At 38.6% G+C, this 70,355-nt stretch overlaps 8 protein-coding genes and 1 pseudogene across 13 annotated transcripts in view; 1 reads left to right on the top strand and 8 right to left on the bottom strand.

The window, feature by feature from the left end:
• The window catches only part of LOC130733610 (nematode resistance protein-like HSPRO2), a 1,634-nt gene extending 1,304 nt beyond the window's left edge, over nucleotides 1–330 (bottom strand). The window contains exon 1 of the mRNA XM_057585837.1: nucleotides 1–330. This exon is cut by the window's left edge and continues 1,304 nt beyond it. Within this exon, the coding sequence (XP_057441820.1) occupies nucleotides 1–198 (198 nt within the window). The 5' untranslated portion in view covers nucleotides 199–330.
• Nucleotides 331–5,888: 5,558 nt separating this feature from the next.
• Nucleotides 5,889–13,802, bottom strand: LOC130733609 (putative disease resistance protein At3g14460; annotated as a pseudogene).
• On the bottom strand, nucleotides 6,366–9,352 carry LOC130724976 (60S acidic ribosomal protein P0-like). Its single transcript, XM_057576264.1, has 6 exons — nucleotides 9,335–9,352; nucleotides 8,998–9,056; nucleotides 7,918–7,986; nucleotides 6,866–6,921; nucleotides 6,568–6,767; nucleotides 6,366–6,461 (listed from the first exon to the last, which is right to left on the bottom strand). Exons 1-6 carry the CDS (start codon nucleotides 9,350–9,352, stop codon nucleotides 6,366–6,368), a joined length of 498 nt encoding a protein of 165 aa, XP_057432247.1.
• A 3,055-nt stretch (nucleotides 13,803–16,857) lies between the features above and the next one.
• LOC130733608 (60S acidic ribosomal protein P0) lies at nucleotides 16,858–19,892 on the bottom strand. Its single transcript, XM_057585836.1, has 5 exons — nucleotides 19,476–19,892; nucleotides 19,028–19,096; nucleotides 18,184–18,282; nucleotides 17,270–17,662; nucleotides 16,858–17,181 (listed from the first exon to the last, which is right to left on the bottom strand). The coding sequence occupies exons 1-5, from the start codon at nucleotides 19,728–19,730 to the stop codon at nucleotides 17,029–17,031; spliced, it is 969 nt and encodes a 322-aa protein (XP_057441819.1). The 5' UTR covers nucleotides 19,731–19,892; the 3' UTR covers nucleotides 16,858–17,028.
• A 6,293-nt stretch (nucleotides 19,893–26,185) lies between these two features.
• LOC130733606 (DEAD-box ATP-dependent RNA helicase 42) lies at nucleotides 26,186–31,284 on the bottom strand. Of its 6 annotated transcripts, XR_009017505.1 has the most exons (5): nucleotides 31,052–31,284; nucleotides 27,402–30,824; nucleotides 26,925–27,029; nucleotides 26,646–26,730; nucleotides 26,186–26,516 (listed from the first exon to the last, which is right to left on the bottom strand). XR_009017505.1 is itself a non-coding variant. In XM_057585833.1 (3 exons), exon 2 carries the CDS (start codon nucleotides 30,807–30,809, stop codon nucleotides 27,405–27,407), a length of 3,405 nt encoding a protein of 1,134 aa, XP_057441816.1. In that variant the 5' UTR covers nucleotides 30,810–30,824; nucleotides 31,052–31,284; the 3' UTR covers nucleotides 26,186–26,730; nucleotides 27,402–27,404. The 6 variants fall into 6 exon arrangements, 2 of the variants coding, with proteins under 2 accessions (XP_057441816.1, XP_057441817.1); XR_009017506.1 differs by having other exon boundaries at nucleotides 26,186–26,730; XR_009017508.1 differs by lacking the exon at nucleotides 26,646–26,730.
• Nucleotides 31,285–35,567: 4,283 nt separating this feature from the next.
• On the bottom strand, nucleotides 35,568–37,368 carry LOC130733607 (60S acidic ribosomal protein P0-like). Its single transcript, XM_057585835.1, has 3 exons — nucleotides 36,978–37,368; nucleotides 36,793–36,861; nucleotides 35,568–36,094 (listed from the first exon to the last, which is right to left on the bottom strand). Exons 1-3 carry the CDS (start codon nucleotides 37,221–37,223, stop codon nucleotides 35,846–35,848), a joined length of 564 nt encoding a protein of 187 aa, XP_057441818.1. The 5' UTR covers nucleotides 37,224–37,368; the 3' UTR covers nucleotides 35,568–35,845.
• Nucleotides 37,369–46,927: 9,559 nt separating this feature from the next.
• Nucleotides 46,928–47,707, bottom strand: LOC130724836 (uncharacterized). Its single transcript, XM_057576135.1, has 2 exons — nucleotides 47,252–47,707; nucleotides 46,928–46,990 (listed from the first exon to the last, which is right to left on the bottom strand). Exons 1-2 carry the CDS (start codon nucleotides 47,705–47,707, stop codon nucleotides 46,928–46,930), a joined length of 519 nt encoding a protein of 172 aa, XP_057432118.1.
• Nucleotides 47,708–47,847: 140 nt separating this feature from the next.
• On the bottom strand, nucleotides 47,848–51,954 carry LOC130724763 (uncharacterized). Its single transcript, XM_057576069.1, has 5 exons — nucleotides 51,812–51,954; nucleotides 50,825–51,216; nucleotides 49,491–50,097; nucleotides 48,074–49,370; nucleotides 47,848–47,862 (listed from the first exon to the last, which is right to left on the bottom strand). The coding sequence occupies exons 1-5, from the start codon at nucleotides 51,952–51,954 to the stop codon at nucleotides 47,848–47,850; spliced, it is 2,454 nt and encodes an 817-aa protein (XP_057432052.1).
• Nucleotides 51,955–53,036: 1,082 nt separating this feature from the next.
• LOC130733605 (syntaxin-31) lies at nucleotides 53,037–63,505 on the top strand. Its single transcript, XM_057585832.1, has 6 exons — nucleotides 53,037–53,345; nucleotides 53,534–53,784; nucleotides 54,144–54,292; nucleotides 60,470–60,508; nucleotides 62,467–62,664; nucleotides 62,835–63,505. Exons 1-6 carry the CDS (start codon nucleotides 53,129–53,131, stop codon nucleotides 62,992–62,994), a joined length of 1,014 nt encoding a protein of 337 aa, XP_057441815.1. The 5' UTR covers nucleotides 53,037–53,128; the 3' UTR covers nucleotides 62,995–63,505.
• The last annotated feature ends 6,850 nt before the right edge of the window (nucleotides 63,506–70,355 follow it).

Genomic DNA, 70,355 nt, shown 5'->3' with positions numbered 1-70,355 from the left:
GAGCTGAGGGAGGCGGAGATAGTTGTCGTAAGCCGCACACGCATTAGACGACGCTAGGGAGATGTCATTTGAGTTAAGAGGTGGGCTCAAATTGGGCAAGGAAGAAGCCTGGGGAATAGTGGGCATGGGCTTTTCTTGGAAAGCAAGCTTGAGGGACTTGGAGTTGAGCATCTTTGATTTGCACTCAAAATCAACCATGTTTTAGAAGCCAGAGAGAAGAGTGGAGTTGTTATGTCAAAAAAGAGGATTCAGATTAGTAGAAGTGGTGGTGTAAATTTTTTGTTTTCGTGCTCAAGTGTTGTGGAATTGAATTGAAGAGAGGAAGTAAGAGCTAAAAGGGTATATATAGTTGGATAAGAGGAAGAGGATGTGGAAATTTAAAAGGAAAGGAGAAGAAAGACGTGTGGACCGGGGATGGGAGGCACATGAGAAGAACGAGCAATTTTGAAAGTCGCAGCGGTGTGGGACTGAGGTATTTTAATTTAAAATAGTAGACTTTAAAAAAAAAACCTAAACTTTTTTATAAAAAATAATTTAGGTACTTATAACTATTTTGGTATTATCAATTCCACATGCTATATAGTTATTACACTAATTCTCTTGAGGCTAATAAAAAAATTAGATTAAGTAGGTAGACATCTTTCACCATATTATTTTCCGTAAACTGTCATAGAGTGGAAATAGGGCAACCCAAGTGAGGCTTTGTGCGGTTCAACCCTGACTTGCCTTCTAAATTTGCAGCTCAAGTTTGGCATGTGACATGTGTCATATGCTAAATTTTAATGTCTAATCTGACCTACTAGAGGGAGGGTGTGACTTATGAATCTGTTTAAAAGTCCATTCAAGAGAAAATAACATTTTAAAAAAGTCGTTAGGCTAACAGACTAATAAGAATTCCTACGTATCGTTACCCTATTAAAAAAAATATTATGGGTTATAAAAAAATTAATTAAAATAGTATAATATATATTATATATTAAATAATAGCAATAATAATATTATAGAAATAGATCGGCTCATCAGACCAATTAAACAAGTTTTCTTTTTGGCAGGACACAATTTTTTTTAACTAATCAGATTTTTTTAAAAAGTCTAAACTTGACCTTTTTAATAAACGGATCAGGCCAGGTCTTTGACAAATCACACCATAAACCCTGCCGAACTGTCTGATTTATTCCACATGTAATAAATTATTTAATAGGCTATTAATCCAATTAGATATGTATGGATTTATCATTTATTAATTATAAAATTAAATGAATAAAAATGTGAGAGGAAAAAAGGGAAATTTGGAATTGAACTGGAGCATCACATGGAGCTTATCCATAACAACAAGAACAATAACACCTAACGTAAAAGGACAAGGAAGGAAGTTGAAGTAGAACACCGGTTTTCTTTGTTTGGAATCTAATCTAAATATTAGTAGTGGAGTCGTTGAAATCGGGCCTTCTTTTCTTTAGCAGCTACCACGCGTTAGAAACTCCTATGCTCTTTCGATCCCTCTAGATGACATTGTGACCACTGACCAGTCCATTGAGATCTTTTTTAATTTTTCAATTTATTGTGAAACATGCATTTCTATTTAACTTGAGAATGAGATCCACACATATTCTATAATGGTTGGGTTTTTTTGGCTCCAAGTGTGGCACTTTTCATTTGGAATCCCACTCAAATATCCAACTCTATCATTCGCCCCTTCCTTGTACGTAGATGATAACAAAAATTCTTTGAGTCAGCCAAGTTATCCAAATGCTACCATTACCACCCATGCAATTTGTATTTTGTGCGTATCCTACGGGAATTTATGTGAAGTATCTCTTTATTCTTTGCAAACGCATGCATTTCACATTTCTATTGGTATATATGGTGCACTATATATACTAGAGGGGATAGAAGAATCGTATATGGTAGTATCGAGTGTCATCAATTTTGGTAGAGTAAAATTAATTTTGAATGAAAATATTGATATTTGGAAGTCATTTGCATAGTTGATTTTAAACTAATAAATTCTATTAAAAGTTATATATAGAGTAGTTAATTTCTATGTTAAACATAATCAATTTTAAGAATTTGCAACTTAACTTCACAATATTGTCATATAAATTCCACTTTTCTTATGAAGGTATTCAAACATAAATTAAGTTACATCACTTTTAACTCATGATTATCATAATCAATTTTAGATTTGATCCAAACACGCACTTAGTTACCGTTCAAGTTAGCGGTTGCTAGTAATTTTGTTAAAACATGTATATATTTATTGATTATCAACATCCTTATAATAATGAACAAATGCATAATTTAGCTTCTAAAATTTTATTTTTAAAATACTAACAAAGCAGCCCTAATATTTTGGAGCACTCATATAGTCATATGCATGCGTTTAACATGTCTAATAAAAAAAATGTCTAATCCTCTTTATGATTAGAACCCATGGTGTGTATTGTGTAAAGACTAAAGACTCTTCATTGCTTTTTACAGAAATTCGAATTAATGTTCATTGTACACAACCAAACTTTTGTCAATAAAGTCCACCAAAAAAATCAAACTCAATTGATTACGAAATGAATTCCTATATTCTTAAAGACGGATACACTGACTATAAACTAATAATGCGAAATCTATTTTTTTTCATTTATAAAGAGATTCTATTGCAAGTTGGCTTATTTTGGTTCATTTCTCTCTACTTAAATAAACACATAAAGTCTAGCACGAGTGTAGATAGTTCAACTCATTGAGCAGCTAGTTTAGAGTTTAATTTTTTATGTTTATGAAGAATAATTTGTTAGGAAACGTATATTTACTTAACGTGATCTCAAAGCTTCGAATAATTAGTCTCATGAATGATATAGCTTGGGAAATAAAATAAAAGCATGACTTCAATTTAAAATGAGATTAGCTTTATATATGTTCAGAGTCTAGTAGCTTGAATAACAGTCTAACATGAACATTGGACACAGACAACACTTTCCTTACCCTAAATTCTCATTAAACTTTATTTTTTCCTATTTTCCTCACAAGTCACTACTACAGTACTACTAATAAATTTTTTTTAGAAAGATGAAATATATTCAGTAGTAAATGATAAAATATATTCAGTAGTAAAGCAAAATACACAACCCTCCTCAAAGGATAAAAAACTGGCACAATATGAGTGAAATAAAATACATATTCAAGCAAAAATTAATGTAAATAGCTCAGACGGCTACTTAATTACTAAACAATATAAATACTTAAATCGTATAGAAATAAACAACTTGATCACTCAACTTAATAAATATTCAATACTCTATGTGGATGAACTCATCACATGAAATTCTGATAACTCTGAGGAAGGGGAATCTAGTTTCACAGGATGCCTTTGCTTCCTACCTAACAACTCTGACTCCTCATAACACCGCCTAAGAGACAGCATGGGACGGCAATTACAACCATAACTATGGATCATGATCAAATCATTTATTAATCACTATTTCGGCCAAACTATAAATTGGACTACTAGATAAATTAAAGATTATACTAAATGAAAAATTAAATGAATTCGGTATTTAGAAATATAAAACTATATGATGTAAATTAGTTCCTCAATCCATGGAGAAGGTTAAGGTTTCGTTCAATTAGTGCGGCTTCCTTTTTGCTTGGCTTAATTGCAGTACTTTTGATCTCTCTTGTATAGTGTGCAGGTGATTTTAGTCCCCTTAACTTTTTTTCTTTCTTAGTTTTAATCCTCTAATTTTGTCTATCAAAACAAATTTGGTCCTCCTCACAATTTTTCATCCAATAATTAACAATGTGAAAAGTTTCTATCAATGTGTAGCTGTGGGTGGCTTTAAATTTCGCCTCTTAGTCACATTTGTTGGGGAGAGTCACAGCGAGGACCCATGGGGCAAGGTCGAGGGGAAACACCAAGAGATCTTGGACACCACATCTTATCCCAAAATCTTAAGGCATTAGGTTTATGAGTCCATCTCCTTATAAACTATCTCTCTCACCTTGACTTCTTCGATGTGGGACTTGACTGAAACACCTTGATTCCAACAATCTCCCCGCCTAGCCACACTGCTATGAAGACTTTCGACACAAGGAGCCGTCATGGTCCCATGAACCATCGGCTCTGATACCAGATGTTGGGGAGAGTCACGGCGAGGACCCATGGGGCAAGGTTGAGGGGAAACACCAAGAGATCTTGGACATCACATCTTAACCCAAAACCTTAAGGCATTAGGTTTATGGATCCATCTCCTTATAAACTCTCCCTCTCACCTTGACTTCTTCGATATGGGACTTGACTGAAACACTTGATTCCAACAACATTCTCGTAGAAGCGTGAGACTCTTGCATAGCAGCAACTTCATATCCATCCATGTCTATGGCATTTGATTTTTGGGTGGCTTCATCTTGAATACTAGTTTTATCCTCCCAATATCCCAAAGTTCTAAGTCCCAAAGCTGTGATGGACAATATAATAGATTAGGCCATTAAGGCTAGACAGTAAATACTAAATAGATAAAAACAATATCAGCAACATAGTTGGTAGATACTAGATAGATAGTTAAATTGTTTAAGTATTTAGTCCAATTTTTAATCTTTAAATGATGTGTATGGAGAAAAATTTGTTGTGAGATGTCTACTTACTTCAAGTGATCTCATAGCATTTAGAACATCAATCTTATAACTATTGGTACATAGAATACCTTGGTGCAACCAACTAAAAACTTCATCTTTTGCGATTCTTTTGCTTTCAAGCTGTTATGTATAGGGAATGGGTTTGTCCCATTCCCATTGGTGTCTTCACTTATCCAACTCAGCTACGCTTTTTGGCCACCTGATCGATCAAGATACACAGCGTGAGAAGCACGTGTTGCACCACCCATCCCTGTCGGCCTAAGGTGATCATCTTCTGAGGCCAGCCACTACATCATAGGATGCTTCCATATCCACAATAAGATTGGGATTTGGGCTGTTATGTTATTCATATATTTTCGTCAACCCAATAAAATCATACTTACCTAAGTTCCTTACCTCCATTGTATCAAGTTTATAGGTAATTTTTCAAATTTTGACAATAAATTCTTAATAAATGACATTTATTTTTGGAAATAGTTGTACATGTGTCATCACATGATTGGTAAACTTGATGAAATAGATTTAAAGAACTTAATCTAAGTTTCTCCCTTCAAGATAGTAGGATTTGAACCCAGGACTTGGAAAATTTTAATCCATCAATTACCATTTAAACTATCTATAAGGGTTGTTAAATATGTCTTAAAAAATTATTAAGAGAAAGAGAGTTGTCAAATATGTTTTTGTTTGTTGTAAATGTAAGGTCATTTGATTTTAGTCCATCTTTTGAGCAAAGTTGTATTTTGGTCTCTATGATTATAAAAATGTTTTATTTTAGTCATCATCTGAATTAGAGCTCAAATTCATCAAGCGATGACCAAAGTCAAGTATTTTTATAATCGTGGAAAGCAAAATACAACTTTACTCCGGTAAGGGACTAAAATCAAACCGCCCTACATTTATAAAGACAAAAACACATTTAACCCAATTATAAAAAATTCCTAAAAATATAATTTGTAATCAGTTTAGCTCTTGCATATGAGTAGACATGTGTCTTGTTTTTAACTACTGATATAAATTTTGGCAACCGCTAGGGTGTATTACCCTAACAAGAGATATATGGGTGTATTACCCTACTGATACAAATTGACATATTTTCCCTCAAATTAGTTTGAATTTACAACACATGTAATTGTCTTCTTTAAACAATTCAGCCACATGAATTTGCAGGACTTGTGCCTCTTACCACAAACCACATCAATGGGAATGTTAGGAAATGCTTGGATTGCACAAATTATAATAGAGCGAGAACATAAAGCGATAAGAACAAGCACAGAAGACTTTGGTTACGCAGTTCGGCTAATTGTGCCTACCTCGGCGGCTATAGAGTAGCTATAGCTCCCTTTATTGATTCGTATAATTAATCACTCAGCAATTGCAATTTCTCTCAATTGCACAATTGCCTCATGTCATACTTTAGGGTTACAATGTTATTCTATTCATAGTGGATTTTAATCCTTATTTTACAATAAAATCTCCATAAACTCTATCACAATCTCCTTAAATCAAATCCTAATAAAACTGTAGATTTAAACCCAAAATAGAAACAGCAAACCCAGCGCCTATGCCCGAGGTCTCGTAACCTTAGTCAACACCAGCACATATGCCCCACATGCCTAGCGCATATGCGCCATGCTACTGTGCTACAGGAAAAGAAGTGCTCCTATAACTCAAGAAGTACTAACAAACTAATCAAACAGACCAAAACCCAGGTCTTCATCCAATTCTTCAGCAGGCTCGTCCTACTTTTCTTCTTCCTTAGCAGCAGCGGTGTCTGGGGCGGTGCCAGCGGCAACAGCTGGGCCAGCAACAGCAGCTACAACAAACTTGCTTGGGTCCTGCAATTAACATGTGATTTGATAATAAGAAAGATGAAAACAATGTGAGAACATTTAAGTCAGAACAACACATGTCAGAAGCCAATACCTTAAGTTACTCCTTAACCTCATCAGCCTGAGGGAAAGAATATTCTGTGGCAAGTGCAACAGCAAGAACATTCATATAGGCATTGACAAACATGTGCGGTGCAACTGCAAGTGTTGGGAATGAGATGGCCAATGAAAGTGCAGTGACCATTGAGACACCAATGACAAACTTCCCAACAAGGTCATACTCAGTAAGATCAAGAACCTCAGGGCTGAACACTGAACCATTAACATGAAAAGTGAGCACATATTAGCACAGATACAAATGAACAAGATACTGAAAGAGGATATTTACTATCAAAGATATAACATCAAACCACTAAAAACAAAACATACAACTGCAATCTCGTAAGATGGGAAATCAATAATAATACTAATAAAGTAGATTAACAAATGCAATGGTTACCAAAGGAACTGAACAACTTTTACAACTTTGAAGACATCAAGTTAACAATAATTAACATTAACACATAACAAATAGCAAGTTATAACATAGAGACAGAAGAACATTATCATTTGTCACTAGAGAAAATTTATAAATATTCACACAAGAGTCGCAACAGAAAGTTTATATGCCAGTAACAATAGAGAGCAAACAAGACATAGCAACATTATCATAAGAAACATTACATGCAAAACACAAGCCGAGTGAAAAAATTGCGGCAAGGTCACTTCACCTAATACTTGGAAACCTCTTCGCTAACCTCCTTCAAGTCACCTATGGTGAAAATAAACCCGACATTTCCCTGGTTCAATGAACACAAATCCTCCAAAATAAAATTCAAACCATATTAACAAAATTCAGTCTAGAAGTTAAACATCAAAATTGTTTTTTTTTTTTTAAATTTAAAGATGATAACAGCTTAAAAACTAAACACATAATCAAAGTAGTTCGTAGCTTAATTTAACACGAGCAGTAAAGTATGACTTCCCATTTTTTAATTTGATCCTCGTTGATAAAAAAATTGTGAAAACTTAGAGAAGAGAACGTACTGCAAGGAGGGGGTAAGGTTGATAAAGGCGTTGTTGCGGGTTTTCTCAGCATGCATACAAACAGAGCACTTCATAAGCCTAAAGCCTGAATACTCGGGCAGTTTCCATTGCTATGCTGCAGGAGGTGCCATTAACCACTTATTTACTCTTTTCACCATTTATCTCTTCTCATATCTGAAGCACAGCACAATCTTCAAACCTTACCTTCACTACTCCTTCTCTTTCCCTTTACACACATGAGCACATAAACTAAACCAGAAAAATAAGGAAGGTGAATTTGTTGGCAACAAATTTTGTTAACCAAAATCTTCAGACATCTTGTTTTATTGCAACAGTATGATTTGTGAAACTATAAACAGACTGTAAGTATCAGTACTTTAGTGCATTTCTCAATTGAAGCAGGATGGACATATTAATTCCATGTATGCTAGACTTTGTCTCTGTCCTGTAAATACACAAGTAAAACATTTAGAAATATTAATGACTGCTATAAGAATAAGTGGTCAATTATGGATGGTTACAGGGTCATAAACTAGAATATTGCCTCATGCTTACTTTTTGCTACCATGAAAGTGTTGGAATGTCCACTAGATTAAAAACTTAGATTTCTTGAGAAGGAAAAACCAGGAATGTAAGACTATGGCATTTGAACAGTATAACTAAATTAGTCAGTCAGGAATAAACTAAACTTGGGTTTCTGTACTGGAGTTTCAGCCCTAGAATTTATCATTAGACAATCCATTAAAATGGTAGAGATCAAGGACCTTCTTACCCACTAGTCCTGATGAGAGACGAATCCTTTAAACATCCCGAGCCCTTGTGTGATGACTAGATCTATAATGACTTGCCGAAACTCACTCTATACAAAGAAGCCTGCAATTTTGCATAGATGCTCAAGGCCTCAAGCATCTGCTGTGAAAGCTTAATATTTGTTTCTCTTAGATTTCGATGGAAACTTTTCACATAAATGGAATCCATCCTCCCATCAGACATTAGTGAGAGACTGGCCATAGAGCAGTAAGTTTACAGTTTCCTGCAACATAATATTCATCGAAAAAGAAAAACCTCAAATATGTTTTAACAGAGTTTAAAAAGAGCAGCAGTTAAAAGGATAACATCATTTTTCTATTCTGTCAGTATATACCTGGGAAGCATGCTCTAGAGGAGTTATATTTAGGAAAGTCTCCCACTAGTCAGAGGTTGTACTTAGACATATATTTTGTTATTTTAATTATCAATAGCATTCATGTATGATGCATCATGACACTCTGGTATTGCTCTGGCGTTTTTCAGCAGAATCACCGAGCAAGTTACCCATTTTGATGTTTCAGATCGTAAATTATAACCAAGAATAAGAAGGAATAAGCAAGTCAACAAGCAGTCAAGACTCAAACACTAACTGATCCCCACAATATAGTTTTTGTGTAATACTTTACAGTTATCTGTCAGTATATACCTGGGAAGCCTGCCCCAAAGGATCTGTAACCAGAGGTAAGCAGAGATCATCCCTGTCAGCTGTAACAAAATCAAATCTTACATAAGTAAAATATTTCATGCACTATTTTTAGCAAATTTTAAAAAGATAATAACAGCCAATGAAAATTCACAGTAGTTGTTCTGAATTGGTGAACTTAAATGTCATTTTGTTCCTCAACACGTATAACTGTAGGAAGTGGCATATCCATACCTTTCTTGAAATTCAAACTATAACATGAAACTTAGGCTTTATTTTGATACATAGCTTGGAACAAACAAATCCTTCTTCACAACATCAGCTACAATTATCCACATACAGATTCAATCCCTAGCATTATTCGGAAGCTACTAAGATAAAGAACATACAAATACAATTGGTATGAAATATGTACACAGACTGCCATTCAAAACAAAAAATATTCACCTCATGATGCTAAACAAAAATCTTCGGTCAGACAGGACAGTTCAAGGTGAGACCCTCAGCCACATAACAAACTGCAAACAACAAGATGAAGACCACTAGTTATTACTCACTCCACGGTAAGTTTGTTGAATGCAATAACAAAGTTAAACGTACAAAGAATGAGACATGAAATGAAACACATGCTTGATTCAAATTCATGAATCTCGCTTTTCTTTCAAAATATAGGCTAAATAAACTCATGGTAGAAAATAGTTTTTCTTCAGTAGAAGATAATGAAGAAGTCGGTTACGGCGGAGAAATTACCTGTTGATAATCACATTCTCAGGTCATGAAATTTGTCTATCATCAACATAAATGCATGGGATGTGGGAAACTTTGGGCCAAATTTGAGTGTGCTTCATGTGGCACTGTTCTCCCAGCAAAGGGCATTCGTAGATGTGAAGTTCAGTCAGAGAGGCGGGCAGCCTTTCTCCCACCATGTTCTCCACCTTTGGGCAATATACAATTCTTAATGTTTGGAGGGAGGTGAGGTGGAGAAGCCCCTCGCAATTGAACGTTTCCAGATTTGAGAATTCGCATACCGAAATAGACACAAGCGAGGGAGGCAGCAAACCCTGTTCTGGGAAGGACTTGATCCCATCACATGGACCGTAAAGCCATAAATGGGTAAGCATGTTCATGGATGGCCATGTAAGGCTGCTCAGTAGTTTCTCGCAATTAGAAATAGCAAGTTCTCTCAAGCTAGGCGGCACACCTTCTTCAGGAAACGACTCAATTCTTGGGCAGTTACTTATCTCAAGAAGTTTCAATTTGGGGAGAAGAGTATCCATCCGACGAGGCAATGACTTTAACTTGTCGCAAAAGGAAATGGTGAAGCTAGTCAAGTTGGGCACAGCCAATCCTTCTATTGCCAATGATACTAAACTTGGGCAGCTGCTGATCCGCAAACTACTGAGATTTTGAAGAGCAGCACCCCATGACTGTGACACTGAAAGAGATTCCAGATTTTCACAGTCTGAGATGTTTAGTTGTTCGAGATTTGGAAATGAACAATCCCTTGATTCTAAAGATTGGAGACAAGTTGGTTGTCTGTTAATGATGGCCTCAAACATGGACTTCATCACCACTGAGCTTACTCCGATTTCCAAATATTCTATTGCAATAGGAAACTCTTGCCAGGTTACTTTATTTGCTTGAACTAACACTAGTCGGCGCATGGAGGGAGCCCTTGGGAGAGAACAAGCAAGTTGCCTGCAATCTTTAATCTCAAGTTGTTCTAAAGCAGGGAGGTGACTTTGCAAATCTCCCCTCAATTTTGGACAATTTTCTATCACCAAACTCCTGAGTTTAGGAAATGCGCATGGCGGCTCAAAAGAACTCCACACCTCCAAACAAGGCATCCCTGAAATTTTAAGATATTCAAGGGAGGGAAAGGGTGTCAACAAAGCGGAGTCTTTATTCAAGAAAAATTCAACATCAATAGTCTCCAACCCATTCAAATTAGAAATAATGAGCTGCTTGAGAGATGGAAGATGTCCAAGTGAAGGAAGCATACAACAATTCTTGCAAGAAGACAGCTTTAGCCCAGTCATATTGTGATAGTAAGAATTTCCAACCCAAATGGGAAATCTCGTACCCCTATACCCATTTACCTCCAGGACTTGTAGATCTTGGTGAGGCTGTAACTTGCATAGTATATTCATTTCAGTTTCAGAATCAGTACAAACCTCATCCGAAGACCAATTCAACGCTAAATGGTTAATATGCTTCTTAGTCATCATTTTTGCTTCCAAAGCTTCACCGCAATTGCCAACATTCTCCAATTTCCTAACTGAAAGCGATCCATGAAGATTCGAAAGTCCCTCTAATTGGTTGATCTTCATCTCCTCGTGCTTGCCCACAATAAAGTAAGGTAGATGCTGCAACTGCTTTAATTTGCTCATTCCTTTGGGCATCTCCTCTACAGGAGTTTGACTGATACCAAGATGGTGCAAGTTTACAAGATTTTGCATGCCACTAGGTAGCATAGTCAGGTTATCACAATGATCCAGCTTCAATGTTTGAAGATGATACAAATTACACAATGACTCTGGCAATGACTCTACATCTGTCTCTGAAAGATCCAAATAACGCAAATGGATCAATTCCCCGATAGAATCGGGCAATGCATTGAGACCGTGAAAGGAATATAATGATAAAACTCTTACATACTTAAGCTTCAATAGTTGGATACGCGGTGCCTCTTCAGATGCATACCCACATTCGGTTGACAATAGTGTTCTTAAACATTTTGCTCTACCAAAAACTTCAGAGTTTTCCAGGATTGGACCACTGAATTTGGTGAATGACAAATGACGAGTCTTGACATGAATCTTGGCTTCTTCCCCAAGTTTTTCTAATCTTGAGTAGAATTGAAGTTAAATAATCAAAACACTCATAACCAACTTCTTCTAAAGTATTTCCTGTTTTTGGTGGCGGTAAGAGATCTTCAGCCATCCACAACAAGATCAATTCTTTTTTTTCAAATTCATAATCTTTTGGAAACAATGAACAATAAACAAAGCAACGTTTCAAATGAGAAGGGAGATAATGATAACTGATTCTCAAAGCTGGAATAATTTTGCTTTCACTTTCAGATAATTGCCAAATATCACTATTTAGTATATTATTCCAATCCCTAATATCCTGCTTTCTTCGCAATATACCTCCAAGTGATTGTGCTGCTAAAGGCAATCCCTTACACTTTTTAACAATCTCCATGCCAATTTTCTTCAAAGCTGTTGTATTCTCAAAAGGTCCAGAGGAAATACATGCATGATTTGTAAACACCAACCAACAATCTTCAATCCAAACATCATCCAAAACAATTAAGAATTTTTTTCCTCTCAATTTTTCTTGTAATTCAAGATGGAGTATATTTAAATCATTCATTTCACAAGTTTTCCGTGTAACCGCTTGTGTTATAATTTTTGTAACCCTCATGATATCAAATTGTTCAGAAACACAAACCCATGCTTTAAAATCAAACACATTCTTCAAATTGTCATCATTGTACACCAACTGTGCCAATGTGGTCTTTCCAACCCCACCGATGCCAACAATAGGGATCACAGATACTTCGTCACCATTATTGTTATCATCTAACAACAACTTGATGATGGCCTCCTTGTCTTTATCTCTGCCATATATAGGAGATCCATCCTGGAGAGATGTTGATGGAGTTTTGTATGACAAGTTCTCCATTACAATCTCTTTGAGATCAAGACTCTCCTTGAGTTTTAAGATATATTCTAGTTTGTCAACTATGTCTTCCAACCTACCCGCCATCTCCCTATCTTGCACATTGAAAAGGCGAGAGAACAAGTTACTTACCTCCTGTTGAGTTGCAGCTTTGGTAAAAATTTCATCCAACAAGTCATCAGCCATGTAGACAACATCTTTGAGATCATCGAGCCAGCTGTTGACATCAGAATCTCTGATCTGTTTCTTCTCAGCATCATTAAGCACCACTCTAACCACTTTCAGAGTTGTCTCCAACCTTTGAAGCATCTTGGGGTCAAGCTTCTTCCCTCGGATCATATTGACAACCTGAGGTGAAGCCAGCCTGTCAAAAACAACATCAATAAAAGCACTGAGAAAAGCTCCCCCCAACACTGCTGCTGCCATGATCACCAGAACAAGTGAGGAAATTAGAGATGCCAATAAAGACTAGAGAGTAGAGAGAGATCAAGGAAAGGAATTGCTTGCAGTTTGTGCTCTGAATTTATTAATCAAGTCTGCTTATAGCGCGGTCGTGCTAATATCTGCTTCTGCTCTTATTATAAAATTAGGACAACGAATTGATTTCAAGCGTACGCACCTAGTTTGTCACTATAGTTCCGTGAAAACCGCTTGTCGTTTTCGGCAAGATGCTTCCTAGTTCCTTCACATTTCAAATCCCCATTTCTTTCTGTATTTTAATGCTACTAGACTACCGAGTACATGTGAAAGATGCTTAAAATAAAGTAGAAATTTCATGGAAATTCTGAACTCGTGTATTAGCATGTATCCCAACTCCCAACTATCCATCACATATGGTTCTCTTGTATCAAAATATTGGGTCTAGCAATAATAACTAGGAGTGGTAATACATGAAATATAGTGCATTGTATAAGGGCGTTGTCTACTGTGGTTTTAAAAAAATGAACCACTGTGGTTCAGTTCACACTTCACATTACACACAAACACTCAATGCATTTACAAAAACACAGAAGAAATCAACAAAAAATGCATGCAATTGCAGACCCCGTTTTGCTTCCAGTATTCAATGTCAGAAGCTGCTTCTGCACGAACTCACGAGCTTCAGAACCAAAATGGGGTACACGAAAAAGCGAAAAAGATTGAAAATTTAAGAAGAAGACCTGAGGGTCATGAACTTGGTCGACAATGCATGGGGATGGGGCGAGGTGGAAAATGCCAGCGCAGCTGTTGACGGTGGCGAGGATGGTGTCGAAGCGGTGGAGATGGCATTACCATCATCATTGTTTTGCCGTGAAGTGGAGATGAGATGGAGTTTGGGCGGTGGCTTAATGGGTGTTTGGGTTAGCGGGGATGACCTGGGTCCGGCGGAGCGTGGTGTGTATGGGTTTTTCCGACAGAGGGATAGAGAAAGAATGAATGAGGGAAGATGAGGATATTTTTGTCTTTAGAAATCATAGTACCAAATATTTTTTTTTGAAACAAACCCTTAAATTTTAATAGGGTTAAATATGGTTATATACTCTGGTTTATACACTCAAATTTAAAATAGTCAATGAAAAAAATCTCTATATCTAAAATTATTTGTTTGATTCAAAATGATTCCTTTGAGATCATAAAGCTTATTTGACAGTTTTTCGATGAAGCAAAAAAAAATATAAAGGTTATTTGACATTTTTATTTATCAACTACCGTATCAAATAGGTGTATTTTATTTGTTACAGGAGGAAAAAAAAAACAAGCAGAAAACAGGACTATGCGCACGCGTCTAAGTACAAAGCTTCATAGAGAAAAGACGGTAGTTGTCCCCATATACGGGCCGCCGATCCTTCCCAACGAGCCTTCTTCGCCGGTAGGTCCGCAGTATTATTCCGATCGCGATCGATACGGACGAAGGTTAATCTCCAATCCTTGGTTAACCAAGCTAGCATATCTGTAAAGGCTTCCCTGTCCCAGAAGGTGGCAGCTTCCCCTGGGTTTTGCATAAGGCGAACGACATCTGCACAATCCGACGCACACACCATTCTACGAATGCCTAAGCTCCAGGCATGAGACAGTCCTAAATCCATTGCACGGACCTCTGCTTTGAAGGCTGAACCAAACTCATGGCTCTCTGAAGTGGCAGATTGCCAACTCCCACCCGGTGATCGAATAACCGCCGCATATCCCATCCTTCTCTACGATCGATCCTAACTTCCATCCACCGTCAAATAGTGGGTCGTGGTCTCTGTGCCATTGCCAGTGATCTCCATGCCAGGTCCTGTCATACCGCTCGTCGAATGTGCAGCCATGCGCCAAGAAGCAACGTCAAGCAGCACGTTCCGGAGGACTCGATTCAGATTCCAAGGGTCATCTGTGTCTTCACCCTAAAAAATTAAGTGATTTCTCCGTCTCCAATTCCACCACATCACTGCCACTGCTAAAAGATGTTCACGCTCCTTAAGAACTCTCATGAGCCAGTTCTGGAACTCCTCCCCTCCATCGAGCCTGGGTAAGATTGCCCCAAAACTCTGCAACAACGATCGAGCTTGCGGGCAGCGTCGAAATAGGTGATCCTGGCTTTCCACCTTCGCATCACATCTGGGACAGGTAGCTGTAGCACTTAGATGGTTACGATTTCTCTTCTCATTAGTGGGCAAGGCTCCTTTGTGGACAAGCCATAAGAAGAAGCGAATTTTCTGAGGGACAGTGCACTTCCAGATTCTCTTACATTCTCCAGTATCCAAATTCGCAAAACCAGCGAGGGCGGCATACGCGGTGCTTGCACTATACCGTCCATCGTTTGATTCTGCCCATCGAAGACGATCGCTGCCAGCAGGTGATGACGGGATCCGCACGCCCTTAATCTCCTCCAATACATCCCCAGGAAGAATAGTATAAAGTTGATCAAATTCCCAACGCCCCGGTCCCCAAACATCAGCAACCGTAAGCAGGGTATCTGTAACGTGCACGAAGGGGACTCTATTGCAGAGCTTCCCTGTGCCCAGCCAATTCGTATACCAAAAAGAGGAAGAGCCTTCCCCTAACTGAGGCCTGAAGTACTCCTTGACACATTCCTTTGCTCTCACAATGCCCCGCCAAACATAGGAGCAGCCAGGTTTTATTTCCCCCTCCATAATTAATTTCTCCCCTAAGTATTTGTGCGAGCCTCCACCCAAGGTTTCCCTCTGTCGTGGAGGAGATCCTCCACCAGCTTCCCTAACATGGCGATATTGTTCGTGCGCGTGCTCCGGTGGCTAAGTCCACCGCTCTCCTTTGGTCGCGTAACTTCCTCCCAAGGAACCAGGTTCCAGCTCCGTGTATTTTCACCCTTCCCCCGCACACAGTTATGAATCTTTCTGTCCACATAATTGCAAATGGACTCCGGGAGCCATAAGGATTGCATAGAGTAAACCGCCATAGAGGTGAGAACAGACTTCGCTAAACAAAGCTGTCCCGCCTTGTTTAAGAGCTTGTTGCGTGAACTTATCATATCCTTTTTTTATTTTTCGTAATTTTAAATGTTTTTCAGTGTTCTCATGAGTGTCCATCTTACTTTGCACCATTATCCTGCCTCTCCACATGTCGAAACCTTGAGCATCTGATGGTGTTCCTACTTCCTACTAGTAGTGAGGGGAAGCTACTAGAGAAGATGAAGAAGGGCTCTATTGAAGCTGCGAAGATGAACCAAGATAGCGAAAAAAAAGCTCAATAGGTGTTATCAAGAAGAAAGATCGACAAGTATTCTTGACAAGAGAGATCAATGGCAACGGTTTGAAACAAAGACGATGGTGGGATGGGACGCCAGCGGTGCATTTTGACGGTTTTCTGGAATTGCTAGAAAGTAGAAACAACTAACGATTGGATTAATTTCTTCTTCTAAAATTGATGGATTTGATGTATACTTACTTTTAAGATGATGGATTTTTCAAATGGCTCACAAATAGTTTATTGTGTTGTTGTAAAATGATCATGAGTTATTCTTTGCAAGAAATTCGAGTTCCCTATATTGAATTTCAAGTAGCCTGGTTTTGCTGGGTTGAGGAAGAAAACGATATTAAGTATCTATGTTTGGAGGCATTTATCAGTATCAAAGAATGAGATCAAGAAAATAACAGACAACAAAAATCAGTTGCAGAAACCATCATCCACAGCAACTTTATCCAGAAAGGAATTTAAAACAACGTAGACACAAACAAGTTGAGCCAAAATCACTTAGAAACTAAGAAATTTACCATTTTAAAAGGAGTCGTAAGGTAAAATATTAAATGGAAAACAATAAGATAAGTACCTAAAATGAGGAATGTATAACATCAAATCTAAAAGAACAAAAATAAAGTACGAATGAAACAACTCAATAAAGCAGGTGAACTATTCATCAAATAGACCGAAACCCAAGCCGTCTTCATCAGATTCTTCTGCAGGGTCCTCCTTCTTTTCCTCCTCCTTAGCAGCAGCGGCAGCTGGAGCGGCAGCAGCAGCGGGGGCAGCAGCAGTGGCAGCTACAGCAAACTTGCTTGGGTCCTGCAATAAACAAATAATTTGTATATAAGAAAGGTGACAATACAGCAACAACATTTTAGTCAAAAAACAAGTTAAAAAAAGCTAATACCTTCAAGTACTCCTTAACCTCATCAGCCTGAGGGAAAGAATATTCAGTGGCAAGTGCAACAGCAAGAATATTCTTATACGCATTGACAAACATATGTGGTGCAGCTGCCAGTGTTGGGAATGAGATGGCCAATGAGAGGGCAGTGACCATTGAAACACCAATGGCAAACTTCCCAACAAGGTCATCCTCAGTAAGATCAAGAACCTCAGGGCTGAACACAGAACCATTGTCATAAACAGAGAGGACCACAAGCCCATATGAGAAGGGCCTAATGCCTAGCTTGGCAAGCAATGCAGCTTCAGAAGAGCCAACCTTGTCCCCCTTCTTAATAAGTTCAACAGGGGTAATGATTTCCACAGTACCCTTGTTAATCTTGGTAGGAATGTTGAGCACCTGAAGTGTGAAAATTATGTAAGCATCACATATAGGTCAGTGATATAAAAAAAACAAACCAAACATAAATAGAACATATACTGGTTCAGTTTTAAACCCAAACCAGATCTTTTTACAAACTAATTCAGTTTACAAATAAAGCAGTTTAAACCTGGTTTAAAAACCAAAGTGATTTTAAATCTTGATTTAAGCAATAAATGGCAAATATAATTTTCAGAGGTGAATTCTTTCAACAAGATAAAAATCAAAAGTGATTTCATTGCTAAAAAAAAAACACAGCAACAAAAGAAACTCAAACAGGAAGCGTTTATCAGCACTTTTGGATCAAAAAGAATCTGGATTTTTCATTGTTTTGAGAGACGGATGCCCAAACCAAAATAAAGTGGGTTGATTCTGTTTTTTCAGTGGTTGGATTATTTAAATTTGGTTCAGGATTGGTTCAATCAAACAGGTTCTTTTGCACAGTCATAATCAAATCCAACAAAATAAAATTCAGGTTCTACAAGAACAAGATCACATACCTGGAAGAAAGAAGTCTGAGAGGGGTCGAGCCCTGTGTTGCCAGGAGGAACAACCACATCAATTGGAGCAACCAAACCAACACGAGCAGGAGCTCCAACCTGTTAAGTGTAGGTACACACATTAGCATAAAAATAAAAGACTGAACAAATATTACCACACATACAAATGACAACACAATACTAAATCAACAGGGTTTGCAATTTCTGGTCAAAGATAACATTGAACTCGGATACCAAAAACTAAACACTAGTTCCACATCTATGAAGACAACATACTAACAATAACAATATCATGATAGCACATTATGGCATAGAAACAGAGGAACATTATCATTAGACATTGAAAACTAGAATATCATGGATAAAATTAACAAGAAAAGTGGGCAAATATAATCACAGATACAAATGAACACACAACAAAAATTTAATAGTTTCCTGAAAGTGGAAAGAAACTTACAATCAAAGAAAACATAATATTATCAAAATAAAAAGAAGGTTAAGAAAAGCAATGGTAAGCAAAAGAATTGAAACACTACCACATATTTGCATACATCAAGTAGACCATAATATTAACATACATTATGTTAACATAATAAATATGAACATACAACACAATAACAAAGGTATAGCATGGAAAAAGAAGAACAATATCATTAATTGCTGGACAAAATTAATGAATGTTATGAATCATATAAATGAATGTTACATAATAGTCACTACCAAAAGATATAGGCCAGACACGAATAGCAAAAGACAGCAAACAAGAGCGAGCAACATAATCATTTGAAACATTACATGCAAAACACTACCCAAATGTAAAACAATAGTGGAAAGGTCACATTACCTTGTACTTAGCAACCTCCTCGCTAACCTCCTTCAAGTCACCTTTTGTGAAGATCAACCCAACATTTCCCTGGTTCAAATAAACAAATTAAAATCACACAAGTCTTCCAAACCTAAATTCATTCAAAATATTAACCTAACTAACCCTAAAAATCACACATCAAAAAATTCCATGGTTCAATAAACAAATTAAAATGATAAAAATCTTCCAATCTTAAATTCAATTATAATAATAACCTAAATCAATATATAAATCATAAATCAAATCTCACTGGTTTAATGAAAAGATTAAAATCACACAAATGCTCCAAAATTAAATACAATCAAATTAATAACATAATTCAGTCTAGAAATGATTATAATCGATGAAAACAACACATTAAAAATTCTATAAACATTAACAAAAATACAGCGAGAACCAAAAATGGAGGAAATCGAAGAGTACTCACAACAAGGAGGGGGATAAGGTTGAGATAGACATTGTTGCCGGACTTCTCAGCGTGAATCCTCACAGTACGCTTCATCATAGTGTTCTTCCCCATAAGAACCACCGAATCGCCACGGAGACCACGGCGAATGTTCTGCAGCTGATTGGAGCCGACGTTGTCAGCGTTGACGACGAGGATCTGGGTGTAGTCATCGAGAAGCTGGCATAGCTTGGCGTCGTAAGCGATCTTCTTCTCGGCCTTGGTAGGTTTCACCATTGTTGCTGAATTACGAGAATCTAGGGTTAGGGTTTGAGAGTGCGAGAGAAGGGAGCAAAACCGAGGACCAAGACGAAGCAGTGGCTTAGTCGAAGCGGACAGCGATTCTTTGCCGTCTCTTTAACCTCAGGATTGGAGATGAGAGAGTTGGTATATATATATATATAACTGCACTGGAGAAACTAGGGTTTTGTGGGAAGCTTGACCTAGTGGGCTTTGTTGGATTGTTCTATGATCCAAGCCCAATGAAGCCCTAATATCTCACCATAAAAAAAACTACTTGGAGAATAAGTAATCAATAATATATATTTATACTCCGTATGAATATTTTATATTAATATATCTAAAATACGTAACCTAGCTTTATAGTATCTTTTTTTTACAAGGGGAAAACTTAGGTGCAGTTGTATACTTGCTGTTGGTGCTGTTTGCTAATAGGAATAAAACACGTGGATTATAATTAAACCTCACCAAAATCTAATTATATTAAATTTCACACTATTACCCTCCGTTATCTCTTAAAAAGGGTTTCTTTCTCCCTTTTTCACTCTGCCTCCCACCACAACAAACACCTTCTGGCTTTTGTACACCGATTACGCAAACACGCTGGTCGTTGGGCATGTCTTCACCAAATGGCAAGTGATATGGCTATATCATTAGCATGTAATGAAATGATTTTTATTTTCTATGATGAATGAGAATGGAAATTGATTTATATCCAACAAAGTGGTTCATTGTAAGCCTTTATTTGTTAACTTCCAATTACATGAGACAAAGCTAAGCAAAATGCTTTGTTAGAGTTAACATGAGTATTCCAATAGCATGTCTAGTAAAAAGCTAAGTATAATCCTTCATGTACAGGACTGAATTAGCAATAGCATTCCAATATCTTCCTCTTAAAAATCAGTTCATAGTAGTACACAACAATGTTTGTGAACGTGAGGGGTAGTGAGAGCATTTTCCCCTTAGTTAAGCTGTATTCCAAATTCAATGAAAACTTTGTTGTTACTAAAACAGATTAACACTAAATTACTTTGTTATAGCAACAAATCTTGAAATCTGAGAAACCAATGGTAGAAATATATTAGAAAGCCATTCATGTCAGTGCTACACCAGAAACAAATGACTGAATCTCTAAAACTTAAACAAAACAGAACCAAGCACTCAAATGTTTTTAACATGCACTCAAATGTCTTCCCATCGCGGTAATAGAAGAAGTGAAGGACCACGTTCATTTTCTCTTTGACTGGGAATGAAGGTATCCTGTGAATTGAATTCATATATAGGAAAAAAAAAAGTGTCAATCTAAAGCACAAACAAAACAGTAATTAGTTTTAAGCAAAAACAGCATGCATCTATCGGGAAAATATAGAAAACTTGTGTCATGTTAATCGAACCTGTGTCATATTAATATCAAGTGATGTAGGACCTAGACCTGAATTGAATTCCTACATAGGAAAAAAAAGGATTGTCAATCTATAGCACAAACAAAAGAGGAATTAGTTTTAACCATAAACAGCATGCATCGATAGGGAAAACATAGAAAACTTTTTTTTTTTGATAATAAAGGGGGCGAAAACCCAAAGAAACAAGATTACATAAGAAGTCTAGGTATAGCTACCCCAATTACATCATCCCTTAAAAGGGGATATAGAGAGCTAGGAACATGGGTAGAGTCGAAGTCCTCTCCAGGGGGGGAGTGGCCCAGTCGCGCCAGATGATCCGCGCAACGATTTGCTTCTCGGTAAATATGATGAAAGGAGACAGTCCAATTCAAGGAAGCTAAGTATTGGATGTCCTTAACCAGGTCTATGCAAGGGTGAGAGTGGGAGCAACGGACAGTGATGAGATCATGAGCAGTTTTTGAATCCATTTCAACCACTACCTCATTCAATCGGTAAGAAGAAGTTAACCGGAGACCTTTGAGGATACCCCAGAGTTCACCTCTAACAGAGGAGCTTATGCCAAGAGAGGAGAAGAAACCTGCAAGCGGTTTACCAGAGTGGTCGCGAATTAGCCCACCACAAGCAGCTCTAGAATCAGATTGGAAGACAGAGTCGTCAGTGTTAAGCTTCCAAGAATCACCTTTAGGGGGCCACCAACGAATTAAGTGTTCAGCCTTTGGAGGCTTGAGAGGTTTGTCCAATTGGACTAGAGAATTGGCTACTTGAGAGGCAGCACTAATAGCCATGAGAACAAAAGAATCTGGGATATTGGAGCGGTTGTTAAAGACCAGATTGCACCTATCTTTCCACAGAAGCCAGACAATGACACCAAATAAAAGGGGCCAGCTAATATCTCGATTATGGATGTAATTCTTGCTGAGGTTGGTGAGCATCCAACTCGATAAGCCTTGACTAAAGAAACAGCTCCAGTTTGCCTCCTCCACGAAGACATTCCAATCCTCTTTGATGCACTCACAGTCCCTAATGGCATGCATAATGGATTCCTCTTGCTCATTGCATCTTGGGCAAAGTCCCTCATTTGTCATTTGCCTTTTAACACGCTCTTCGTTGGTGAGAAGCTTGTTGTGGGCAATTTTCCAAAGCAAAGCCTGGGCTCTAGGGGGACCACGAAAATTCCATACTGATTCAAAAAGAGCATCAGGTTCCAATCTGAAGGATGGAAAGAGAATGGAGGTTACAGAGCTAATAGAAAAAAGGCCATCTTGGCTAAGACCCCAATAAGGATTGTCCTCTCCTCTAGCCAACAAGGGAGGGTTGACAGCTTTAATTTTATTGCAGATTGCCTCGGGAAGTAAGGGACTAAGAAGAACCCAGTTCCAATCTCCATTTACCACAAAACCAGCAACAGGCAGATTGGCCTCCCAATCAGTAGAAAGGCCATCAGGGATGAAATCAGAAAGTGGTCCTGAGTTGGGGATCCAAGAGTCTTTCCAAAAGCGAACTTTCATTCCATTCCCAATAACCCATTTAGTGCCCTCCTCAAGGATGGGCCACACTTTGCAAATACCCTTCCAAGTCGGGGAGTCAGGACTCTTGGGCTTTGGAGGAGTTCTCAAGGAGCAATTAAGTTTGTATTTTGCTCTAAAGACTTGGGCCCATAAGGAATCATCTATGGAAAAAACACCCCAAGCAAGCTTTGTCATATAAGCTTGGTTAAGAGTATAGAGGTTTCGGAAGCCAAGGCCCCCTTGGTTCTTGGGCATGCAAACAGTTTCCCAGTTGATTAAATGACATCTTCTCTTGTCCGCAGTGGAGCCCCAGATGAAATTCCGTCAAAGTCTTTCAATTTCCTCACAAATCCCCTTAGGAATGGGAGTGGTTTGCATAACATAAGCGGGGAGACTGAGGTGGGAGTGGTTTGCATAACAATAAAAGGCCACCTTAACCTGTCTAGATCCTACATCACTTGATATTAATATGACACAGGTTAGAAAACTTGTGTCATATTAATCTAACTTGTATCATATTAATATCAAGTGATGTAGGATCTAGACCTTCATGTAAAAATGGCACATTCTGCATACACAATAGTCAAAAGCAAATTTAACTCATAAAATGCAGCATATATTTTTAACTTGGACAAAATTTAAAAGACTAGCAATTGTCTAGTTATACCTGAACAGATGGATCTGGTATGCTGGAAGAGTATTTTTTTAGCAATGGACTTAACTTAAAAGTGCTTTTTCTTCGTTTTTTCTTCTCCAAGCAACTCTTTGGCCTACCTTTTACCCGAGATGCATTATCCTTCTTTTTTATACCATTTGCTTCATACAGTTCATCTACTTCATTAGTTTGCCCATTCAAATCATCTAATTCTGCATTTGGTGTGGAAGATCTTTTACTTAAGATATCATCAACTCCAATGCCAACTTCCACCATTTTTCTTGCAAAGAAGGCTGAAGCATCCTCACACTCAGCAGCTTTACTTGATATTTCTACTGCAACACGACACAAATCCTTTTTGCGATTTGAGACGATCAATTTTGGATCTTCTTTGACAACTTGTCCCTTGTTGTATATAACACACCCGCTTCGTGCATCCTTAGTCCACCTCTTGAGGATATACTTTGCAGGAATAACAATTATATTCAAATGATTGAGTATTCGAAGAGCATGGCTGCAAAGGATACCAATAAACTGGAAAAGTTGGCAACTACAGTCAACACTTTGATCTTTAGGATTGAAAGTAACTTTGTGTGGCCTTGTAATCCCAAATAGACACACTTCATATTCATATACGTCCAAGTATTGGTTGCAAACTTTCAGAACAAGATTACAAGATTGAATTCATACATTTCCATATAATACTATTTGATTTTCATGGAGTAATAGTATTTGATTTTCATAAAAGTGAATGAATGCTCATGCTATCTGTGCTTTGCAAAGACTAAAAGAAAAAAACCTCCTGAAATATGAATACTTTGTAATTGGAATTGGTGCAAGAAAATAATTCCAATTAAAAGAAAACCCCCAGAATTGTATTAGAAAAGAATACATACCATTGGAATTAGGAATAACAGGTTCATCCCCTTTTTCTGTAGCTACAGCCCCTGTATTCATTGTTGTTAAATGTTAACTCTGTGAAGCAAAGAGAACTTTGTGATTGCAGAAGACAGAACGTTTCTTTTGATTCCCACAGCGTGAAGAACAGAGAAGATTAAGCGTTGAAGAAAAACGTGGGGAGCGGTGTACAGAAGCCAGAAGGTGTTTGTTGTGGTGGGAGGCAGAGTGAAAAGGGGGAGAAAGAAACCCTTTTTAAGAGATAACGGAGGGTAACAGTGTGAAACTTAATATAATTAGATTTTGGTGAGGTTTAATTATAATCCACGTGTTTTATTCCTATTAGCAAACAGCACCAACAGCAGGTATACAACTGCACCTAAGTTTTCCCCTTTTTACAAACATAGTTTAAACTTTAATATGATGATAAAAAAAAGTTACAACAATATGATATGTTTCCACTCTATTTTATCTACCATCTCATTAGGTTGAAAGGTGTGAAGAGTTCATTTTCCTTAAATTGATTCTTAATGTGAACCTAAAGTCTTAGATATTTACATGTGTTTAAATATGATTTTGTTCCTCGATTTTTAAATAGGAATTAAGTCGGCCCCTATACAAAATTACTTGTAATCAATTTTTGAAAAAAAAATTATTGCAATAGATTCAATTGTTTAATTCGTGCTTACGTATCATCAATTTTATCTAGTCACCCGTCAATGTGGTGAGTTTAGTCGGTTGATGAGTGGTCATGTAAACTTTTCACGTATGTTTTAGTTCTCTAAATATTTTGAATCATTTGTAGACATTCCCACCTTACCAAAACCTCATAAGCATCACGTCTCTTTCTCCTCCTTCCACCCACCACCACACTCACTCTAACCCCACCCCCTCCGTTACACTTGAACATAAATTTTGCCCACAATCCCAAACTCCATCATATATCCATACAATGTTCAAACCAGATCAGTCCTCTTAGCCTTCAAACATCCTAACAGGGACACCTTCCATGTTGCCAGGGATGGGTAAAATTCAAGCTTTTTCAAAGTGACAAACACGAATGAGGTAAGTATCCACAACCCTTAACACTCTTTTCCATGTCTATAGCTTGTCCGTGTCAATGTACCTTTGTTTTGCCCCCATAGGGCCCGTTTGCCTTAGCGGCGTGGAGTGATGGGGACATGCGTTTTGGAAGAAGCTACAATTAGAAGCGTTCAGATCCAAGCGGTGCTAACGCGCGTTTGGAAATGAAACGCCCACTCAAATGGGCACATGACCTACTTTGTACTGCCACCACTCTCTTTCAAAAGCGGTTTGTTGTGATTATTGGTCTAGACTTGTAAAGAACACCATGGCATGGCCTTTGATCGATTTGCGCCTCCCTTAAATTATCAATACTAGATATATTTTTCTAAAATTAAAAGAATGTCAAGAACGTAATAATAAACAACTAAATGTATTTCAAAGTGATTATATAAATATAATTTCACCAGAATCAAATTGCTAAGGAATGTTACTGAACAAAAAATATTAAATAAAAAGTTAAAGAAATAAAATCAGTATCAAGTCATCTATAAGTAAAATTCAATATAATTGATATAAACAACAAAATTTTCTTATTCAAATTTCGATAAAAAGTTAAAATTTTGAAAAACAAATACATACGATACGAGCACTTAAAACTATAACATACCATACAACGATAAGTGAGCACATGCATGAGTTTTTTTTCTTCTTTTCTATAGGCCCTCAAACGTAATCCATAAAATTTAGGGTACTCTAATTCACGCGACAATAATGAGACATTATCTCTATATTTTTCCTGGCATGCAAAATTACTATGATCCTAGTGCATATATGAGATCGAGTGTATGTTTCTACGAGCTTCCTTGTGACATTTAGCATTTTTACCTGTAAGCGTCTCACATTCTAAAAAGACGTGCAAATGCAAAAATGGACGTTACTAAAATCATGACAGAGAACTATCGATACAAACAAATTAACTAATCACTTCTCTGCTTTATATTGAGGACTGTCCAGCATATTTAATAAATTTTCTATCAATAATACCTGAAAAAACTTCAAGAAAACCAAATCAAAGTTTATAACATAAAAGTTCAACGAAACTAGGGCAGAGCGCAATAACCTAATAGCACTATGAGCCCTAAACTGGCTATTAAGCATAGTTATGATATGGTAAACTTAAGCATGTGCAGAAATCCAAACCATAGCAGTTAGGCAAGGCCATCAATATCCGAATCATGCGATCTCCCCATCATATCTTGTTTCTCTACATGACAAGAGAACGCCAAACCGAAACCTGAGAGATAGACGTGACATCAGATAAACAAATCCACAATAGCATCAAAAATCACAAAACCAGGCAAAACCAGTAGTTCGAGAATGTTTGCTTCAAATCAAACAGGAAGTAGACGTAAAAATGCCACACCATGATCAGCACATTAGAGAGCCATGAAGCAAGCGCAGTGGATAGAGCAATATTGAACATGCAAGCGTAGGCTCATTAGACCCACCTACACCAAAGTGAATGATGAACAAAGGAAGATAACCATCAAAAGGATAGAAATTTTGTGCAAATAAAATTTAAACAATAGCATGACATCGTAGTATTGGTTGGTATTCAAAAAGATATCAAAAGAAGTTTCATACATGCAAACACACAGGGCCAAAAAAAGATGGGCAGCAGTTTCCACAATAATCATCATACCTGTATGACCATGAATGGGTAAAGGCAGACTATATGAGCAGTTTGTCCCGGATCGGGGCGCGAGACAAGAGTGTTTAACAGATTCCCATTTTGCCTTCACGTTGACTACCAAAAGTAGATTTACTCTTAGGTTGCAGGACTTCTTAAAAATAAATTAACTAAACAAATACAGCTAAACAAATATCAGCCATTTACTAGCTATGAGATCTGATTATAAACTAAGTCATGCTCATTAGATTTCAGAACCTAAAAGAAATGCACCCAAAAAGGATAAAGGAAAAAAATTAAATCAAATCAGTCAGACCATCCAGCAAAGGATGTTCTACAGCTGTATATCAATGAGGAACGAAATTGATAACGAGACAAAAACTACTAAGCAGAACAGTCACATTTCCCTTAGAAAGTATGTAACATGAGCATGTAACAGCCACTATAGTAAAATAAACAATACAATGCTAAATTAGATCAGGATCTTACCCCTTATACGACAGAGTATTTGCCTGGTTGAGATCCACCAGGAAGTTGCAAAGCCTGGTTTGTGATGTCTTCCAAAACACGCTTCAATTCTGTTTTGGCTCTCTTAACTGATTGCTCACTAGGACCCTCAATGAACAAGTAGAGCTTGCGTTCCCCAGGTCCTGGGATTTTGCCAGGGTTGACAAACTGCCCCCTGGTGGTAATGGCAGCTCCAGTCCATTCAGAAATGGGGCCTAAGGTTTCCTTGTGTGTGACTTTCCAGCGAGCATTCTGGGGGAAATCATTTATTTCCAACTCAGCCTCGTAATGCTCTGGCAATGCTTCAGATTGTATTTTTGCCAAGTTGTGCTGCAGGTTTATAGCAGCTAATGCTGCTCGAGCTGCCCCATCAGTTGTAGCAAGGGGTAGCCCTGTCCCAGGCAAGACTGTTGAAGTCGGGAGAATTGGCAAAGGAACAGGTAGTCCACCATTTGGAATGAGCTGGGCAGCTGAGATGGGAGTGTGCATCACAGAAGTATTCACTTTTGAGGCAGCAAGAAACTGAGCAAGAGCAGGATGCTGTGAGACATCACCTGCCTTCCTAATACCATCATCTTCATCTTCAGAATCTGACTTGTCTTCTTCAAACCCATATTCTTTGGCTTGCGCTTTCTTTGCTGCTTTCCTCACCTCATCTTCCTCTTCATTAAACTTAAAGCCACTTCCTCCATAACCAGTCCCATGCGCTTGCTCCAGTCCTTGATTGACTTTCGCCATAAAGCTATCAGCAAGAGCTTTCAGATCATCGGGAACAGTCTGCTCAGATAGCTCCAAGGCTTTCACCAGATCTGGTGCATATTTTGCCTCTTCCTCAGAAATAAATGTAATGGCACAACCCTTACGGCCAGCTCGGCCAGTGCGCCCAACACGATGTACATAATCTTCATAGTGGTTTGAAACATCATAATTGATCACCAATTCGAGCTCCTTGACATCTAATCCCCGGGCAGCAATACTTGTTGCAACCAACAAATTGCAGACATTGCTTTTAAAATCAGAAATTGTGGATTCACGGTCTGTCTGATCCTTAGCCCCGTGAAGAGAAAGACATGGGTAACCGTGCCTGAGCAGATCCTTGAACAAAGAATCACATTTCTCCTGTGAATGGACAAATATCAAGATCTTTCCTTTCTCATACCATTCGCCCAGTATTTCTAAGAGTCTAAAGAACCTCTCATTTTCTGGCCTCACCTCAACTAGCTGTGATATGTCTTTGTTCACAACACTTCTCCCGCCAACTTGTATTTCTACAGGTTTATTCAAAACCTTGCGTGCCAGAATTTCAACCTGGCGGGGGAAAGTAGCAGAGAAGAGAACTGTTTGACGATCTGGCCGAATATTCTGAACAATTCGTGTGATTTGAGGTTCAAAGCCCATGTCAAACATTCGATCAGCCTCATCCATAACCAAATAAGTGACTCTCCGCAGGTTAGTTATTTTCCCACTACTGGTGCATAGTATATCAATCATCCTACCTGGAGTACAAACCACTATCTCAGTACCACGTTTCAACTCACTGATTTGTTGAGCAACACCTGAACCACCATAGACAGGCACGCACCTGATACCCAGTACCTTAGTAAACTTCTTTATATCACTGTGAATCTGTTGAACAAGTTCCCTTGTAGGAGCCATGATAAGCCCAATAGGTCCATCCCCTGCAACAACTGGCGGCTGATCCTTGATATGCCTCAACATTGGCAGAACAAAAGCAAGTGTTTTACCTGACCCAGTTTTAGCAATACCTATGCAATCTCGACCACTCATAATTGTAGGCAGCGCCTGAGCTTGAATAGACATAGGCTTTTCGAAGTTATGTTTTTTTATTGTCTCCAAAATTTTGCTAGTCAGCCCAGTCTGGTTCCATGATTTTACAGGCTTAGGCACATCCTTCCCATGTATCTTCAACTCCAACTGCTTCCTGTATACTGAAACTTCTTCAGGAGTCATCTTCGAGATCTCTCTCACTTCAATATAAAAATTCTTTCTGAATGGTATATAGTCAATCTTTGAGTGGTCAACAATAGAAAGCTTCTCAACTTTTGTCTTCTTCACTCTTTTCATGAACTCATCATCATCTTCATCTACATCATCCCCCTCAGTTTCAGGATCTGCATATTCAGTGTCAGACTCTTCACCGGGAATTATTCTGCCAATAGATTTATTTGAACCTTTCCTTGGATGTGCACTACTACTTCGCTCATCCCCTTTATCCTTCGGGTTTAAGTCTGCAGCTTTATCAACAAATGACGAAGTAACAGCATTGTTCAGCTTTTCAACTTCAGGAAGAACCATTGAATTCATGAAAGCGTCCAATGGATCTATTTCCTCATCAGGAGAAGCATCAGCAGCCCCATTCTGTAAATCAGATGCAACTGCTCCATTATCAACATCTACAACCATCGAGTCCCCAGGTTCCTTATCAGCAGATTTGTCATCTTCATCTACATCCATATCTGTATTTAGCTTCCCAGTACCTGTTCCATCTTCATCATCCGATTCCCCTTCAAGTGTCCAGGTCTTTCCAGACTCGAGCTCAATAGCACTTGCTTCACCACCCTTTTCTCTTTCTGCTTCTTCTTTCTTCCTTCTTAGCTCTTGCCACTCTTGAACTCTCCTCCTCCGCTTTTCCATTTCATCATCCAACCTCCTTTGTTCATCCTCCATCTCCTCTTCACGGGTAGGTTTTATCTCCTTTTCTTTGGTATCTGAGTCATCTCCATCACTCTTTTTCCTTGGACTTGCTTCAAGTTCCTCAGTTTTCCTGTTTGACTTGCCACTGCTCCTTTCCCTCTCTCTCCCCTTGTAACCGTCATCCTCCTTCCTATGCCGCTTCCTATCTCTCTCCCTGGGTTCACTATCACTGTGTTCACTATCATCATCCCTATGCTTCTCCCTGTCACGTACTCTCCTCCCTCTTTCTCTTTCTCTTTCCTTTTCCTTCTCTCTTTCATGATCCCTCCTTTCCTTTTCCTTTTCCCGCTCCCGTTCCCTTTCTTTCTCTCTAATCCTCTCCTTCTCCTCCTTTCTCTCCCTCTCTCTTTCTTTCTCCCTTGCTCGTTCCGCCCTTTCCCTCTCCTTGTCTTCCCTATCTCTGTCCCTTTTCTTATCTCGACCCTTTTCTCTCTCTTTATCTTTCGATTTATCTTTATCTTTGCGCTTCTTCTCCCTGTCTCTATCTTCAGAGTCAGTACTCTTCTCCCTCTCATGTCTCCGCGACTCACGATCCCTCTTCTCCCTATCCCTATGCCTCCCCTCGCTTCTCTCCTTTCTAACACGCTCTCGATCACGATCACGGTGACTCCTCTTCGTCTCGCTTTCTTTCACCTCATAATCTTCTTTCCTCGATTTATGCTTTACCTCCTCCATTGTTTCCCCTTCCACCTACAAATTCACATAAAACTGTTAGCAACCGTAACCCTAGAATGAAAATTCGTGAACCCTAGAAAGTAAATTCTTGAATCCTAGAAGCAAAATCATTCAGCATGCACGCAGATGCATATCCAAATATCCAAAGTAATTAACACAGCAAATAATTTGTAAGGAAAAACAAAAAATAAGGCGCATCAATGAAAATCATGAATTGATAACAGAGAATGTGAATTGCATACCGATGAAACGAGATTGGTTGATTGAAGAGTAGAATTTGCAACGCAGTCTCAAAATCGGAACAAAACCCTAACGAGAATGAAACGGATTTGGGAAGATGCGAAGGTTGAGAGTTAGGGCACTCCCTCTCCCTCACTTAGAAACGTCGCTGCCGCAACGAACAAACAAAATCGCGAACGCTACCCTGTGTCTCTGTCTTAGTGCAAAATACAATAGCAACTGATTAATGGTGAATTTTGTTATTTATTTGGTTCAAGTAAATCTAAGGGCCTGTTTGGTTTGCCTGTTTTCTATTTTCATTTTCACTGAAAATAGAAAATAGGGCTAAAAACACGTTTGTTTAAATTTTTGAGAATATTTTCTCCGGAAACGTTTTCAAAAATAAGCCCAAAATTGAAAATAAAAAAAAATCGTTTCCGTGTTTTCGTTGAAAATGAAAATGAAACAGTTAAAACGCGGTGGCATGTTTGTAATTTTTAATACATTCTTCTTCTTTTTTATTTCACTCGATGTGTGACTCATTTGCCTGACCCGATACTCTTTCCTGGTTTCAATGCATTGTGTGTCTCATTTGCCAACCGCCAAAGTTCACCGTCCTCACTTTCTCTGGGTATTTGCAATCGGTGAATGCTTTAATCTGTGCAGTGGTGCTAATTTCTTCCTTCGAGTGTCATTCTATTTTGATGTGGATCAATATCTTTCCAGATTTATTTCTTTAATCTTCAGACTTCAATGGAATGAGTCTCCTCTTACTGCGTTCCATTTTTAAGACGTCAATGGATTTTCTTTTTCTTCTGCAACATCACGAAGCTTTTCAAACGAGAATGAAGCTTTCTTCTATTTGCACACGTCAATGGAACTTTATGCAATGTTTATCCGTGCCCCTATCTTGTACACCACACAAATGCCATGCTCTGCATACTTAACTTTAAGTTCAATTTTTTTTCCATATGTTGATAAGTTCAATTCCTTTTTCTTATTGAAATTCCACACACACATATATATATATATTATATGTAAATTGGGAGCAAATATTTATACATGTTCTTCATATTTGTCATGGAATGATAGCTAAAGTGATATGAGTTATGAGACATATGAGTTGGGTGAGAGAGATACAAGGATTAATCTTTAAAGAGTGTCATTTATCTTTTCGTTGTACTAAAAAATGTTCTTCATATTTAAATTCAATCAGTATATTTTTAAATAATATTTTTTAAAAAATATATTATAAGTATATCAATCATTAATATCAATAGTTTTCATTATAAATTTTATTCATAAATTTTTCATAATCTAAAGTTTGTTCATAAATTTAATATAAAATATAAATTATATAGTTCAATTGAAAATGGTTAAACCAAACATATTTCCAACATTTTCATTTTCTGAAAACAGAAAATAAGAAATCAAACCAAACATGTTTTTTAAATGTTTAAAATTTAAAAATGAAAAGTGTTTTCAGAAAATGAAAATAGAAAATGAAAATAGAAAATATTTTCTCAAACCAAACAGGCCCTAAACTTCCTTTCAAAATCTTTCAACAAAAAGAAAAATCTTCCTTCCAAAAAAAAAAACAAATCTAATCTAATATTCTAATATTATACTTACTATAAGGTACTGTTTGGCCCAACTTTTTTTCGTCTTCAATACTTTAAAGTTGAATTTTAAAATAAATGCTTTGAGAAAAAGGTAGAGGCTAATTGTCTGTTTGCAATTTTTATCTTTTATAGCCCAACAACTACTTTTTATTTAAAGGTTATTTGTCAGTTTGTAATTCACGACAATGAATGGTCACGCTATACAATGGTAGATGGGTTAGATAGTAGAGGTGGTGGGCTTTGGTATTGTCTAATGGCGACGACAGAGGTGGCGAGGGTTACCTAGTGGCAAGGGTGGTGGCGGCTATGGTGGTGACGATGACATTGGTAGTGGCAGTGGTGGTGAAGGGCGGTGGTCTTATTAAAATAGAGGTGGTGGTAGTGGAGGCGCTAACAATTGCAATGGCAGTGGTGGTGGTGAAGGGCAATGGTCTTATTAATGGTAGAGTTGGTGGTGGTGATGGAGGGTGAAGGTGATGATAAAGAAGACGATCATAGCAGCGACAATGATGGTAGTGCTAGTGACGACGACGTTGGTGGTGACAGTTGTGGTGGTGGCAGTGGTGGTGGTGGAGGCGGTGGTTTTATTAATGGTACATGTGGTAGTGGCAGTGGTGGAAGAGGGTGAAGATGGCGACAAAAAAGGCGGCGACGGTGGTGGTGGAGGGCAGTGGTCTTAGTTTGTTTGATGTTCCTTTATATAAGCGAAGGTCAGAGCAACCTATGTCTCTTCAAGGTCATCTAAATTCTCGGGTGTGGCACAATTTGCGCCAATTTCTTGGGTTACCTTGTTAATTCTAAACCTAGAGTACCTAAGATCACTAATACAACCTCAATCTACTGCGAGAGCCATGGAAGCTACCACTTTCAAAAGCACATTTCGTGTCATTGGCTCCCTCCCCTGGCGTTGTGGGGGGTGTATTTGGTTCAATAGAGGGAGATATAATTGAGAAGAGGGGATGAAAACATATTTTAAAAGGTAGAGTAAATATGCTTTTAGTCCCTGCAAAATATGGGTGTATTGAATTTAGTCAATGTAAAAAATTTCATAGTTTTCAGTTCCAACGTTATTAAAATAGGTAAAGTTAGTCTGTGTCGTATATTTTGTAGGGTCTTTGTGTACTTGCAACGGTACTTAACTGCCACAAATTATTTATTTTTGTTTCCTGGTGGTTTTAACTGGCACAAAATGAATCAATGGACTTATTTCACTCATTTCATTAATATTGGGGATTAAAAGCTACAAAATATTTTGAAGGACTAAATCCAATTCATTTATTTTTTACAGGGACTAAAAACATATTTAACTTTAAAAATGGTCAAGAGGAGAGGTATTTTGTTTGGTTTGAGAGGGGAGAGATTTTGAAACAATTTTACTTTTATTGTTCTTACTTCTAATATATAATCTTGCGTTTCAAAACATGATAAATTGCATTTTTGCCTAATGAACTATTTTCCATTCAAAATCGAGTTAAAAGGGGTTTTGCCCTACATACCCCTCCCGTCTAGCCCTTCATGAAAATGGAACCAAACAAGATAAGTTTTGGGGAAAAAAAACTCCACTCCCCTTCAATAAACACATCTTCAACTAGTGATAAACCTTTTATTCTTACCATGTTCCATTAAGAGAACAAGAGGAGATGAAAGATAACCCATTTCTTATTTTGTTCATGAGAGAAGAGGAGGTATTTAAATTACCTTTACTTTTAAAATGCAATCGAGTTAAATAATATTTTTTATTTTCCCTTCAAATCGTTCCATTTTTTAAGAGAGATAAATATGAGTTAAAATGGAGAGATAAATATGAGTTATGAGAGCTTTTGATCCAATCTCTTCCCTTCCCCACTAAAATTTGAACCAAACATTATAAGTTTAAACAAATCCCTGCCCCAAAAATAACGTTGTTCAGCCAGTGTCATGCTATTCGTCGTTGTGATAAGAGAACAAGAGGAGAAGAAAGATAAGTCATTTCTTATTTTATTCATGAGAGAAGAGGAGGTATTTAAATTACATTTACTTTTAAATGCAATCGAGTCCTAAAACACGAGAAAGAATATTTTTGTCATTCGAAATATTTTCCCTTCAAATCGTTCCATTTTTTTAGGAGATAAATACGAGTTAAAATGGAGAGATAAATATGAGTTATGAGAGCTTTTGATCCAATCCCTTCCCTTCCCCTCTAAAATTTTAACCAAACATTATAAGTTTATACAAATCCCTACCCCAAAAATAACGGTGTTCAGGCAGTGCCATGCTATTCGTCGTTGTGATAAAAGAACACGAGGAGAAGAAAGATAAGCCATTTCTTATATTGTTCATGAGAGAAGGGGAGGTATTTAAATTACATTTACTTTTAAAATGCAATCGAGTCCTAAAACACAAGAAAGAATATTTTTGTCATTTGAAATATTTTCCCTTCAAATCGTTCCATTTTTTAGGAGCGATATATATGAGTTAAAATGGAGAGATAAATATGAGTTATGAGAGCTTTTGACCCAATCCCTTCCCTTCCCCTGAAAAAGTTGAACCAAACATTATAAGTTTAAACAAATCCCTACCCCAAAAATAACGTTGTTCAGCCAGTGCCATGCTATTCGTCGTTGTGAGGGATACGTTGCGGTGGTCTTGTGCTGGACAGTGGTGGTTGGGGCAGGGGATTGATTAAGAGAAGGAGATGAAGGATGTGGACAATTAGATAAATCAAATGGTTGAGATTATGGCTGAAAAGTGAATGGAGAGGGGTGTGGCTGAAGAGGATCTAGATCCAAAGTATTTGGAAACCCATGAAGTCACATTTGGTTAACCCTAGTGCAAAAATTACAACTTATAGTTGTATAATACAGAAAACTGGAAGCAGCTAAGAAAAATATGCACACTAGAGATCATAAATGCTAAATGTGTGCGATCATGCCAATCAAAAGCAATAAACATGGGATAATTCATTAACAAATCAGATAATACATGTATTGTCATATCCTTATCCAAATAAAGGATAGAATTCCCGAGCACATTAAAAAAACCTTACATCAGAACTCAATCCTAATCAAAATCATATTTATTTGCCATCACTCCTGAAAAGGGTGAATTCAAAATACAAAGAGTTTGAAAGGCCACAGTGCTCAAGGAAAGGATCAGTACTGTGACAATCATTCTCTTAACAAAACTATAAATAAAAATCAAAATACTTCTTACACATCACAAGTTACCAGCCAAAAGGAGAAAAGGTGCCCATATACTGGTCATCAAAAACTGTCTTGATCTCATCAAATGACAATGCTGGTGTGGCAAGAATTTTGAGCTGACCAGAAAAGGCTCTGAAGTCTGTGTAGATTGCTGGTTACAACACGTGAGGCCTAAGGGTAATTGTCCTGATTGCAAATAGGAACAAGTGCGGTATGAGTCGTATGTCATGTACTTAGGGCACATGAGAATAGGATCAACGACCTGCAGAAATAGTGAATACATATGAGGCTCATAGGTCCTTGATAAGGAAACAAGTCTTCCATTGTGAACTTGACCAATATTTACTCATTCCTAAGGTAAGTTAAATAAATATGCAATAGGCCCGATCACACCGAAGAGAATACAATTTCCACGCACTAAACCAACCTTTTTCTCTACCCAAGATAGGAAAATCTTGGACATTTACATCAAGTAACTTGATAAAACACATTTACATGATGTAAAGCAAACAATGACATGCCCAAATTTAGATTTTGAGCACAACATTGAACATTAGTAAAAGTTTATGATTACAAAGAATCAAAGCAAACTCTTCTAATCTCAGTTTGCTATTAACTACTGTACTCATCTCATCGAGCATTGAAGTCAAGGACTCTAACTTATGAACAAACTAAACCATCATTTCCGAAGTATAATTTGGTCTGGATACCCAACAATACCAGTGTAAACCGACGCTAGCACTGAGTCACTCACTTTGAGTGAAAACGGAACTCTTCTAATCGATTAGGACTCAACTGATATCCAAACACACACACATATGTAGATATTATGGAAACATAGCCAAAAATGGATCAAACTATCAGAACTAACGTCCCTTTACACACTCAACAACCTCATGGTTAGCTAAAAGCAACACTGAATGTTCAAAACATCAAGAGAAACAGAACATGTTACTTCACCTTGTACTTTGCAATCTGTTCGCTAACCTCCCTCAAGTCACCTTTGGTGAAAATCAACGCCACGTTCCCCTAATTCAAGTAACAAACTTCAAAATCCAGATAAACACATTGCTTCTTCTTCTTCATCTTCCAATGAAAATCATTTTACAATGCAAGAAATTGGGATTGTGATGATCAAGAGTTACCACAAGGAGAGGAACGAGGTTGAGGAAGGCCTTGTTGCCAGTTTTCTCTGCATCGTCAATGATAGAGCGCTTCATCAACGTGTTCTTCCCCATCACCACCACTGAGTCACCGTGCAGCGCCCTCCGTATCCCCTGAAGCTGGTTCGACCCAACGTTGTCCGCTGAAACCACCAGCACCTGGCTGTACTCTCGTAGAAGCTTCCACATCTTCGCATCGTATGCTGCCTTCGACACCTTCCCCGCCATTGTTGCTCCTTGCTGAACCCTCTCTCTCTCTCTTCTTCTTCTTCTTCCCCTACTGAACCAGTTACAAGAAGCAGGAAACAGAGACCTAGATTGAAAGATTGTCACTGTTTGGGCCTTGCTGTGAAACTATGTGGCCCGGTGGGCTAGCCCCAAATTAGTGAGTTGGGTGTACGAACATATATTGGAGGTGTTTGTTTCACGGATTGAAAAATGATACCCGGGAATCTTGTTCCCGGGAATGTTATGATGAAAATGTTATTCCCAGACATCTTTAAAAAGTTCATTTGGTTCACAAAATCAGTTTCTGGGAATCTTTTTTTAATATTCCTGTGTATAATTATAATATATGTTTGGTTCAAAATGTATATTCCTGGGAATAGATAGTAAAATTCTTAAAATACCCTTCGCGGTAAAAGACATGGGTAGTGGGTAGTTGGTAGTGGGTAGTGGGTAGTAGCAATTCAGAGGTTTTACACCAAAAACCTCATTCCCTTCTATTCAGGATTCAACTTACCCACCTCTCCATCATGGGAATGAGAAATGCTTCTGGATGGGCATATGACTTACCCAGGAATGAAAGATACCCGAGAATATTTTTTTCAAATCTGCTACCAAACACTGGAACGTAGATTTCGGCCCAAACATTCCCGGGAATCCTTTTCCAATCCGTGAAACAAACGCCCCCAATGGTTCAACAAAAAATGTTTTGTTTACCCTTTTCCTACCCCACTTTTTCTCTTCCTAACACTCCACATCATCTTCTCTCTCCAATTCAACACTCTCTCAACAATTACCCACTCCAATAGTTTTACTTAACTCTCAACACCCTATCTCACCACTCACCACTCACCCTACCCCACCACTTTTTTATTTCACATTTTTATTTAATTTTATATTTTTGTTTTTATGATTACATAAAATTACAATGTTGAATTAAATTAAATTAAAACAATAAACACTTAATTTTTTTTTTAAATATAGACTATAATTTTTTTTCCTAACTTAAAATGCAAGACAACAAACTAAGCATACAAGAATTTAATTTATTTTCTTGAAATAAAATGCAAGACAACAAACTAAGCACACAATAACTTAAAATGCAAGACAACAAACTAAGCACACAACACACAAATAACGTAATTAGTACGATACAAATCATCTTCAATCCTGAGATATTCCAAACTTTGCCCAGATGTGCTTCACTAGATCTGCTTGCAGTTCGTGATGAACATTTGAATCACGCAACTCGGATCTAGCACGCACATGATTTGCAAAAGCGGGTAACACCTCGGTCGAGTATGGTTGCTGTGTACTAGATCCACCTTCCCTAGATTGCTCAAAATCGGTCCAACGTTGAGCATATGAATCTCGTTCATCCTTAACAATCATATTATGTAATATGATGCATGACCTCATAATGATACTCAAATCATCTATGTCCCGCAAGCGAGTTGGTTCACGGATGATTTTAAAACGAGCTTGAAGAACTCCAAATGCACGTTCGATGTCCTTCCGACATCCCTCCTGAACTTTTGCAAATAACTTATCGGGTTCACTTTGAGGAAGTCTAATCGTTTTGACGAAAGTTGGATAAGAAGGATAGATATCATCGGCTAGATAGTATGCCATATTATAGGGACGTTGATTCACAAAGAAATTCACAGCTGGAGCCTTTCCCTGTTCCACGTCATCGAACATTGGTGACCGATCTTGAACGTTTATGTCGTTCAACGTTTCAGGACATCCAAAAAAGGCATGCCAGATCCATAGATCATGAGATGCAACTGCTTCAAGAATAACTGTTGTGATTCTCTTATCCCCTCTAGTAAATTGACATTCCCATGCTTTAAGACAATTTTTCCACTCCTAGTGCATGCAGTCAATACTCCCGATCATGCCTGGGAACCCCCGCATGTCACTAGCATGTAGTATTCTTTGCAGGTCTTCTTGGGTTGGTGCTCTCAGGTACTGTTGCTCATACAATCGTATGATTCCTTTACAGAATCTACATAAACACTCCAATACTGTAGTACCTCCAATTTTGATGTACTCATCGACCGCATCTGCTGCCACACCATATGCTAACATTCGCATTGCTGTGGTACATTTTGCTAAGGGTGATATACCTTGTTTATTGGCTGCATCAACGCGTTGGGTGAAGTAGTTATCACTACTTGAAAGGTCATCAACGATTCGAAGGAAAATATGTTTTTGCATCTGGTACCGACGACGAAACATTGCATCATCATATGTAGGCTCATTGGCAAAGTAGTCGTTAATTAGCCTCTGGTTTGCAGCTGCATGATCTCTATCGAGATATTTTCTACTACGAGGTGCAGTATCTTCTCGAATTTTTCTTCGACGCTCTCTAAATCGGTTGAGTACATAAGCTTCTTCTATTTTGAATGTATGCTGCAAGATCAAAAGGACAATCAGATGGATCCATTTTTTGTGAATTTTGAAGTAGATTGGAAGAGATTTGGGATATTGGTACATCAATGGATCTATGAGTCCATATATATAAGTACATTGAATGGTGGTTGAGTGCCGGATTTGAAATAATTTATCAACTAGGGTTAAATATCGGAAAAGGAAAAGATTCGAATTGAGTGGTACATATTCAAACACAGTTACCCTAAAATTATTAAAGGCAAACACTACTGACTTAACACCGATGACAAATTATTAAAGCAAACACTAAAGACTTGACACCACTGGCGGATTTGAAATAAGTTATCAACCAGAGTTAATTATCAGAAAAGGACAAGATTCGAATTGAGTGGTACATATTCAAACACAGTTACCCTAAAATTATTAAAGGCAAACACTACTGACTTGACACCGATGGCAAATTATTAAAGCAAACACTAAAGACTTGACACCACTGGCGGATTTGAAATAAGTTATCAACCAGAGTTAATTATCAGAAAAGGACAAGATTCGAAATGAGTGGTACATATTCAAACACAGTTACCCATACATTAAAGCAAACATTACATACTTGTCACCACTTGAAAATTATTAAAGCAAACATTAAAGCAAACACTACATACTTGTCACCACTTGAAAATTATTAAAGCAAACATTAAAGCAAACACTACAGACTTCACACCACTGACAAGTTTGACCGAATACAGACAAAGACTCGCTTGAAATTAATTTCCAAATAGCTCTTTGGACAACTGCTCTAACAGCTCTTTCTTACGGTCATTGAGATGCTCTTCCGAAGTTAGCTTTAGATACATACTAATTTTCTTAGCATTAGTCCTCTCTTTCATCGCATTAGTCTTCTCTTTAATCAATTCGTTAGTCTCGCAATAGTTTGATCAATCTTCCCACTTGCGAATAATTCCTGCGCTCTTGCGATAACATCATCCTCCGACCAACCGCTTCGTTGCTCACGCTTAACGCTATCATAAGCGCCAATCCATTTACCCAGTCTTGTGTTCATATAATTCCAACGGTTTCGGCAGGCAACCCAATCGCGCGGAGGATCGAATGAGCAATGCTCATTACAATACTCAGCAATATCTCTCCAAAATGTTTCTCCTTTTTGGTTTCTTCCGACAACACTGCTCGTTCCACAATTAATCCACCCACTAATTAGCACTAGATTTTGCGCAGTGTTCCATGCGGGTGAATGGGCTTTTTTGCTCTTAGGAGTGATTTCATTGACTTCATTATCAGCTGACCCGCCACCAAGATTGACTTGTGTTGAAAATTCCGGAAATTCCGGTACATCAACACTCGGAAAATTTTCAGGAACCACTGGCATATACCCACTAGACTGGGGTGTTTGAGATGAATATCTCACAGAGCCATAAGATGGATGAGAGTTTGGAACAATTGATGACTGGTTAAAATTTTGTATGTTTTGAGGAGGTTGGTACGAATATTGATTTGGATCTGGATAATAGTTTGGATTTCGAAGACGTTGGTTGGAGATTTGATGTGGGACTTGATAATAGTTTGGATTTTGAGGACGTTGGTTGAAGAATTGATGTGGGACTTGATAATTGGTGAGATTTTGAGGACGTTGGTAAGAAATTTGATTTGGATCTTCATAGTTGAAGAATTCTGGGTGTTGAAATGGTGATTGTTGGGATCCATTTCAAAACAAATGCTAATAGATAGATAAATAAGATGGTTAGAGAGATAATAAGAGGGTGAAAAACTTGGTTTTTTTTCTGTGTTCAAATCAAACGAACCAAGTCTCTATTTATAGAGAAAAAAATCATGAATTTTGGTATAATTTTTTTTTTCAGAAAATTTTTTTTTTGATGAAATAATTGAGTTCAAAAGATCAGGGTAAAAAAAATCCGGAGCCACGAATCAGAAGCTGACACGTGGCAAAGAAAAATAAAGGTTTCTCTTTGCTGTAGACAAGGCGCGTCACGCGCCTTGTCTGCGCGTGTCGTGCACGCGCCAGCGGTGACCACTGGCCTCGCGCCACGTGGCACACCGCAGGCTGTCCAACTTTGTTGGAAATGTTCAACATTTTTCCTCTCTCTCATCACTCTCAACAGACTTCAACAACCACTACAACCTATCAACAAAATTCAACAATTTTCAACACCCAATTCATCTATCCATTGTAAATGGTCTAAGGGATACGATCCGATCAACGAATCCAATCAAACCGATCCAAACCAAACATATTATCGTGTGTTGAATTGAATTGTCAGTTTGGTTCAGATTTTTTCTTCTACATCTAATCATCATCAGTTTGGGTATCAAATTTGGGGATAAAAAATCGATCAATTCAAACCAACCCAATGAATTAAAAATAATTGTTTTTACATTCATCGGCCAAGCACTCCAACCCATTACATTATCTACTTATATTTGTATTAGGGATGTTGACTTTATTCATATTATATCGATTATGTCATTATCGAATGTTTTGTTCTTTTAAAATGTTAAATTTTTCTATATTTTTTTATAAATCTTCCCCTCTATAGAATAATTTTCATGCAAATTTTTAAATAATATCTATTTAATTCAAATCCGATCATCCGATCCGAACCAATCCAATTGAGATCGGCTTGGTTTAGTTCGGGTTTAGAAGCAAAAATATAAGACATTATAACATTTAGAGTAAAATACACTCACCCCTCTCAAGGTTTGTAAGAATGACACTCCACCCCATTCTTTTTTAAAATCTACACTCCACCCCATTTTTTATAAAGGCAAACTTTAGTGACGAAAACAAATTCGTCACTAATAAAAAATAATTACAAATTAGTTAAAATTTAAATAAATTTAATGCATATACACTATCATACATTAATTTATGAAAATAACTTTACTGAATTAAATTTAAAAAAAATCATCCACTATGTGTGTTAAGTCCACGTCTCATCTATCTCCAAATCATATTTCTCGCCACAAACGGTCACCACAAGCCTTTGCTCCCTTTAACACGGCGGCCACCGTCCCAGAATGTGAAACCCCATGGCACCACCATGCCTCAAAGTTTTGTTGCAACCTGAACCCCAGAACGTGAATCGCACATCCCCAAAGCCGCTTGTTCAACTACTTCTTGTGAACTTTACCCATTTAAGTTGTGAGCCAAAGCTCTGTTGGTTTAAGATGTTGTTGGATTTTGTTAAAAACGGTGCTCCACCGCATCGTTGGGTTCTAATAACCTCCGATTCAACTTCATGTTTCTTAATTTTGTTTCTCTATTTTCTTCACCCATTTGTGTTGCTTTTTGGGTCTACAATCCAATTTTGAAAATTTGAGGTATAAAGAGATATATTGATTAAAAATGAATTATTACCAAAAATGAAAATACAAGCATGTTTCACTATGTTCGAGATATGGTTTGTCAACCGGTCAGGTGTGCTATTGCAGAATTTACATTGTGAATTTACAGATGAAGAATGCGATTGAGAGAATGAGAGGACTGTGATGTTTTCATTTTTTTATTTATTGGATTATATTGAAAATATTTTTTGAAATTATTGATTAACAATTTAAATAATAACTAATTATTAATGAAGAATATTTTTCGTCACTAAATTTGCCTCTATATAAAATGGGGTGTGTTCTGTACTAGGGAAAGCTTACGTAAGAGAATGACAGAAAGTAAACCCTAGCAGAGCACTAAAATGACAAAAATATCATAAAAGGAATATTCTCATTAAATGTTCAAAAGGTCCTTTTTACAAGGTGTTGACCTCTCCTTTTATAGAGGGAGTGATCATGATGTGGACCTTTCCTGTACTTGGGCCTGACAACCGGGGCCCAAGCCTCTATGCATATAAGACAAATCTAATGGAATCTTCCAGCTGGCTTGTGGCCCATCTAAAGGAAGGGGCGGGATTCCTTGTTGTTTGGCAAATTCCGCCCTGGCTGCATTCGTTCATCTGATTGCCTGATTTGGGCGGGCATAAGGAATCCTTATGTCCCGCCCAGTCCACATGCCCCCAAGACATGAGGCTCAGGTAGGTTGAGTCGAAATATCTTAATATGCTACTTCGTCGTCTGCCCTTATCATTTATTTTGTGTTTCTTGTAATTATATCGCCGTTCTTTACAATCAAGATATGTCGCCACATTCCTGTTCATGGATATGTCGCCACCTTCATGTTACTCATTACCCCGCCATCTTTATTTTTGTTGATGCGTCACCATTGTCACAACCGTCAATCACGTCTTTTCAACTGACACACGAAATCCTAGTTTTCCGGGATTTCGTCATCATTTGCCCTGAATGTGCGTCTCGAGGAGTTACACATTTTCACTTCATACCTTTTCAAATTTCAAATCCCACGACTCTTCACTATCTCTCCCACTCATTCTCTCTCCAAATCCCACGACTCTTCACTATCTTTCCCACTCATTCTCTCTCCTCCCTTTTCGTCCATAAAAGTCCCTTTTTACTTTTCACTTTTCACTTTTCCGAAACTCTTTCCCTGAGACTTCTCCGGAATTCTTGCTTTTTCCTCTTTGAACTCCGGCGAACCTCCGTTTACTCCGGCCGTCGTCATTGCGCGTTGATCTCCCATAGCCGACGTTCTCCTTTCCCAATCCTCCATCTCTTCCTCCGGTGAGTTCTTTACATCTTTCTCCTCTCGTTTTGTGTTCTCTTTCTGGAAACTGTTCATCTTTTTTTTTTTTAATCTTTTATGAAATTACCCAGCATGTCTTTGAACAATATTAGCATTTCTTCCCTGGAGCTTTCTTCACCCTCCACAGAGGGGGAAATTTCTGCCCCCACTGCCCCCGCTGTTATTGAAATTCAATCCTCGCCCTCTACTCACGATGATTCCGGCCCCGCCGGTTCGGTCGATTCTGTCCTTTCTTCAAATGGGGATTTATCCTCGCCCGAATGGCGTCAAAACGTGCAGTTAGTTGAAGATAAATGCCTGTGGCGTTCCATCTGGAGCAGTATTGGGAGCATCAACTCGCTTCGGATAACTGCCCAAGGGTTTACGAAGATAAATCCCGCCACCTCTAGTAACGAAGATCTGCAATTGAATGTCCTTCCATGCGGCGATGATGACTGTGTTCTTTTACGCAAAGAATCGTCAGATGAATCGCCCTATTTTTTTTTCGTTTATGGTTATTTTTTCACTGACTTGAATATAAAACTTCATTTCTCACCTTTCATATGCCACGTTCTATCCTTTCTGAACGTGGCGCCTTGTCAACTCCAGCCCAACGCCTGGGGCTTTATCCGTTGCTTCGAAATTCTTTGTGAGCATTTGAGCTTCACGCCCACCTACCCCTTGTTCTTTCTCTTCTATAAGTCTGTTACCAAGAAACCTACGTCTGTAAAGTGGGTCCCTCTTTTAGCTCGCAAGAAAATGAGCTGATTCACCGCCCTCAAGAGCCATTACAAAGTGTGGCAGAAAAAATATTTTAAGGTTGTTGAATCGCCTGAAATAAAAAACTTGTTCAGAGATTCCGATAATAATCCTCTCTTCCCCTTTTATTGGACGAGAGATCCTCGTCGAAAAATCTCCGTTTCGTATGACGCCTTGGACGATTCCGAGCGAGGGGTTGCCGACTATCTCCGCTCATTGCCAGCAATCTCTGGTCATGATTTGATTGAGGCGTCGAAATCCGACACCTTAAATCAATTCTTTAGTAAGTTTATAATCTTCATCTATAACTTGGTTTTTTGTTTTTCATATGTGATGTCTAACTGATGCTTTCCTGTGCAGCCACGATGGGTAAGGGAAAAACCGATGCCAGCCCGCTGAATATGAAAGCATACCTCGCCCAATCTGCTGAAGCGGCGAGAAAAAGAGCGGCGGAAGCCGAGCAAAAGAAGAAGCTTGAAGGCGCTTCAGATGCTGACCACCACAGGGATCCTAAGCGCCAAAAAACTTCAGGCGCTGCTGAAAAAACTGCTGGTGGTAAACCTCTTCACTAGACAACTCTCAATCCAACTGGTTCGGGCTCCAAGAATAGACCGATGGAGAAAAAGAAAGGAAATGACAACGTCCCGCCACCCCAACAAGATTCAGGCATGATGATTAACCGCCCGCCAACTCCATTTAGCCATGCTGGCACTAGCTCAGCCATTGGTGGCGAGGCTCCTCCCCCTTTGCTAAACTTGTCCGATCCTCACTTCAACGGGTTGGACTTCATGACTTGAAGTTTTGACAACCGGATTCACAAAGATATTTTCGGTCAAGGTCCCCCCAACATCGCTTCCCTGGCCATTTACCATGCGCTTTCTGCCGCCAACACCATGGCGGGCATGGCCCACTGTGTAAAAGATTTGCAGGCGGCCAAGAATCGCCTTGAAAAGAAAGCGACTGATTATAAGGCTGCATATGAGCGAGCGAAAGTCGATGCTGAGACAGCCAACAAACATTTGAAGTCTGCTGCGGAGAAATGCGCTAAGTTATCTGATGACTTGGCGTCTTCTAACCTGCTCCTTCAGAAGACTAAGTCTCTGAAAGAAGCCATCAATGTCAAACACACTGCCGTTCAGGCTAAGTGTCAAAAGCTGGAAAAGAAGTATGAACGCCCGAATGCTTCCATTTTAGGGCGCGCATCCCTCCAATTTGCTCAAGGCTTTCTGGCGGCCAAAGAGCAAATCAATGTTGTTGAACCGGGCTTTGATCTTTCCCGTATCGGGTATCTGAAGGAAATCAAGGATGGTCAAGTGATTGGTGATGATGATGTTGACCTTGGCCTTCTTCCTCAATTTAATTCTGAAAGTGAGTCTGAGGAAGGAAATGGCGAGGATGGGAATGACCAGGACAAGAATGAGGATCAAGGGAAGGAGGACCCTCAAACTGTCGCCAGCCAAGACCACAATGCCAACAATGAGAACCTGGCTTAAATTTATTTCTTGTTTTTATTTTGTTTAAGTGTCTTTATTTTTGGGCTTTGCCCTTTTTCTTTCTTGTTGTATTAAGAGATGTTAGGGCCACGCCCTTTTTGTTATCTTAATGAAGTTCTTTTCAATTCAACTGTTGTTATCGTTTAACTCCACTGTTGTTATCTCGGCGTTGTTTATTTACTAAACCGTTGTCGTTTATCGGTTGTTATACCTTAGTCGATTTTTCGACGTGGCTTGGTTTCTAGTGGCCACTAGAATTGCCAAGGCTTTTAATATTTGGTGGCGACACTTTCTTATTCCGAAAGGTTTATTCGCGGTATTTTGATACCCTGATACGACTTGCGCCGCATAAATTCGCCATATAAATCAAAAAATAACAATATCTTAAAATGATTTTTTCATTTTTCATAATTGGGAGCAATTGCCCCTTCATTCTTTACATATGCCGCCTCATTAAAAACCTTTCCAAAAGAAAGGGAAAAAGAGTGCGACTTCATTCATTTTTGTTGTTGTCCTTAGCTGAAATACTGCTTCAAATGAGAGGCGTTCCATGTTCGGGGAATCTTTTGACCATTGAGTTGTTCCAATTTATAGGATCCTCCTCCAACATCGCCAATTATCCTGTAAGGCCCACCCCAATTGGGCGAAAGTTTGTTGTGCTTATCGGGTATAGTGTTCTTTCGAAGCACTAAGTCCCCCACTCTCATAGTTCTTGGAACTACTTTTGTTGCAAATTTTCTGGCAACTTTGACTTTCCCCACCTCATTCCTTAGTTGTGCCTCCCGTTGTTCCTCAGGCAGCATGATTAAACTTGCTATCAAGTTTTCCCCATTGTTTTCCTCATTAAACCGAGTTGCTCGCCAACTTTGATTCTCAATTTCAACAGGGAGCATTGCATCAGTTCCATAAGTCAAACGATATGGAGTTTCCTTCGTGCTTGTCTGCTCAGTTGTGTTATATGCCCATAGGACGCCTGGTAGCTCCTCCGCCCAAAGACCTTTCGCCTCATCCAACTTATTCTTTAAGCCTTTTAAAATAACCTTGTTGGCTGATTCGGCCTGTCCATTTGTCTGTGGATGTTCTACTGAAGCAAACCTCATTTCAATTCCCATATCTGCACAAAATTCTCTGGTGATATTACTTGTGAATTGAGTCCCATTGTCCATAACCAAAGCCATGGGAACCCCAAATCTGCACACAATACGTCGCCATAGGAAACTCCTGACCTTGGCGGCTGTGATAGTCGCCACTGCTTCCGCTTCTATCCACTTGGTAAAATAATCAACCGCCACAATGATATACTTCAGTTGAGCTTTAGCTACTGGGAAAGGTCCTAGAATGTCAGTCCCCCACATAGCAAAGGGCCAAGGTGCCATCATGGTTGTTAACTCTTCAGGCGGGGCTTTATGTAAGTCAGAAAAAACTTGACACTTTTCACACTTCTTTACATATTCTAGACAATCCCTCTTCATCGTCGGCCAGTAAAATCCTGCCCTTAACACCTTTACTGCCAACGATCGCCCCCCTATGTGGCTAGAACATACCCCTTCGTGGACCTCCGCCATGACTCCCTGGGCATCTCTCGTGTCGATACATTTAAGCATAGGAGACATAATTCCCCGTCGATATAGTTCACCATCTACCAACGTGTAAAAACTAGCCTCCCTACGCCTTTCTTTTGTATTCAGGGCATTGTCCTTAGGAGGATCTTTGAGGAAAGTCTTGATTGGCTCCATCCACGAAGGTTCGCCTTCGATAACTGACTTCACTGACTTTAACCTTACTTCCACCAAGTCAATACTGGGGCGATGTAGAGTTTCCTGAATGACTGTTTGATAATTGCCCAATCGCCCCGTGCTAGCCAATTTTGCTAGCACATCAGCCCTTTCGTTTTGACTTCTTGGAACATGTTCTATTCTGATCTTCCCTATCTCCATCATTAATCTACGCACCACTTCCAGGTACTTTGAAAGTTGCAGATCCTTGACTTGATACTCGCCATTTACCTGTTTAACAACCAGCTGTGAGTCGCCCTTGATGAACAATTTCTGAACGCCTAATTCAATGACCAGCCTTAGTCCGGCGATTAGAGCCTCGTACTCTGATTGGTTGTTGCTTGCCTTGAACTCGAATTTCAAAGATTGTTCAATGACCATCTTATCCGGGCTTTCAATAGTTATTCCAGCTCCACTTCCGGTGTTGTTTGAGGATCCATCAACAGACAGGATCCACTCGCCTTGGGTTTTCTCGCCTTCCATGGGTGTTAATTCAGTCACGAAATCGATCAAGCTTTGGATTGTAACTTGTCCCCTTGGCTCATACTGTATATCATACTCAGACAACTCGACTGACCAGCTGACTAACCGCCCAGACAAGTCGGGCTTCTGGAGTACCTGTCTTAAAGGAACATCAGTTTTAACCCTGATTGAGAAACTTTGAAAATATGGCCTGAGGCGTCTTGCAGTTTTTAGAATTGCTAAGGCCGCCTTCTCAATTTTCTGGTAGCGCAATTCAGCACCTTGTAGGGTATGACTCACAAAATGTATAATCTTCTGCTTCTTTCCTTCTTCTTGAAGCAACACCGTGCTGACCGCCCTATCCGTGACCGCCAGGTAGAGCATCAAAGGAACGCCTGGCGTTGGTTTGGATAGCACCGGCAACGTTGCTAATGATTCTTTCAACTTGGAAAAAGCTTGCTCACATTCCTCTGTCCATTGAAACTTGGAATTCTTTTTCAAACAGGTAAAGAACGGAGCCGCTTTGTCTCCCGCCATTGGCAAGAAACGTGCTAAAGCAGCCATGCGTCCCGTTAATCGCTGTACTTCCTTGACACTTGTTGGACTTTTCATTTCCAAGATCGCCTTGCCTTTATCTGGGTTTACTTCAATCCCTCTTGATGTTATCATGAAACCCAAAAACTTTCCCCCTTGAATCCCAAATGAACATTTCTCAGGATTTAACTTCATTTGATTTTTTCTTAGCTGAGCAAAGGCTTCCTTAAGATCGTCGCCGTGATCCTTCGACTTGGTTGACTTAACAATCATGTCGTCTACATACACTTCCATATTTCTTCCAACTTGCTTTGAAAAATTTTTATCCATGAGGCGTTGATATGTGGCTCCAGCATTTTTCAATCCAAAAGGCATGATTTTGTAACAATAATTCGCCTGGTTAGTCATGAACGCCGTACTTTCCTCATCCGAAGGATGCATCATTATTTGATTGTAGCCAGAATATGCATCCATTAGACTTAAAATTTCGTTGCCAGAAGCCCCGTCTACCAACTTATCAACATTTTGAAGAGGATATGAATCTTTGGGACACACCTTGTTCAGATTTGTGTAATCCGTGCACATTCTCCACTTTCCATTAGCTTTCTTGACCATCACTACGTTGGCGAGCCAGGTTGGGTACTGCACCTCACGAATAAATTGTGCCTTGATCAACTTCTCAGTTTCTACTTGTACCGCCTTGTTCTTTTCATCGCTCATCCTTCGCCTTGGTTGGATGACTGGTTTTGCTCCTGGCCGTATTGCCAACTTATGAGTGATTACGTTGGGATCGATGCCTGGCACGTCATTAATTGTCCATGCAAAAAGATCCAAATTCTCGCCCAACAAGGTGATCAATCTTTCTTCTTGTTCCTTTGTTAAGCCGCTGCCGATTTTCAGAACCTTATCTTTAATCTGTGCTGATTTTGTTTCTTCCAAAGGTTGTGGGCGGAAATCATCAGCGTCATCTCTTGGGTCCAAGCTAAACCCTTCGTGTGGACTTTCCTTGGCGGCCTTTCCCATAGAGAGCCACACTTCTAAGGTAACACTCCCTTGCTGCATTCTGATCCACTCGAAGGACGCCAACCTTCCCATTACAGGCCGGGTACTTAACAGTTAAATGTGCGGTTGAAATTACGGCACACAACTTGTTAAGGGTGTCCCGCCCCAAGAGTACGTTGTAATTGGCTCTACATGCCAATACCAAATACTTCACCTGAAATTTTTTAACAAAATCCCCCTCGCCAAAGGCCGTTGATACTTCAACATATCCTCGCACATTGACACGGTCCCCTGTAAACCCCACCAGGGTTCCAGTATATGGTTTCAAGTCTGACTCTTTTAACCCCAGGCGATCAAAGGCATCCCCGTAAATGATGTCCGCCGAAGATCCCTGGTCTAGAAACACTTTTTTCGTCATGTAATTGTTGACCCTGATTGTCACTACAATCGGATCGTTTTCATGAGGAATAACATGTGCAAAATCCTGAGGGGTGAATATAATGGGAGAGTGATTCAACCAACACTCGCCCTCATACGCCTCATGCACGGAATGTACAGCCGCCACATAACGCTTTCTATCCTTGCTTGAAATCACGCCCCCTCCAAATCCTCCTGCAATGGATGAGCATTCACCAACAGGGTCGCCCAACTCCTCCACTATCTCTTTCCCTTTGCCCCTGTCCCCCTGAGTCACCTTAGTGGCCTCTGACGTTGCTGCCTCTTTAACAAAATTCGCCAGATGGCCAGCCTTGATCAACCTATCAATCTCCCGCCTTAAGTTCCAACAATTATCTGTGGTGTGCCCCAACGTTTTGTGATACTCACACCATCGGTTTGTATCCACATTAGCTGGTGGTCGCCTAGGAGGTGGCGGATATTGCACCGCATTTGTCTGTGCAACTGCTTTTAAGATACTGCTTAGGGGGGCATTCAATTTAGTAAGTGGGACAAGAGTTGGCGAGGCTCCTTGTTGGGCCAGCCGGGGCTGCAGTGGTACCTTGGGGATTTCTGTGCCATGTATTCTGGAACCCGGGTTTGGAATTTTGATAGGGGCCGGGTCTTGGAATACGTGGAGTTTGAGCTACCCTTGTTTCCTTTCTAGTTTTGTGTTTTTCCTGCGAAACTCCGCCAGGCTGGACGTGTTTTCACCCCTCCTCCCTTTCTTGCTTCTTTTGATCATCTTGCTCAATCAAAATGAATTCCTGAACGCGAGCACGAAGATCCATCATGTCTTTCGCCGGTCGCCTGGTTAAATCTCGATTCAAATCCCCCGCCTTGAGGCCATTTTTGAAGGACGCCAGGCACACATCCGGGTTGTCTTCCTCCAGTTGAACAGCCATTTTACTGAATCGCGCCATGTAGTTCTTGAGCTTCTCTCCTGGCTGTTGATGTATGCTGATAAGGTCAAACATGGTTGCTTTGGTAGTTTTGTTGGCGGAGAATTGAGTTAAGAATTTAGTAGACAAATCTGTAAAATTGTCAATGGAGAAGGGCGGCTGTCGGATGAACCATTGCATCGCCATCCCCTTGAAAGTTGATGGTAACAATCTACACTTCACCTCATCTGTTGCCCCACCAATAACCATTTTGGTGTTAAAGTAACGCAAGTGTTCCATGAGGTCAGATTCGCCTGAAAAGGCGTCCAAAGCCATTGTTTGCAGATGCTTTGGTATACCCACCTTTGTGATGGCGGGAACAAAAGGCTGAAACTCGACGACGTCCTCAGCCTCGAGCCGTTGTCCTTGCTTATAATCTTGCCGCTGGGTTAAATACTCCACCTGGGCTTGCAACTGCTCGTTTTGGCTTTGTACTTTTTGCAAAGTATCCAACATTTGTTGCAAAGCCGCCGGTGTGATTCCCGTCACTACTTCTTGTGCTTTTCTCCGAGCGCTGTTTTTGAGGTCTTCCAGATTCACATATTCAGGCGGCGTTGAACGTCGCCTGACTCCTGGATCTGATTTAGCTATCAGATCTGAGGGTCTCCCCGGAGCTACATTCACCAACGACGCTGGTGACTGCGCCACTGAGTGAACCCCTTCCGAGGAAGCCTCCTGCTCCTGCTCCTGAGGTATTTCACGGTTGTTGTATCGTCCGCCGCCGCGGCCGCCCTGACGACCACCACCCCTCCGGCGATGATCACGTCGGCCCACACCGCACGAACGGGTTTCCATGGATCTTAACGCTCACTCTCTACGTCAACTAGTAGATCGAGGTTAGACCCACAGACGACGCCAATGTTCTGTACTAGGGAAAACTTACGTAAGAGAATGACAGAAAGTAAACCCTAGCAAAGCACTAAAATGACAAAAATATCATAAAAGGAATATTCTCATTAAATGTTCAAAAGGTCCTTTTTACAAGGTGTTGACCTCTCCTTTTATAGAGGGAGTGATCATGATGTGGACCTTTCCTGTACTTGGGCCTGACAACCGGGGCCCAAGCCTCTATGCATATAAGATAAATCTAATGGAATCTTCCAGCTGGCTTGTGGGCCCATCTAAAGGAAGGGGCGGGATTCCTTGTTGTTTGGCAAATTCCGCCCTGACTGCATTCGTTCATCTGATTGCCTGATTTGGGCGGGCATAAGGAATCCTTATGTCCCGCTCAGTCTAGGGTGGGGTGTAGATTTTAGATAAGAATGGGGTGGAGTGTAATTCTAACAAATCTTGAGGGGTTGAGTGTATTTAACATCCGAACCAATCCGGTTCATTACACACCTAGTTGGCGTGGCAGTGGGACCCAGTTTCTTACGAAGTTCCCTTCCCATTCGATGCTGAAACTGAAATCGCGTTCATGAGATCTCGGAATTGAAGAAACCTCTCTCCGATGGCATCCACATACCGTGACCGCACGTCGGAGTTCCGGTCACTGACGGAGACTCTGAAGAAGATCGGAGGAGCCACCGCGCCGCGAAACCAGCCGGAGAATGCTCCGGCGACGTCTCAAGCTTCCTCATATTCCAGATCCGAATTCAACCGCAAGGCCTCGCGAATCGGGTTGGGAATCCATGAAACCTCACAGAAGATCGCCAGACTCGCTCAGTGTAAGTTCGTAACTAGCTTGTATTAGAATTAACGAAATTGATTCCAGGTAGATTCAGCTTTGCAAATTGAATTTCAATTAGAAACTCGTTATTCAAATAATGTTGATGAATATCAATGTAGCTATTTCAGAAACTGAGAATTGTTGAAGTAATAGTAGTATAAATTGTATTGTGTGAGATTTTTCCAGTGGCGAAGAAATCGTCTATGTTTAATGATCCGATGGTGGAAATACAAGAATTGACGGGTTTGATTAAGAATGATATCACTGCGTTGAATTCGGCGCTTTCGGATTTGCAAAACATTCAGCAAATGGATATGGCTGAAGGGAATTACTCGGAGGATAGGAGTGTGCATTCAACTGCTGTTTGTGATGACTTGAAGGGCAGGCTAATGGGGGCCACAAAGCACCTTCAAGATGTCTTGACTGCAAGGACAGAGGTTGGTTAATCGAAAACTGATTTTGTTTTGATCTTCTAGAGTGAATGTATAATTTGGTATTGATTGGATGGAAAGTGTTATTTGTGTTGTTTTGATGCTGGGAAGTTTGTAATTATTCAAATTTGGCAACGAAGTTGACTCGATAAGAAGTTCACCCCGCTAAAGTTGTTAATTTGCAAACAAGTTCACTGTTTAGGTTTCCAATGTGTATAGTTTCAGGGACAAAAACAACAGAAGTAACATGTAACATATTTAAGAACCAAATTGCGGATTGCCTCAATTTTGTATGCATATTACATGTCTTGATATTTTTCTCACCTAATGTTGTCTATGTTGTGCAATGTGTGTGTATGTCCCAGAATATCAAGGCTCATGAGAATAGGAGGCAGATATTTTCCAAGACCGCAGCGAGAGAGAACCCTTTCCAGCATCAGCCAAAGCCAGCAACTGAGCCACCACCTTGGTCAAATTCATCAAATGCATCTGAAAATTTGCAAGAGACATCAGGGTGAGTCAATTTTTTTTTCATGTCATATGTTAACATTCATTGGTATGCCCTTACATAAATATTCCATTCCCAACTTCCATAATTTAACACTAGGGAATCTGGCACAATATGAAAACATGAAAAACCTGGCTGCCGTGGTTGTTACTTTCTACCATGTTTCTGCACCAAGATAGGGGTTAGCTGTTGGTGTATCCAATTTTGTTTCTTCCAAAGTTTCTTATTCTTGAACTCAGCCCTGGGTTTTGTATCATGGGTTGGTCAATCTGACCATATGTTTGTTTCATTTCATCCTTCTTGACATGATTTATGAATTATTTTCTGACTATCCAAACTTCTTTTCCACACAATAGCATAATAAAGCCTTAGTTCTTGTACCGGAAAAAAGATTGACTAGTTCAACCTTGATACTTTCTTAACTAGATGTTGCAAACCCACACTCTAGGCCCAGATTTGGCAAAGTCTATGAGAGGAGGCCCAAGCAAGGGACAGCTGTACCTGAAGATCCACCTTCTAGAAGCTTGGATCCCAAGATAACCGACTAATGAGGTGGCAACACCCACATGGGTGAGGGGGGGACCATAGGGTATCAACCTAGGGAATATATGTTGGTTTTGGAGAGAGAGTGAGGTAGGCAGAAATTAGTCTGGACTGGGAGAGATTGAGCACTCTCGAATTGCTCAAGTTTATCTTGTTATTTTCCTTCTTGTCATTTCCTTCTTGTATTTCCCTAAACACTGCTTCTGGGTTCATACCAGAGGATTCAGTGCCTTAATAGCATTCAGTTTTCTTCTTTCCTATTACATTTTTCTGGTACCTAACATTGGTATTAGAACTCCCGATCCAAAGGGAGCTTTGTATGGTACTCACCCGCAGCGCTATGGAGAATCGGGTTGACAACTTGGAGCGTTCCCTCACCGAGATGAAGGAAGTGGCTCACGAACAGTTTGAGGAGCTCCGACGACTCTTCCTGAGTCGCGACAACCGACGAAGGGGTCGTTCCAACACCCCACGCCATCGAAGAACCTCACGCGATGCGAGCTCAGTCACCGCAAGGAGAAGCGATATCGGGTCACAACCCGGGTCGCGCTCTTGGTCTCGAGCTGCGACGCACGATCGTGAGCAGCACGAACACTATCATCACCGTCACCATCTGCGAGCGGTCACGGGAAGGCGAGTCGACATTCCGATGTTCAACGGAAGCGACGCGTATGGCTGGATAACGAAGGTCGAGCGTTTTTTCAGACTCAGTCGGGTCGAAGAGAGGGAGAAGATCGAGATGGTCATGATCGCCATGGAAGATCGTGCCCTCAGCTGGTTCCAGTGGTGGGAAGAGCAAGCTTAGGAGCGAGCTTGGGAACCGTTCAAACAAGCTCTGATCCGCCGTTTCCAACCGGATCTTGTCCAGAACCCGTTCGGACCTCTGCTCAGTGCCAAACAGAAGGGTAGCGTCATGGAATATCGAGAAGCCTTCGAGCTCTTAGCTGCACCCATGAGAAACGCTGACATAGAGGTGTTAAAAGGGGTTATGCTTTAAGTGTGGGGAGAAGTGGGGAAGGGAGCACATATGTGCCATGAGGAATTATCAATTGATTCTGGTAGAGGGGGAAGAGGAAGAAGAGGAAGATGAGGTTTTCGAAGAGGTTGAGGATGGGGAATTCATTTTGGAAGGAAAGGTGCTGCAATTATCCCTGAATAGCAAGGAAGGGTTAACCTCTAATAGATCTTTCAAGGTCACAGGTAAGATTGGGAGCATAGAAGTTCTGATATTGGTGGATTGTGGGGCAACCAGCAACTTCATTTCACAAGAGCTGGTGGTGGAACTAGACATACCTGTGATTGCCACTTCAGAGTACATAGTGGAGGTGGGAAATGGGGCTAGGGAGAGAAATTCCGGAGTATGTAAGAACCTGAAGCTAGAGGTTCAGGGGATTCCCATTACTCAACATTTTTTCATCCTAGGCCTAGGGGGAACAGAAGTGGTGCTGGGAATGGATTGGCTTGCTAGTCTTGGCAACATTAGAGCAAATTTCCAAAAGCTGACCATTCAATGGGAGGTTCAAGGACAGAAAGTGTTCTTACAAGGGGAGCCATCCTGGTGTAAGATTGCTGCAGGATGGAAATCTATTAAAAAGACTATGGAGAAGGAGGGGGAAGCATATTACCTCTCTTATGAGGGGTTGACTGAGGATCCAAGGATTGCAACTGAGATTTCAGAAGAGATAGAGGGAATCCTAGCAGAATTTCCTGAAGTTTTTCAAGAGCCAAAGGGGCTACCTCCCAAGAGAGCAACGGATCATGCCATTTTGCTTCAAGAAGGAGCTTCCATACCCAACAGTAGACCCTACAGGTATCCATTCTATCAGAAAAATGAGATTGAAAAATTAGTAAAAGACATGCTCAAGGCAGGGATCATTAGACCCAGTACAAGTGGTAGTCCTGCTATATTGGTGAAAAAGAAAGATGGAGGGTGGCGATTTTGTGTGGATTATAGAGCCCTCAACAAGCTTACAATCCCTGACAAATTCCCTATACCAATTATTGATGAACTGTTAGATGAAATAGGAGCAGCTGTGGTTTTTTCAAAACTTGATTTGAAATATGGTTATCACCAGATTAGAATGAGAGAGGAAGACATTCCTAAGACTGCTTTCAGAACCCATGAGGGCCACTATGAATACCTAGTCCTACCATTTGGCCTATCCAAAGCACCCTCAACCTTTCAAGCACTCATGAACCAAGTCTTGAAGCCCTATCTTAGAAAATTTGCACTTGTATTTTTTGATGATATCTTGATCTACAGTGAGAGCGAGGAAAAGCATAGGGAACACTTGAGGAAAGTTTTGCAAGCTTTAGAGGATAACCATCTGGTGGCAAACCAAAAGAAATGTTCTTTTGGTCAACTGGAATTGGTGTATTTGGGGCATGTGATATCAGGACAAGGGGTAGCTGCTGACCCTAACAAAATCAAAGATATGTTGAACTGGCCCACTCCAAAAGATGTGAAAGGATTAAGAGGTTTCCTTGGGTTAACAGGGTATTATAGGAAATTTGTGAAGAATTATAGTAAGCTGGCCCAACCTCTCAACCATTTACTCAAAAAGAACAACTTCAGTTGGAGTGAAGAGGCAGCTCAGGATTTTGAGAATCTGAAGGTGATCATGACAACTGTGCCAGTTTTGGCAGTGCCAAATTTTGCAAAAACCTTTGTCCTAGAGACTGATGCATCAGGAAAAGGGTTAGGGGCTGTACTAATGCAAGATGGGAAACCAGTGGCTTATATGAGTAAGACACTTTCAGAAAGAGCACAGGCCAAGTCTGTATATGAGAGAGAATTAATGGCAGTAGTGATTGCAGTTCAGAAATGGAGACATTATCTCCTAGGGCAGAAATTCATCATACATACAGATCAGGAGAGCCTAAGATTCTTAGCTGAACAGAGGTTGATGGGAGAGGAACAGCAGAAATGGGTATCCAAATTAATGGGATTTGATTTTGAAATCAAATACAAGCCAGGGATTGAGAATAAGGCAGCAAATGCCTTATCCAGAAAAATGCAATTCTCAGCTATATCTTCAGTTCATTGTGCAGATTGGGAGGATTTAGAAACTGAGATTATGGCAGAGGAAAAATATAGGAAAATCATGCAAGAGCTGGTCACTCAAGGCACTTCTGTGGCAGGGTACCAATTGAGGAGAAGGAGATTACTTTATAAAGGAAGGATTGTCATTCCCAAGGGGTCTGGGAAAATTCTCACCATATTACAAGAGTTCCATGACTCTAAACAAGGAGGGCATGCAGGCATTTTCAGAACCTATAAGAGGATTTCTGCTCTCTTTTTCTGGGAAGGGATGAAGCTGGATATTCAGAGTTATGTACATAAATGTGAAATCTGTCAAAGGAACAAATATGAAGTACTCAGCCCAGCTGGTTTCCTACAACCACTACCCATCCCTACTCAGGTATGGACTGACATTTCCATGGATTTCATTGGGGGGCTACCTAAAACCATGGGAAAAGACACAATACTGGTAGTAGTGGACAGATTCACCAAGTATGCTCACTTCTTTGCACTCTCACACCCTTATAATGCAAAAGAAGTTGCAGAACTCTTTATCAAGGAGGTAGTCAAACTACATGGATTTCCTACATCCATAGTCTCTAATAGAGACAGAGTTTTCCTAAGCACCTTCTGGACAGAACTATTCAAATTAGCAGGAACCAAATTGAAATTTAGTTCTGCATACCACCAACAAACAGATGGACAGACTGAGATTGTAAACAAATGTGTGGAGACCTATCTTAGGTGTGTGACTGGGACCAAACCCAAACAGTGGCCTAAGTGGTTGTGTTGGGCAGAATTTTGGTACAACACCAACTACCATTCTGCCATCAAAACCACACCCTTCAAGGCATTATATGGGAGGGAAGCACCTGTGATCATCAAGGGGACTGATTCTTTAACTTCAGTAGAGGAAGTTGAAAGGATGACTGCTGAGAGGAACCTACTTCTGGAAGAGCTCAAAGAAAATCTGGAAAAAGCCCAGAACAGAATGAAACAGCAGGCCAATAAACACAGGAGAGATGTGCAGTTTGAGATTGGGGACATGGTATACCTCAAGATACAGCCTTATAAGCTCAAAAGCCTGGCTAAAAGGAAAAATCAGAAGCTTAGTCCAAGGTACTATGGACCCTTTTTAGTGATAGACAAGATCAACCCTGTTGCTTACAAGTTGCAATTACCAGAGGGCAGTCTAGTCCATCCAGTATTTCACATTTCCTTGCTCAAGAAGGCAATTAATGAGGGAACTCCTTGCCAACCATTACCCAGCTCATTAACAGAAGATTGGGAGCTCTTAGTAGAACCAGAAACTATTCTGGGAACAAGACAGAAGGAGAATGGGAGCATTGAAGTTTTGGTTAGATGGAAGGATCTTCCAACTTTTGAAGATTCCTGGGAAGACTACACTGCTCTGCTGGAACAATTCCCTAATCATCACCTTGAGGACAAGGTGATTCTTCAAGGGGGGAGAGATGTTGCAAACCCACACTCTAGGCCCAGATTTGGCAAAGTCTATGAGAGGAGGCCCAAGCAAGGGACAGCTGTACCTGAAGATCCACCTTCTAGAAGCTTGGATCCCAAGATAACCGACTAATGAGGTGGCAACACCCACATGGGTGAGGGGGGGACCATAGGGTATCAACCTAGGGAATATATGTTGGTTTTGGAGAGAGAGTGAGGTAGGCAGAAATTAGTCTGGACTGGGAGAGATTGAGCACTCTCGAATTGCTCAAGTTTATCTTGTTATTTTCCTTCTTGTCATTTCCTTCTTGTATTTCCCTAAACACTGCTTCTGGGTTCATACCAGAGGATTCAGTGCCTTAATAGCATTCAGTTTTCTTCTTTCCTATTACATTTTTCTGGTACCTAACACTAGATAAGTAATAGACAGTGTGATAGTCATGTATGAGAAACAAACATGTATATATTTCCTATGTTAATTGATAGGTGATCCTTGTTTGTCTTGCTGAAAGATTTAAATCTTAGAGTTGGCAAAGAACTCCTGAATAGTGCAAGGGTAGACCAAATTGAGTAAATTTACTCTTCCGAATTCCAATATGAATGTACGACTTAAAGGCTTAAACATGAAGTCCTGAACTATGCCGTAAACTTTTTGAGAGGAATAATAATCACTAGCCTTTTATTAGATTCCCTTTCAGGCATTCATTTTTGGTATGCTGCTTTAAACATATAAGTAAGACCTGGTGGAACATTGTAAAAATCTCTTAACTAATAATTATTTTCTAGCCCTAAGTACTTCTACAGTTCTACCACTGACAAATTTTTGGCTTCTTTAGAATGTAATGCAATAATTACAAGTTTTGGCATTGAACATGTGTCTGGGGTGTCGCAAAAAAGTGGGAACTTACAATGAACTATGTCAGCTGATCTCAATTTTCTATGTAATGATGATACTGTAGTTTGGCTGTGCTATACTGTAATTATTTATTTAAATTTATGTCTTTAAAAAATTGTACGTTCTGAAGATCCTCTCATTCTATGTATTTACAAATCATTAATCTGTATTTATGTATATATTTTATTTATTCATGTTAGAAATGATAGGTCTCTGAAATTTTATTGCTGTTAAAATGATTATAAGTGTCTGTCGCATGCAGATTACCACCAAATGGAGCTCCAGCAGGAAATCAACTAAGGTTTGTTATAATTTCTTTTTACACTGTAAGATCAAAATTTTCATTTTTATGTAGCATTGTTATATGTTGGTCTAAGAACTCCAAATAACACTTTAAAAGTATAATTTATGAAAAAAAAGTGGCTTTCATTTGGTTCTCATGGATCATAGTACAGTGACTGTATTTGAGTTTGATAAAACCCAAACTAAGAAGAACAAAAAAATGGGAAGACCAAAGGAGCATTGTACTTACTTAATTAAACAGAAATAAAATCCTTACAAGCAGAGAATGATCTCAGAGAACCAGACACAAAATGGAAGGACAGAAAGAAAATGAAGAAGAACGAAAAAACAGAGGTGCTTTACACAGGTTGCCCTTCTTTCAGCCATAAAAAACTTCAGCTGTGATCTTTCCTGTCCAAAAAAGTCCCCTAACTTCCCTTTATTTCCCACCCCTAACCTTTTCAATGTCCTCATTCACACGCAATAGCATGTGACTCCCAAGGGTGATCCATCCCAGCCCAATGCTCCTCTGCATAACTCACCAGGTAGAGACAAGTAAGGACAGAACTAGGGAAATTAGGTAAGGGGAGCAAAAATGTTACACACATTAGTAAAATTAACAATGACTAATTAGAGGAGACAACAAAAATATTTTGAGGGGGCAAATATAACATTTGAATATTATTCTAATGTTTTTTTCTCTATGGGGGACTGGCCAATTTGCAACATATGTAGTTCCGTCCTTTATGACCAGATTAATTGGCCTATCAGAGGTTACATTCTTTTGAGTGCATGTTGCTTTCTTGCGGTTTTGTGATGATAGTTTCAAGGCATCTGTTAATCATTCCGTAGTTCTGTAACAAGCATAATCAAATATTAGCCTGATAATGAGAGAAAGGATAGAAACTTTGATAAGTCTTCTTCTGGTTAGCACATTAACCAGATAATGCGGATGGGAACTTGGGAAGTAAATAAAGGTTAACTTTATGTTGAGACTTGAGAACCACTTGGAATTTTAAGACTGTGGAGGCTCTGTCAAGCAGGTTAACGGATAGGTTTTCTCAGTTCAAACTTATTTGAACATCCTTCTCTTTCCGTGTGCATGAATGATCCTTGTTTATGCATTTTGCTTGAATGAATTGAACTTCTTGCCCAACATGAATATTGGCGCAAGTTATTTTTTTGTTTTTAATTGGATATGGTTGGTCTATTAAGTTATTAGCAGTATTCAGTTGCAAATTAGATTATGTTTATTTCACACACTGTCTTTTGAATCCTCAACTATCTGGTCGATGATTGTATTGGTGAGTTTTATGAGTCACTTCTTGTCCAGGTCCTATAAATCGTCAAAGTGTTAAGCTTGGCTTTTCTTTTGTTTTTCAGCACTTAATACAAGGATTTTGTAATTGTGTACTGGTAGTATGCTTTAAACATTAGGGAGTGGAACTTCTTCTATGCAATTGTGTTTGTTCTAAGCTAGTCTAGCTTTCTTTGTAAGGGCAGAAGCATCACTTGTGCTTCCTTAAATTCAATTTTTGCTTATAAAAAAAATACAAGGATTTTGTATCTTATTTTGACTGAGTTTAATCTGGATAGATATCATGTGATTAGTTATGTTAACTAGTAATTTTCTTGGCATAATTCCCCTATAATTTATTACGTACCTACTTAAAGCTATGAACATCTCGATATTCCACTTTTTTCTTTTAATAGTTTGCCTCCATTAGTTGAATGGACAATTATCAGAATGTCACAAAATATAGTTGTTTAATGTGGTTATTCAATCTGGAGGTTGTCGTGTCTCAATTATTTATCAAACACCTTACCATGCTTATGAATGCTCTGTGGTAAGTTTACCCTTAGGTTGTTATGTGTAGCTTTTTGGGTGTGAATTGCTTAAATTTTCTTGGCATGCATGCTTTGGATGTACATATTTTCTAACTTAAACTACAACATGTGGTAAATTTTCTGATGCAGGCGAAGGTTAGCTGTGGACAACGCTCCATCCCAGCAAATGGAAATGTCTTTGGTACAGCAGGTTGTCCCTCGGCAGGACAATTATGCTCAAAGTCGGGTAACTGCTCTTCACAATGTGGAATCTACTATCACAGAACTTAGTGGGATCTTCACACATTTGGCTACAATGGTTGCCCATCAAGGGGAGCTAGCTATCAGGTTCTTAACTTTTTACTTGAGTATTTGAAACTCAGATTGTTGCGGTGCACTACTTTTTCCTCCTCATATGACATTGGAGTATGTTAAAAGCTTGAACCAGAAAATGTATTTGAAGCTATAGCTGTTCACTTGTTCTAACAATTAGCATTATGTCTAACTGATATGGGTAGGATTGATGACAACATGGATGAGTCATTGGCAAATGTTGAAGGAGCACACAGTTCTTTATTGAGGCATCTCAACCGAATATCATCAAATCGGTGGCTTCTTATCAAGATATTTGGCATTTTAATACTTTTTCTGATGATCTTCATTTTCTTCATAGCCTAATACCAATCATGAAAGTTTTTCTTCGCGGCTTGGATCTGTCTTTGCCCCTCCTCTCTGGAAGCATAAATGCCAGAGCAGCTAAATGAAGGGTTATACATATGACGCATGTGTTCTGTTTGCATGTAGATAGGGCTTCCGTTGCTCGGCAATCTATAGGTGTTATGAATTTTTTTGCTGGCTTCTAAGCCCCACCAAAACATTGTAGGAATTTGAATGCAGCTGAAGATAGAAATATAGGCGTGCTGGGCACACTGATATATATAGACTTCAAAATCACGTTAATATATAAGCTATAATACGAAGCTGTTCCACTAATGCAAAACAGTCTTCAGGTGCAAAAAACTGAGAGAAGGAAAAGACAACTTTTCCAATTATTGTAGTGCATGTATTGCCAGATACTTGTAAAAGTTATCGAATTGGTAGTAACATACCAGAAGTTCTTTGTTCAGTTACCTGTACAATGTAAGAAACTTTTGGATATTGTAATATGAAAATTGATTGATTCTTTGAACTTTGAAGTTTTGTGAGATAAAATTATTTTTATTGACCCTTTTTTTACGTTATTCATCAATATGTCTCTTGATTTATCTGCAGTATAATTTTTGGTAAGTGCAATTTAAGTTCTTGTGGTTGCATGTGTTAAATTCTCTGTGGATACTTGCTTTTTTTGTTTTTCTTTTTAGTGCACATGTGGGTTAAAGAAGGATTCCTTCCTTCCACTTAGTATTTCAAAATGCTATTTCACTTATTCTCTACTCTATAGAAAATGCATTTGTTTATTCACCATGTGGATATTTTGCTTTACAATTATAAGGATGCAGTCAAACACATAAAGCTGGTTATTTCACTTATCTTTTACTCCATAGAAAATACATTAATTTATTCACCATGTGGATATTTTGCTTTACAATGATAAGGATGCAGTCAAACACATAAAGCTGGTTAATTATGTATATGTTGGACTGGAATCCACTAAGTTATTTGTTGCAGCTAATGCTAGGAATCTCCCTTTCTTGCTTAGATTTAAAGTTTAATTTTACTAGTTCAGTTGTTTGCCAACAACTGTATTGATTTGTCATGGTTATTACTAAAAAACCTTCCAGACTCCTTATAAAGCATTTCTGATGCATTATGTTTGAACTCTATTAAAACTCTTGATGTCATTTGATTTTATTCAATCAATTGTGTTACATAAATCCTTTTAACATTATGATTATATGATAAGTGAAGAGGGAAAAAATATAAAAAATGCACATAACCGATGTGTTGATCCAAAAGTATAATGACACTCACTAAAGATTTCTCCTGAAGCAATGACTTTTGTTGATTATACTCATCAAGAAAACTTCACATTCTTCATTGCTTTCTGTCTCTTTCCTAGCCTCTATATTTCTAACTTTATATGTAGTGCATTACCTAATTTACTTGTCAAGATAGGGACTTTACACACTTAAACTACCTAAAATAGATTCTATGGTCTCTGTATAGTCAACAGATGTGTGCTTTGGTGATTATATTTAGGCACACCTTAGTGTATGCCTGTATGGGCCAATTTCCAAACGAAATAAAGTGTAGTTAGGCTTTCATTGATCATGCACTCATAGGTCAACAAGAGATCTAACTGCATCCGGGGTGGTTGTACCATAAAGTTATTGAATTTATGGGAGAGCAAGTCCTTAATATACAGAACTTGCTATAACACTGACATTGCTATATGTCTGGGTTCCAGTTAATTGCTGAATTAACTTTCATTCAAATTTATTATTAATATTGTGTTTGGATTTTTGAACTTAAGAGTGATGTATGTTGAGATTCACATTTTATTTTGGTAAGCATGTCGAAATTAACGTGATAAAATCTAACATTTTTCGTTACTATATTGAAATACGTGAAATTATATCTGCACAAACACTAAATCAAATATAAACTAAAATAACATTGTTCATTTTTTATCTTAAAATGAGTGATGATGCTCGTTTGCACCGGGTACAACAAATACTCAAATAAGGTCTATCACTTTCCACTAACATCACTAAAACCAGATAAATTTAAACTTTGTAGAATGGTATGATATTTCACCATCATCTATTGTCTCCTCAAGCAATTCTAGCCTGAGTGACAGCTACAATTTATAAGTTGAGTGGCCAACAGTGACTTAAGATAAAAATTCAAGTCTTCATCCCAATGATAGGATCAGTAGCTGGTGAAGGGTGTCCATCAATTAGACTTAAAGTGTCTAATTCTGTGGAATCTTACTTAGAGACCCAGAGGCAGAGAGCCATAGCCCTAAGGATAGTTCCTGAAAGCAATACCTATTAGATGAATTCAAATTCTCTGTTGTTTCTACAGCTAATAATTCAATCTAAACTCTTTAATTTAATAAAAAAATTATTTAGATTAATCCTAACCATTGATTACAAAATTCATTGACTTATAATTGTGCAGGATAGAGCTGTAGAGAACCTTTGTCGTAGGTGATCCAAATACATGGTGGATCCTTACTATAAATCACTCAACATAGAGGATATATAATTTGGAAATCCTTCTACAATTAATTATAAAGTCATGATTAATTATGAGGAGAAATTTAAGTTAATAGCTTCTAAGTTTCAGAATTGATTTTAAAAGAAGAGGAGTATGAACCAAATATGCTATAAGAGAGGCAAGCTAACCCTTCAAACAATATTGCGGCAAAAGTAGGAAAAGTTGCTTTAGTACATAAAAATTGCAGGGGATCAAAACATGGAATCAAAGTATGAAATTGATTGTAGTGGGATTTCAAGTGGGAATTGACCGTATACTTGTAGTGTTATGACTCTTTATTATTTGATGGTATTTGCCTTACTTTGTCTTCCACATGCATATCAAATTTGACGTAACCACTCCTTGATTTTGGTGCTACAATACAATAATTCCACACCAAGAAAAAATCACTTGATGATGCCCTGTATAGCAATTAGAAAAATTGGAAAGGCTAGTGTTCTTCTTTTCTTTTCATGGTTTACACCTAAACACGTAAGTGTAATTAAAGTGACTCTATTCCCTTTGACAATTCCTGAAATGATCATAACATTCATGAATCATTATGACAATCAATTTCTTATGAGACGTGAAGGTGCAATAGAAGCAAATGAGTTCAGTTATTATGACTGGAAAGCTTAGACAAGTAGCACTTTGTCGCACACAATGAACTGTTCTGAAGTGCTTGAGGGAATGTTTGTTTGTGAATTTTTAAGAGATAAATATTGAATTTAAAATATTTAAAAAGCTCTAATGACAGTTAGATAATTGTTTTAAATAAAAAAAAATTAGTTGTATCCTTTTAACTTGCGCCAAACAAAACAAGTTTTTTTGAACGAAACGAAACAAGTTAAAAGGATTGATTTACATGAAAAAATAGAAGTATTGTTCTTTTTTTTTCAATGTTTTTAAAAATACAAAAAGTTGAGAACTTTCTGATAAATATTTTTAAGTTCAATTGAAGTAAAGTTTTCATACTGTTATTTCAAAAGTCAATTTTATTATATCAGGGCATGTTATTTTTTTTCTTCTAAAAATGAACTAATTATAATAGAAAAACACTTTATTATCCTGCAAGAAATAAAATTTGTATATATATATATATATATTGAATAATTTAATTGTTCAACTATTTATGATAGTTTTCCTTATATCCGTGGGGGTTTGATGTAATGCCAAGATTCCCCATGACCATGCAATCTATTACACTGGCAGCAAAATCTCTTGTCGGAATAATACTTCAGGATGGGCCTTTTTCTAGTTTGATAACAAAATCTATTGACGCTACTCCTGGCATACTAAATTGTAATTAAATATATCAATAATAAATCAATGCATCGACGTACATATAACTTTAATTACTGTGACCGCAAAAAAAAAATAGAAAATAAGGTTAAAAGTTGATAATATTAATAATTTAATATATATATATATATAATATTTTTATAATTTTATGGTGGTGCCATATAAAATTCTACATAATATTAATAAAGAAAATTAAGATTTTTTGGCATGAGCTAGTCACCTTCTAAATCTGTCAGTGCTAGTCTGATAGTACGATTTAGCGTCGGTTTAGTCGACTCTGTGCGGACACAACTTGGTAATGGCTGACGCAAACTCATACAAATTAATGTCAGTCGTATAGGCTGATCTCTAATTAGTGTGGGTCGTATCAGGGCCGTGTAAGGCTTTACACAAATTAGGCAATTGCCTAAGGCCCCAAAATTGCTTAAGGCCCCAAAAAAGTTTTACCTATATAGTATATTTTATTGATACCTAAAAGAGGTAATAGAATAGTAAAAAATTATGTCATCTTAATTGTAATATGGGCAATGAAATGTGAGAACTCGAAGTGAAATGTGGAAAGTGCAACTTTTAACAATTATTAATAGTAGTGTTTTAAATTCTCAAATTGACATTTTCCAAAAAACTAATAAATAAAATACATGTTATTTTTACATTTTCAAAATAAAAAATTTAATTGTGTATAGTCATAATCGTTAGTTTTTTTACTTATATATTTGTACTTTCACTCATTGTTTTTTCTCTAAAAAAATCCATTGTTTTTACCTTGAAGTGAATTATCAAATAAGAGTACTTGATATTAAAGTGTTGCAAAATCTCTCAATGTTTCATTCCTTATGTTTCAAGTTCTATTAAGAATTTAAATTCTTTTCGAAATGTATATATTGTCTATTGAATTTTATTGACAATCTTGTAACGGTTTCTACTGCTAGAAGAAGTTGTTCAAAATTAAAATGAGTTAAATCAACAATATTGTTACAAGATAGATTGAGTAATTAACTATTTTATTTATTGAAGCAACATGTTAGAAATAATTCATTATGAAACTCTAATAAATGATTTCACGGCTCTGAAAACCTAGAAGGTTAGTATAAAAATTGATAATTTGTATGGTACATTAAATTCTTCAAGATTCTTGTCAAAATAAAATAACTTTGAAATCTTCGCCTTAGGCTTCAAATTATCTGTACACGACCCAACCCTGGGTCGTATAGGCCGATTCTGATTAGTAAATCATGCTTAGTAAAGCAACCACAAGACAAAATTTCATATAAGACAAATATATCATCACATATCAATAAGAAAAAGCATGCTTAGTTAATCAATTAGTACAAGCTCATTCTTAGTTAACAGCATGCTTGAAGGGTCTCAATCATTTTGAAGCAAAAATGAAAGGTGCAAACAAATACAATATTCTTGACAAAATAGCATGGAACATGTTGCCATGCATTTTGTCAAAACAACTGATTGTCGAAGCAGATGCCGTGACATCTGATTTCGTGAAGCTAGGACATCAGTCATTTGCTTAAGTTTGATTTTGTGGGCCCTTGAAGATTTTATGAAGATATGTTTTTATAGTTACTTGAGGATCAAGTAGCTGTTCCAAAAGGGTTTTGATTTGTGGGTTGTTATTTGTTGAAACAATCTTTATTAAAAGATTGGTTTCTATCTTTACGTTTGAATTTTGCAACAATATCTTGGAGATTCAGTTTAGATTTGTTGTTGCAATCTGTTACTTCAGCCCAAGCAAACCCTAGTGCCTACCTGCTGCTGTTGAAGTCTATAAAAAGGATGAAGACCTAAAGCTTGAAGACCACCGAAGCTAATAGAGAGAGATCAAGTATTTTAGGGTTGTTCATTGTTCTTTATCCTTGTTTCTTGTGAACAAACTTTGCTCCCTGATTCTATAAAGCAAAGTTGTGTTCTGTGTTCTTTAATTCTTCAAATTCTGATTGTTGATTGTTTGTTACCAATCACTGTGGCAGTGATTGAGAGAAAGGGAGAGAGGCTCTCATACTTAGGTTGAGATACTAAGTAGAAATACACTTGGGTAGATTAGGAAGTGAACTATGAACTGTGGTGTTCATGAGTGTCTGTGATTCCTGAATCTTGAGATAGTGGATTTCCTTTCTTTGGGTGCAAACCCTCCAGACGTAGGTGAAGTTTCACCGAACTGGGTTACCAATCTTCTGTGTTCTACTTTATTATTTTTCTGGTTATGTTACTGTTAGTCAGTTGTCGAACCGGTTGTCCCAGCATCGCGTTCGACATCTGTCCTGTGCGAGAACCGTATTTACATAGCAGTTTCACACTAACAAGAAAGGTTGAATCATGAAAGGCGTTGATCATACCCTTGTTGTTTCAATTCTTAGAATAAGCTTTACTGTAACTTTTTTATATAGTCACAATCTAGAAGAATATAATATAGATAAAAGCAATCAACATTCTAGAAATTGTTAAGCAAATTAAAATAAAATTTAGATTTGGCTACTCGTGCACTACCTGTGGGGGAGCGGGGGTAATGACAGTTTAGGGAATTAAGGGTTTGAGGGGGGAGAGGTTAAGGTCTAGGATGGCGTCGTGGGAGGTGGGGGAGCTAGACAAAAGATAATAGGTGGGGTGAAAGTTTGTGAGTATGAGAGTTAAGGGTGAAGAAAGGGGGTGAGCTTAATTTCTAGTAGGAGAAGGTGAAGGAGAACTTGTGAAGACAACAAGGCGGAGAAACAATTGAAGACTAGCCTTGGCCAGACCAAAACTAACTTGTGGGCCTACGAGATAGACCAAACCCAATTCACATTAGCGTCGATTTATAACGATAGCTTAATTTAGTCTGACCAACGCTATCGTTAAGTGAAACTAAATTTATTTAACATTTTGCACCAACTTTATGTTGGTTTAGCCGACGCTAAAGAGTGTAAAATAACCCTGTCGTTAGAATTATCACTAATTTTTACTCTACACTAAAGAGCTTAATTAATATTGTCGTCAAAACCATCACTAATTTTTACTCTAAAACAACTCTTTGTAGTGTAATAAAAGGAAAATTCGGCCAGATAACTAATTTTGATCTTTTTTCATTGTAAATTGGCATGTGTTACGAAAATATTCTGAACAGTGTGGCAGCATTGGGCCCAAAGGAAAACACAAATATTCCAAGCCCAAAAAAATCACCAAATCACCAGCTTGGTTAAAGGGATTTGATCAGACCAGTGGAAGGAACAAGAAGAAACGGAAATGAGTAGGAAAGTTTGGCAATATATTAGGAGTACTATTATATATATGTTAAATAGTCTCATATTATTAGTTATTTGGGCCAGTAGCTTTGGGCCTTAGTAAGTACAAGAAGAGACAAGTAGTATAAATATGTAATTTCTATTTCCAGTCAATTAATCAGAAAATTGAGCTTGCTCACCAATTTGATTTTCTCTTTTATTTTCTTATTGCTATCTCTGCTAGGGTTTATCCCTTGGAAGGGTTTCTACCTTCCAACTGGTGCTTTCATTGATGTCTTCCTCTCAGCCAGAACAGTCTTCCAT

This window comes from Lotus japonicus, chromosome 1 (assembly GCF_012489685.1).
Source record: "Lotus japonicus ecotype B-129 chromosome 1, LjGifu_v1.2".
NCBI classification, from domain to species: domain Eukaryota; kingdom Viridiplantae; phylum Streptophyta; class Magnoliopsida; order Fabales; family Fabaceae; genus Lotus; species Lotus japonicus.
This window is presented reverse-complemented; position numbering and strand designations above follow the sequence as displayed.

Coding starts and splice junctions, on each gene's coding strand:
- LOC130724836 (XM_057576135.1), bottom strand. CDS start 47,707: ATGGCTTTGGTTATGGACAATGGGACTCAATTCACAAGTAATATCACC. Junction 46,991..47,251: donor CCAGAAAATTTGCAACAAAA/GTAGTTCCAAGA, acceptor TCTTTTGGAAAG/GTTTTTAATGAGGCGGCATA.
- LOC130724976 (XM_057576264.1), bottom strand. Junction 7,987..8,997: donor CTTTGGGGCAGGCTTCCCAG/GTATATACTGAC, acceptor GTGTATTTACAG/GACAGAGACAAAGTCTAGCA. Junction 6,462..6,567: donor CTTTCCCTCAGGCTGATGAG/GTTAAGGAGTAA, acceptor TGTTAATTGCAG/GACCCAAGCAAGTTTGTTGT.
- LOC130724763 (XM_057576069.1), bottom strand. CDS start 51,954: ATGGCTTTGGACGCCTTTTCAGGCGAATCTGACCTCATGGAACACTTG. Junction 51,217..51,811: donor AAGGGGATGGCGATGCAATG/GTTCATCCGACA, acceptor CCCCCTAAGCAG/TATCTTAAAAGCAGTTGCAC. Junction 50,098..50,824: donor TGAGGCGTATGAGGGCGAGT/GTTGGTTGAATC, acceptor ATGACGTGCCAG/GCATCGATCCCAACGTAATC.
- LOC130733607 (XM_057585835.1), bottom strand. CDS start 37,223: ATGGCGGGGAAGGTGTCGAAGGCAGCATACGATGCGAAGATGTGGAAG. Junction 36,862..36,977: donor ACCTCGTTCCTCTCCTTGTG/GTAACTCTTGAT, acceptor TACTTGAATTAG/GGGAACGTGGCGTTGATTTT. Junction 36,095..36,792: donor AACAGATTGCAAAGTACAAG/GTGAAGTAACAT, acceptor CTATTTCTGCAG/GTCGTTGATCCTATTCTCAT.
- LOC130733608 (XM_057585836.1), bottom strand. CDS start 19,730: ATGGTGAAACCTACCAAGGCCGAGAAGAAGATCGCTTACGACGCCAAG. Junction 18,283..19,027: donor AGGAGGTTGCTAAGTACAAG/GTAATGTGACCT, acceptor TACACTTAACAG/GTTGGAGCTCCTGCTCGTGT. Junction 17,182..17,269: donor AGGTTAAGGAGTACTTGAAG/GTATTAGCTTTT, acceptor TGTTTATTGCAG/GACCCAAGCAAGTTTGCTGT.
- LOC130733606 (XM_057585833.1), bottom strand. CDS start 30,809: ATGGAGGAGGTAAAGCATAAATCGAGGAAAGAAGATTATGAGGTGAAA.
- LOC130733605 (XM_057585832.1), top strand. CDS start 53,129: ATGGCATCCACATACCGTGACCGCACGTCGGAGTTCCGGTCACTGACG. Junction 53,346..53,533: donor GATCGCCAGACTCGCTCAGT/GTAAGTTCGTAA, acceptor AGATTTTTCCAG/TGGCGAAGAAATCGTCTATG. Junction 53,785..54,143: donor TCTTGACTGCAAGGACAGAG/GTTGGTTAATCG, acceptor TGTATGTCCCAG/AATATCAAGGCTCATGAGAA.